Source organism: Triticum dicoccoides, chromosome 2B (assembly GCF_002162155.2).
Source record: "Triticum dicoccoides isolate Atlit2015 ecotype Zavitan chromosome 2B, WEW_v2.0, whole genome shotgun sequence".
NCBI classification, from domain to species: domain Eukaryota; kingdom Viridiplantae; phylum Streptophyta; class Magnoliopsida; order Poales; family Poaceae; genus Triticum; species Triticum dicoccoides.
In genome coordinates, this window is record NC_041383.1 from 538,003,542 (window position 1) to 538,075,630 (window position 72,089).

Sequence of the window (72,089 nt, forward strand, 5' to 3'; positions counted from 1 at the left end):
TCAATTCACCTCTTAACCTGCAAAACACTCTCTCATCAAGTGGTTTAGTGAATATATCCGCTAATTGCTTTTCGGTGCGAACATGCTTAAGATTAATGTCCCCTTTGGCAACATGATCTCAAATGAAATGATGATGAACTTCAATATGCTTAGTTCAAGAGTGTTGCATGGGATTGTGAGCAATCTTGATAGCACTTTCATTGTCACAAAGTAATGGAACATGTTTCACATATATCTCATAATCTTTAAGAGTTTGGGTCATCCAATGTAACTGAGCACAACATGAACCAGCGGTAATGTATTCCGCTTTGGCGGTGGATAAGGATACCGAGTTTTGTTTCTTGGAAGACCAAGACACAAGAGATCTACCAAGAAATTGACAAGTACCCGAAGTGGACTTTCTATCAACCTTGTCACCGGCATAGTCCGAGTCGGAGTAGCCAACAAGATCGAAAGAGGCCCTCTTTGGATACCAAATGCCAAAGTTTGGTGTATGGATTAAATATCTCACTGTCCTTTTCACGGCCTTAAGATGACATTCTTTAGGAGCAGCTTGATATCGTGCACACATACACACACTTAGCATGATATCGGGACGTGAAGCACATAGATATAACAATGAACCAATCATAGAGCGATAAACCTTTTGATCGACCGGTTCACCATCTTTGGTCAAATCAAGATGTCCACTAGTAGGCATGGCTGTAGTCATACCTTTGCATTCTTGCATATTGAACTTCTTGAATAAGTCCTTGGTGTACTTCGTTTGAGAGACAAAGGTACCCTCCTTAGTTTGCTTGATTTGCAAACCAAGAAAGAATTTGAGTTCACTCATCATAGACATCTCAAACTTCTCCAACATTAGCTTTCCAAACTTCTCACTAAAATGAGGGTTAGTAGAACCAAATATAATATCATCAACATAGATTTGGCATACAAATAGTTCTCCATTGACCCTCTTGGTAAAAAGAGTAGAATCTAAAATTTCCAATTTCAAAGCCTTTTTCAATAAGGAACTTGGTCAAGCATTTATACCACGCTCTAGGAGCTTGTTTAAGACCATAAAGAGCTTTGTGAAGTTTGTAAACATGATCAGGTTTCTTAGGATTAACGAAGCTGGGAGGTTGCTTAACATAAAATTCCTCCTCTATTTCACCATTTAGAAAAGCACTTTTAATGTCCATTTGGTACAAGGTGATATCATGGTGATTAGCATAGGCAAGTAAGATGCGAATGGACTCAAGTCTAGCAACGGGAGTATAAGTCTCACCATAGTCCATACCTTCGACTTGTGTGTAGCCTTGGGCAACGAGACGTGCTTTGTTGCGAACTACTTATCCATCTTCATCTTGCTTGTTGCGAAACACCCATTTGGTACCGATGATGTTGTGGTTGTTGTCGGGCTTCTCAACCAATGTCAACACTTGTTTTCTCTCGAAGTTGTGTAGCTCTTCATGCATAGTGTTTATCCAATCCGGATCTTCTAATGCTTCTTCAACCTTCATAGGTTCAATGCTAGAGATGAATGAATAGTGTTTACAAAAGTTAGCTAAACGAGTTTTAGAGCGAGTGATTCTCCCGGTTTGGATATCATTGTAGATTTGCTCGATGGGATGGTCTTTAGCAATTCTTGCTCGAACTCGTGAAAGCTTTTGCTTGGGTATTGGTTGAACATCTTCTTCATCTTGTTCTTCTTCTTGGCCTTCTTCGTTGTTGACGTTGTCGTTCTCTTGTCGTGGTGGAGAACGAGGTTGTTGGTGTTCGTCTTGGTGCACTTCCTCGTTTTCTTCATCTTGGTGTGTCCCACTTGTGGATGCTTCCGTATCAACTCTTGGTTCACCTTGTCGTGAGGTAGAAGCTTCCACTTGGACGGACGAGGTAATCTCCTTCACCTCCGTTGGACGAATCTTGCCAATAGACAAGTCTTGGATTGCTTCCGAGGGATCTTTATCTCCTACATCAATTGGCAATTGCTCTACTTGCGAGCCGTTAGATTCATCAAACTTCACGTCTACCGTTTCTTCAACCTTTCGTGTGAAATTGTTGTAGACACGGTATGTGTGAGAGTTTGAGCCATAACCAAGTAGGAAACCTTCATGAGACTTAGGAGCAAATTTAGAACGACGATGCTTATCAAGAATGTAGCACTTTGAGCCGAATACTCGAAAGTATCCAACTTGGGTTTTTTTTGATAGAAAGACTGTAAGGGAGCCCCCTACAGTATAATTGGTGCAACAAACCCAAATTGCAAGTACCATGCCTTGAACCTGGCTGGGTGGCAAGGCATCAGCCCCTTCCCACCACTAGGCTATGCCTTGAACTTGGGGTTTGTTACCGGTGAGAAGCTCGTATGCCGTTTTGCCGAGTAGCTTGTGAAGATACAAGTGATTTGTTGCATGACAAGCTGTCTCAACCGCTTCCGCCCAAAAGTGCTTCGGCGTCTTGTACTCATCAAGCATCGTTCTCGCCATTTCGATGAGCGTCCTGTTCTTCCTCTCAACAACTCCATTTTGTTGAGGTGTGTACGTAGCCGAGAACTCATGTGAAATACCTTCTTCATCAAGAAAGGTATCCACATTTGCGTTCTTGAACTCCGTTCTGTTGTCGATGCGAACCTTCTTGATCTTCACTTCAAATTGATTTTGGGCCTTCCTAGCGAAGTTTTTGAAGATCTTTTGAACCTGCGATTTATCGTCGAAAAAGAACACCCACGTAAATCTTGAAAAATCATCAACTATAACTAGACCAAAAGAATTTCCACCGAGACTTTTGTAGGCGTTGGGACCGAAAAGATCCATGTGAAGTAGCTCGAGTGGCCTCCTTGTGGTCATGATGTTCTTCACAGGATGCCTTCCTCCAACCTGTTTACCTGCTTGACAAGCGCTGCAAAGTGTATCCTTATCAAATATGACATCGTTGATGCCAAGGATATGATTTCCTTTAATAAGCTTGTCAAGGTTTCGCATGCCAACATGACCTAATCGTCTGTGCCATAACCAACCTTTAGAGGATTTAGCAATAAAGCAAGTTCTAGGTTGAGCCTTTTTAGTGAAATCAACAATGTATAGATCACCTCTACGTACACCGGTAAAGACCATTTTATGATTATCCCTACGAAACACTTGGCAATCTACTTCAGTAAATAGGACATTGAAACCGAAATCAGCAAGTCTAGATACTGAAATTAAGTTGTAGCCAAGAGATTCAACGAGCATGACATTTTGTATGGAGCTATCATGTGATATGGCCACCTTACCGAGGCCAACCACCTTACCCTTTGAGTTATCACCAAAAGTGACATACTTTTGAGGACCATCGTTTTCAGCAAGCTCACGAAACATATCTTTATCTCCGGTCATGTGATCGGTACACCCACTATCAAGAACCCATTCCTTTCCTCCTGCCATATATCCCCGAAGATTTGCCATAAGACCAAAGTGTCTCATTGCATCATCAAGATCAAAGTCACTATCATCATCCTCTTCATAGTATCCATGTTCAACATCGTCATGTGGTGGATCAAATCATAGAGAGGGTGATTCGTTAGAGTGAGTTGGACAATGACCTTGTTTATGAATTTTAATAGCTTCGGAAATAATATCACTAATAATTCCAACATCTCCTTTGGCACGCATAAGTTTGTAAGCTCAAATAGACAATCACCAAACATAGGATCATTGGAATTCATCTTACTCAAGGCAATAGACTTATGGAGAATTTCATCTAGATTTTTCAAGGAATAATTTGGAAAACGTTCTTCAAGAAATTTCCATATGGTGTAGGCACACTTAAGAGTAGGCAAACATCCAATCAAGTTTCTAGGCAAGCCCCTAATGATAAGTTCAACAGTTCTAAGATTGCGAATCATGTTAATTGACTCATCAAGGGTAGGATGCACATGATCAACATGAGGTGCACAAGGGCTAGCAATGTACTTGTTCAAATGATATTGATTGAAAATCATAAGCATCTCATTTTTTCACTCATGAAAGTACTCTCCATCAAGTATAGGCACTCTATGTCTAAGACTCCCAATTGTAGACTCATCCATCTTCCTCCAATGGTGTTTATACCAAAGCAATGGAGACCAAAGCTCTGATACCAATTGAAAGGATCGAGAAGAGGTGTCTAGAGGGGGGTAATTAGACACTAAGTACCAAAAGTTGCAGTTTTTAATTTCTTTGAGTTGGAGTGGAGTTTTGGCACAAGTTTAACAATCACAATACATAACAAGCAAGCATGCAAAGAGTATATGAGCAGCGGAAAGTAAAGCATGCAACTTGCAAGAATGTAAAGGCACGGGATTGGAGGATTCAAACGCAATTGGAGACACGGATGTTTTTGTCGTGGTTCCGATAGGTGGTGCTATCGTACATCCATGTTGATGGAGACTTCAACCCACGAAGGGTAACGGTTGCACGAGTGCACGGAGGGCTCCACCCACGAAGGGTCCACGAAGAAGCAACCTTGTATATCCCACCATGGCCATCGCCATCGAAGGACTTGCATCACTAGCGTTAGACCTTCATGAAGTAGGCGATCTCCTTGCCCTTACAAACTCCTTGGTTCAACTCCACAATCTTGTCGGAGGCTCCCAAGTGACACCTAGCCAATCTAGGAGACACCACTCTCCAAGAAGTAACAAATGGTGTGTTGATGATGAACTCCTTGCTCTTGTGCTTCAAATGATAGTCTCTCCAACACTCAACTCTCTCTCTCACAGTATTTGGATTTGGTGGAAAGAAGATTTGAGTGGAAAGCAACTTGGGGAAGGCTAGAGATCAAGATTCATATGGTAGGAATGGAATATCTTGGTCTCAACACAAGTGTAGGTGGTTCTCTCTCAGAAAATGTATGCTAGAAGTGTAGGCACGTTCTGATGGCTCTCTCCATGAGTGAAGAGGGGTTGGAGGAGTATATATAGCCTCCACACAAAATCTAACCGTTACACACAACTTGCCAATCTCGGTGGGACCGAATTGAGAAACTCGGTTGGACAGATTCAGCAAATCTAGTGACCGTTAGGATTTTCGGTGGGACCGACATGCAACTCGGTATGACCGATATGGTTAGGGTTAGGGCATAACGTAATCTCGGTGAGACCGATTACACAAACTTGGTGGGACCAATTTTGGTAATAAGCTAACCAGAGAGTTGGTCAGGCAAACTCGGTGGGACCGATTCGCTCATCTCGGTTGGACCGAAATGTTACGAAGAGGAACAGAGAGTTTGCATTGTAATCTTGGTAGTACCGATTACTCAAACTCGGTGAGACCGATTTTGGTAGTGGACATACACAGATAGATTACAATCCCATCTCGGTGAGACCGAGATCCCTATCGGTGAGACCGATTTTCCTAGGGTTTGTGGCAGTGGCTATGACATCTGAACTCGGTGGCGCTGGATAGAAAGAATCGGTGGGGCCGAGTTAGACTTTTTGGTTTAGGATATATGTGGATGTGAGAAAGTAGTTGAGGGATTTGGAGCATATCACTAAGCACTTTGAGCAAGCAAGCCATTAAGCAACACCTCATCCCCTCTTGATAGTATTGGCTTTTCCTATAGACTCAATGTGATCTTGGATCACTAAAATAGAAAATGTAGAGTCTTGAGCTTGGAGCTTGAGACAATCCTTTGCCCTTAGCATCTTGAAGGGGTTCCACATCCTCTAGTCCATGCCACTTCATTGTTGAACTCATCTGAAACATACTAAGTAGAAGTGTTAGTCCAACAAGAGATATGTTGACATTAATTACCAAAACCACCCAGGGAGCACTTGTGCTTTCAATCTCCCCCTTTTTGGTAATTGACGACAACATACATCAAAGCTTTAAATAAGGATATAGATAATAACAAGTAAAGCTTTGGAAAGACATGTAACAAGCATAGGCTCCCCTACATGTATGCAATCATGTGAATATGGAATATAGAAGCATGTGAGAGCATAACCATTATAGATTAAGCAATGTGTTACATGTATCTTGGCTATATGGGGAATGTACCTTCATGCTCACGAGTCCTTCTTGCAAACAGTATGTACATGAGCAAGAATTCCTCATACACATGATTGTGATGCATATACTTACCTTGTGGTCTTGAGTTGGCTTAGGATGTAATGAACCTGTGAAAATAAGGTTAGATAACACAGATGCACCTACTAGCCAGAGCAAACAGAAAGAAACCACAAGAGTACCAAGACTGGGATGACATGTAGAGAGTGAGTACTGAGTACCACATTTGATATAGATATGTCCCCAAAGGTAAAGATGTGCAATGAATTTAAAGGATTTCTTTCCCTTAGAAGTCTCGCTCCCCCTGAATCTAGCATGGGATATTGGGAGAAGATAGGGAATAGAAAATCAGAGCAAAATCAGAGCTCAAAGAAAATAAACAGAGCTAATGCAAACAAGCAAATATGAACATGTCTTTCCCCTCAAGAAGACATGTGGCATCTCTCCTGAACACCAAGCATCTGGGATCCTTGAAGATTACTCTCTCCTTGAGTATTCTCTCCCCCTAGAGATATGATTAAGCTTTGATGTGATCTCTCTCTCCCGCTTTGGAATCAATTTCCAAGAAGGGCCTTCTGGAATTTGTCGTGAATGGGTTTGGTCCTTGAGTCACAGCACAAAGCACTAAGGTAAATGTGATGCTGGTAGAGGACAAGATTCATTGAGTGGAGCTGGATCAAAAGTAATGCAGGAATAAATGACAAAATGTCTTTCCTGTAGTGAAATCGGTGGCACCGAGTGGTATGCTTCGGTTGCACCGAAAGAATTCGGTTAGACCGAAAACAAGAGACCGGTGTGACCGAGTTCATCACAGAGAAAACATCTGTCACCTCAGCTTACTAGACAAGTAAGATCTCACAAGGATTTGCAAGGAATTAACTTAAGGATTTGCAATGAATTTGATGCAGGGAATGCTGAACAAAATAGAAAAAAAAGAAATCTAGATGAAGTTTTTTTTGAAAGGGGAAATAAATATGCATGAGACAAATGCAAGAGCATAGAAAGGAACACAAGAAAACTTCATCTAGAGATGGTCGGCGATAAAGTCACCTATGTTAGAGTATATTGACTTAGGAGTCAAGTGAGATCACTTGATCATAGGTCATACTCATCGTTTAAGCTCAAAATGGGGTTACCATTTTTTGTTTAAGCATCTTGATGTATTCACATCTTGTCGAGTTGCTTTGACTCATGACTTGGAGTAAAGCTTCTCTAAGATGGAATAACATACCTTGGGTGGTGGTGTTGGTCGTGATCATGTAGTTGAACTTATGTGGGTTGCTGAAAGTTGATGTAGCTCATCGAGAGTTGGGAGCACCACTTGGAATTTGAGTTCATCTACCTACATGGGTTAGTTTTTGCAAGGAAGAGCACTTGTGTGTCCAAAATGACAATCATGAAGTTCAATAATAAATTTGTCAAAGGATATGCTTGAGTGGTTTCGTGCTTCCTTGTCTTCAACCACCATTGTGTAGAGACTTGGTGATGTAGAGATTGCTCAAGATGTGAGTGAGTTGCAATCTCATAGATTTAGATTCATCCAAGTTCCTACATGGGTTAGATATCATGCAAGGTGCAAGTATATCCAAGACATAAGATTATCATCATAAGAGAAATATCAAGGATTAGTCATAAGCTCATGTCTTGCATGTATCCAATGGAGTTCCTACTCCAAGTTTGAAGCAACAATGATGTTCAATTCACCTCTTAACCTGCAAAACACTCTCTCATCAAGTGGTTTAGTGAATATATCCGCTAATTGCTTTTCGGTGCGAACATGCTTAAGATTAATGTCCCCTTTGGCAACATGATCTCAAATGAAATGATGATGAACTTCAATATGCTTAGTTCAAGAGTGTTGCATGGGATTGTGAGCAATCTTGATAGCACTTTCATTGTCACAAAGTAATGGAACATGTTTCACATATATCTCATAATCTTTAAGAGTTTGGGTCATCCAATGTAACTGAGCACAACATGAACCAGCGGCAATGTATTCCGCTTTGGCGGTGGATAAGGATACCGAGTTTTGTTTCTTGGAAGACCAAGACACAAGAGATCTACCAAGAAATTGACAAGTACCCGAAGTGGACTTTCTATCAACCTTGTCACCGGCATAGTCCGAGTCGGAGTAGCCAACAAGATCGAAAGAGGCCCTCTTTGGATACCAAATGCCAAAGTTTGGTGTATGGATTAAATATCTCATTGTCCTTTTCACGGCCTTAAGATGACATTCTTTAGGAGCAGCTTGATATCGTGCACACATACACACACTTAGCATGATATCGGGACGTGAAGCACATAGATATAACAATGAACCAATCATAGAGCGATAAACCTTTTGATCGACCGGTTCACCATCTTTGGTCAAATCAAGATGTCCACTAGTAGGCATGGGTGTAGTCATACCTTTGCATTCTTGCATATTGAACTTCTTAAATAAGTCCTTGGTGTACTTCGTTTGAGAGACAAAGGTACCCTCCTTAGTTTGCTTGATTTGCAAACCAAGAAAGAATTTGAGTTCACTCATCATAGACATCTCAAACTTCTCCAACATTAGCTTTCCAAACTTCTCACTAAAATGAGGGTTAGTAGAACCAAATATAATATCATCAACATAGATTTGGCATACAAATAGTTCTCCATTGACCCTCTTGGTAAAAAGAGTAGAATCTAAAATTTCCAATTTCAAAGCCTTTTTCAATAAGGAACTTGGTCAAGCATTTATACCACGCTCTAGGAGCTTGTTTAAGACCATAAAGAGCTTTGTGAAGTCTGTAAACATGATCAGGTTTCTTAGGATTCACGAAGCTGGGAGGTTGCTTAACATAAAATTCCTCCTCTATTTCACCATTTAGAAAAGCACTTTTAATGTCCATTTGGTACAAGGTGATATCATGGTGATTAGCATAGGCAAGTAAGATGCGAATGGACTCAAGTCTAGCAAGGGGAGTATAAGTCTCACCATAGTCCATACCTTCGACTTGTGTGTAGCCTTGGGCAACGAGACGTGCTTTGTTGCGAACTACTTATCCATCTTCATCTTGCTTGTTGCGAAACACCCATTTGGTATCGATGATGTTGTGGTTGTTGTCGGGCTTCTCAACCAATGTCCACACTTGTTTTCTCTCGAAGTTGTGTAGCTCTTCATGCATAGTGTTTATCCAATCCAGATCTTCTAATGCTTCTTCAACCTTCATAGGTTCAATTCTAGAGATGAATGAATAGTGTTTACAGAAGTTAGCTAAACGAGTTTTAGAGCGAGTGATTCTCCCGGTTTGGATATCATTGTAGATTTGCTCGATGGGATGGTCTTTAGCAATTCTTGCTCGAACTCGTGAAAGCTTTTGCTTTGGTCTTGGTTGAACATCTTCTTCATCTTGTTCTTCTTCTTGGCCTTCTTCGTTGTTGACGTTGTCGTTCTCTTGTCGTGGTGGAGAAGGAGGTTGTTGGCGTTCCTCTTGGTGCACTTCCTCGTTTTCTTCATCTTGGTGTGTCCCACTTGTGGATGCTTCCGTATCAACTCTTGGTTCACCTTGTCATGAGGTAGAAGCTTCCACTTGGACGGACGAGGTAATCTCCTTCACCTCCGTTGGATGAATCTTGCCAATAGACAAGTCTTGGATTGCTTCCGAGGGATCTTTATCTCCTACATCAATTGGCAATTGCTCTACTTGCGAGCCGTTAGATTCATCAAACTTCACGTCTACCGTTTCTTCAACCTTTCGTGTGAAATTGTTGTAGACACGGTATGTGTGAGAGTTTGAGCCATAACCAAGTAGGAAACCTTCATGAGACTTAGGAACAAATTTAGAACGACGATGCTTATCAAGAATGTAGCACTTTGAGCCGAATACTCGAAAGTATCCAACTTGGGGTTTTTTTGATAGAAAGACTGTAAGGGAGCCCCCTATAGTATAATTGGTGCAACAAACCCAAATTGCAAGTACCATGCCTTGAACCTGGCTGGGTGGCAAGGCATCAGCCCCTTCCCACCACTAGGCTATGCCTTGAACTTGGGGTTTGTTACCGGTGAGAAGCTCGTATGCCGTTTTGCCGAGTAGCTTGTGAAGATACAAGCGATTTGTTGCATGACAAGCTGTCTCAACCGCTTCCGCCCAAAAGTGCTTCGGCGTCTTGTACTCATCAAGCATCGTTCTCGCCATTTCGATGAGCGTCCTGTTCTTCCTCTCAACAACTCCATTTTGTTGAGGTGTGTACGTAGCCGAGAACTCGTGTGAAATACCTTCTTCATCAAGAAAGGTATCCACATTTGCGTTCTTGAACTCCGTTTTGTTGTCGATGCGAACCTTCTTGATCTTCACTTCAAATTGATTTTGGGCCTTCCTAGCGAAGTTTTTGAAGATCTTTTGAACCTGCGATTTATCGTCGAGAAAGAACACCCACGTAAATCTTGAAAAATCATCAACTATAACTAGACCAAAAGAATTTCCACCGAGACTTTTGTAGGCGTTCGGACCAAAAAGATCCATGTGAAGTAGCTCGAGTGGCCTCCTTGTGGTCATGATGTTCTTCACGGGATGCCTTCCTCCAACCTGTTGACCTGCTTGACAAGCGCTGCAAAGTCTATCCTTATCAAATATGACATCGTTGATGCCAAGGATATTATTTCCTTTAATAAGCTTGTCAAGGTTTCGCATGCCAACATGACCTAATCGTCTGTGCCATAACCAACCTTTAGAGGATTTAGCAATAAAGCAAGTTCTAGGTTGAGCCTTTTTAGTGAAATCAACAATGTATAGATCACCTCTACGTACACCGGTAAAGACCATTTTATGATTATCCCTACGAAACGCTTGGCAATCTACTTCAGTAAATAGGACATTGAAACCGAAATCAGCAAGTCTAGATACTGAAATTAAGTTGTAGCCAAGAGATTCAACGAGCATGACATTTTGTATGGAGCTATCATGTGATATGGCCACCTTACCGAGGCCAACCACCTTACCCTTTGAGTTATCACCAAAAGTGACATACTTTTGAGGACCATCGTTTTCAGCAAGCTCACAAAACATATCTTTATCTCCGGTCATGTGATCGGTACACCCACTATCAAGAACCCATTCCTTTCCTCCTGCCATATATCCCCGAAGATTTGCCATAAGACCAAAGTGTCTAATTGTATCATCAAGATCAAAGTCACTATCATCATCCTCTTCATAGTATCCATGTTCAACATCGTCATGTGGTGGATCAAATCATAGAGAGGGTGATTCGTTAGAGTGAGTTGGACAATGACCTTGTTTATGAATTTTAATAGCTTCGGAAATAATATCACTAATAATTCCAACATCTCCTTTGGCACGCATAAGTTTGTAAGCTCAAATAGACAATCACCAAACATAGGATCATTGGAATTCATCTTACTCAAGGCAATAGACTTATGGAGAATTTCATCTAGATTTTTCAAGGAATAATTTGGAAAACGTTCTTCAAGAAATTTCCATCTGGTGTAGGCACACTTAAGAGTAGGCAAACATCCAATCAAGTTTCTAGGCAAGCCCCTAATGATAAGTTCAACAGTTCTAAGATTGCGAATCATGTCAATTGACTCATCAAGGGTAGGATGCATAGGATCAACATGAGGTGCAAAAGGGCTAGCAATGTACTTGTTCAAATGATATTGATTGAAAATCACAAGCATCTCATTTTTCCACTCATGAAAGTACTCTCCATCAAGTATAGGCACTCTATGTCTAAGACTCCCAATTGTAGACTCATCCATCTTCCTCCAATGGTGTTTATACCAAAGCAATGGAGACCAAAGCTCTGATACCAATTGAAAAGATCGAGAAGAGGTGTCTAGAGGGGGGTGATTAGACACTAAGTACCAAAAGTTGCAGTTTTTAATTTCTTTGAGTTGGAGTGGAGTTTTGGCACAAGTTTAACAATCACAATACATAACAAGCAAGCATGCAAAGAGTATATGAGCAGCGGAAAGTAAAGCATGCAACTTGCAAGAATGTAAAGGCACTGGATTGGAGGATTCAAACGCAATTGGAGACACGGATGTTTTTGTCGTGGTTCCGATAGGTGGTGCTATCGTACATCCACGTTGATGGAGACTTCAACCCACGAAGGGTAATGTTTGCACGAGTGCACGGAGGGCTCCACCCACGAAGGGTCCACGAAGAAGCAACCTTGTCTATCCCACCATGGCCGTCGCCCACGAAGGACTTGCATCACTAGCGGTAGACCTTCATGAAGTAGGCAATCTCCTTGCCCTTACAAACTCCTTGGTTCAACTCCACAATCTTGTCGGAGGCTCCCAAGTGACACCTAGCCAATCTAGGAGACACCACTCTCCAAGAAGTAACAAATGGAGTGTTGATGATGAACTCCTTGCTCTTGTGCTTCAAATGATAGTCTCCCCAACACTCAACTCTCTCTCTCACAGTATTTGGATTTGGTGGAAAGAAGATTTGAGTGGAAAGCAACTTGGGGAAGGCTAGAGATCAAGATTCATATGGTAGGAATGGAATATCTTGGTCTCAACACAAGTGTAGGTGGTTCTCTCTCAGAAAATGTATGCTGGAAGTGTAGGCACGTTCTGATGCCTCTCTCCATGAGTGAAGAGGGGGTGGAGGAGTATATATAGCCTCCATAGAAAATCTAACCATTACACACAACTTGCCAATCTCGGTGGGACCGAATTGAGAAACTCGGTTGGACCGATTGAGCAAATCTAGTGACCGTTAGGATTTTCGGTGTGACCGACATGCAACTCGGTATGACCGATATGGTTAGGGTTAGGGCATAACGTAATCTTGGTGAGACCGATTGCACAAACTTGGTGGGACCAATTTTGGTAATAAGCTAACCAGAGAGTTGGTCAGGCAAACTCGGTGGGACCGATTCGCTCATCTCGGTTGGACCGAAATGTTACAAAGAGGAACGGAGAGTTTGCATTGTAATCTTGGTAGTACCGATTACTCAAACTCGGTGAGACCGATTTTGGTAGTGGACATACACAGAGAGATTACAATCCCATCTCGGTGAGACCGAGATCCCTATCGGTGAGACCGATTTGCCTAGGGTTTGTGGCAGTGGCTATGACATCTGAACTTGGTGGCGCTGGATAGAAAGAATCGGTGGGGCCGAGTTAGACTTTTTGGTTTAGGATATATGTGGATGTGAGAAAATAGTTGAGGGATTTGGAGCATATCACTAAGCACTTTGAGCAAGCAAGCCATTAAGCAACACCTCATCCCCTCTTGATAGTATTGGCTTTTCCTATAGACTCAATGTGATCTTGGATCACTAAAATAGAAAATGTAGAGTCTTGAGCTTGGAGCTTGAGCCAATATTTGCCCTTAGCATCTTGAAGGGGTTCCACATCCTCTAGTCCATGCCACTTCATTGTTGAACTCATCTGAAACATACTAAGTAGAAGTGTTAGTCCAACAAGAGATATGTTGACATTAATTACCAAAACCACCCAGGGAGCACTTGTGCTTTCAATCTCCCCCTTTTTGGTAATTGACGACAACATACATCAAAGCTTTAAATAAGGATATAGATAATAACAAGTAAAGCTTTGGAAAGACATGTAACAAGCATATGCTCCCCTACATGTATGCAATCATGTGAATATGGAATATAGAAGCATGTGAGAGCATAACCATTATAGATTAAGCAATGTGTTACATGTATCTTGGCTATATGGGAAATGTACCTTCATGCTCACGAGTCCTACTTGCAAACAGTATGTACATGAGCAAGAATTCCTCATACACATGATTGTGATGCATATACTTACCTTGTGGTCTTGAGTTGTCTTAGGATGGAATGAACCTGTGAAAATAAGGTTAGATAACACAGATGCACCTACTAGCCAGAGCAAACAGAAAGAAACCACAAGAGTACCAAGACTGGGATGACATGTAGAGAGTGAGTACTGAGTACCACATTTGATATAGATATGTCCCCAAAGGTAAAGATGTGCAATGAATTTAAAGGATTTCTTTCCCTTAGAAGTCTCGCTCCCCCTGAATCTAGCATGGGATATTGGGAGAAGATAGGGAATAGAAAATCAGAGCAAAATCAGAGCTCAAAGAAAATAAACAGAGCTAATGCAAACAAGCAAATATGAACATGTCTTTCCCCTCAAGAAGACATGTGGCATCTCTCCTGAACACCAAGCATCTGGGATCCTTGAAGATTACTCTCTCCTTGAGTATTCTCTCCCCCTAGAGATATGATTAAGCTTTGATGTGATCTCTCTCTCCCGCTTTGGAATCAATTTCCAAGAAGGGCCTTCTGGAATTTGTCGTGAATGGGTTTGGTCCTTGAGTCACAGCACAAAGCACTAAGGTAAATGTGATGCTGGTAGAGGACAAGATTCATTGAGTGGAGCTGGATCAAAAGTAATGCAGGAATAAATGGCAAAATGTCTTTCTTGTAGTGAAATCGGTGGCACCGAGTGGTATGCTTCGGTTGCACCGAAAGAATTCGGTTAGACCGAAAACAAGAGACCGGTGTGACCGAGTTCATCACAGAGAAAACATCTGTCACCTCAGGTTACTAGACAAGTAAGATCTCACAAGGATTTGCAAGGAATTAACTTAAGGATTTGCAATGAATTTGATGCAGGGAATGCTGAACAAAATAGAAAAAAAAGAAATCTAGATGAAGTTTTTTTTGAAAGGGGAAATAAATATGCATGAGACAAATGCAAGAGCATAGAAAGGAACACAAGAAAACTTCATCTAGAGATGGTCGGTGACAAAGTCACCTATGTTAGAGTATATTGACTTAGGAGTCAAGTGAGATCACTTGATCATAGGTCATACTCTTCATTTAGGCTCAAAATGGGGTTACCATTTTTTGTTTAAGCATCTTGATGTATTCACACCTTGTCGAGTTGCTTTGATTCATGACTTGGAGTAAAGCTTCTCTGAGATGGAACAACATACCTTGGGTGGTGGTGTTGGTCGTGATCATGTAGTTGAACTTATGTGGGTTGCTCAAAGTTGATGTAGCTCATCGAGAGTTGGGAGCACCACTTGGAATTTGAGTTCATCTACCTACATGGATTAGTTTTTGCAAGGAAGAGCACTTGTGTGTCCAAAATGACAATCATGAAGTTCAATAATAAATTTGTCAAAGGATATGCTTGAGTGGTTTCGTGCTTCCTTGTCTTCAGCCACCATTGTGTAGAGACTTGGTGATGTAGAGATTGCTCAAGATGTGAGTGACTTGCAATCTCATAGATTTAGATTCATCCAAGTTCCTACATGGGTTAGATAGCATGCAAGGTGCAAGTATATCCAAGATATAAGATTATCATCATAAGAGAAATATCATGGATCAGTCATAAGCTCATGTCTTGCATGTATCCAATGGAGTTCCTACTCCAAGTTTGAAGCATCAATGATGTTCAATTCACCTCTTAACCTGCAAAACACTCTCTCATCAAGTGGTTTAGTGAATATATCCGCTAATTGCTTTTCGGTGCGAACATGCTTAAGATTAATGTCCCCTTTGGCAACATGATCTCAAATGAAATGATGACGAACTTCAATATGCTTAGTTCAAGAGTGTTGCATGGGATTGTGAGAAATCTTGATAGCACTTTCATTGTCACAAAGTAATGGAACATGTTTCACATATATCTCATAATCTTTAAGAGTTTGGGACATCCAATGTAACTGAGCACAACATGAACCAGCGGCAATGTATTCCGCTTTGGCGGTGGATAAGGATACCGAGTTTTGTTTCTTGGAAGACCAAGACACAAGAGATCTACCAAGAAATTGACAAGTACCCGAAGTGGACTTTCTATCAACCTTGTCACCGGCATAGTCCGAGTCGGAGTAGCCAACAAGATCGAAAGAGGCCCTCTTTGGATACCAAATGCCAAAGTTTGGTGTATGGATTAAATATCTCACTATCCTTTTCACGGCCTTAAGATGACATTCTATAGGAGCAGCTTGATATCGTGCACACATACACACACTTAGCATGATATCGGGACGTGAAGCACATAGATATAATAGTGAACCAATCATAGAGCGATAAACCTTTTGATCGACCGGTTCACCATCTTTGGTCAAATCAAGATGTCCACTAGTAGGCATGGGTGTAGTCATACCTTTGCATTCTTGCATATTGAACTTCTTCAATAAGTCCTTTGTGTACTTCGTTTGAGAGACAAAGGTACCCTCCTTAGTTTGCTTGATTTGCAAACCAAGAAAGAATTTGAGTTCACTCATCATAGACATCTCAAACTTCTCCAACATTAGCTTTCCAAACTTCTCACTAAAATGAGGGTTAGTAGAACCAAATATAATATCATCAACATAGATTTGGCATACAAATAGTTCTCCATTGACCCTCTTGGTAAAAAGAGTAGAATCTAAAATTTCCAATTTCAAAGCCTTTTTCAATAAGGAACTTGGTCAAGCATTTATACCACGCTCTAGGAGCTTGTTTAAGACCATAAAGAGCTTTGTGAAGTTTGTAAACATGATCAGTTTTCTTAGGATTAACGAAGCTGGGAGGTTGCTCAACATAAACTTCCTCCTCTATTTCACCATTTAGAAAAGCACTTTTAATGTCCATTTGGTACAAGGTGATATCATGGTGATTAGCATAGGCACGTAAGATGCGAATGGACTCAAGTCTAGCAACGGGAGCATAAGTCTCACCATAGTCCATACCTTCGACTTGTGTGTAGCCTTGGGCAATGAGACGTGCTTTGTTGCGAACTACTTGTCCATCTTCATCTTGCTTGTTGCGAAACACCCATTTGGTATCGATGACGTTGTGGTTGTTGTCGGGCTTCTCAACCAATGCCCACACTTGATTTCTCTCGAAGTTGTGTAGCTCTTCATGCATAGTGTTTATCCAATCCGGATCTTCCAATGCTTCTTCAACCTTCATAGGTTCAATGCTAGAGATGAATGATTAGTGTTCACAAAAGTTAGCTAAACGAGTTTTAGAGCGAGTGATTCTCCCGGTTTGGATATCATTGTCGATTTTCTCGACGGGATGGTCTTTAGCAATTCTTTCTCGAACTCGTGAAAGCTTTTGCTTTGGTCTTGGTTGAACATCTTCTTCATCTTGTTCTTCTTCTTGGCCTTCTTCGTTGTTGACGTTGTCGTTCTCTTGTCGTGGTGGAGAAGGAGGTTGTTGGCATTCGTCTTGGTGCACTTCCTTGTTTTCTTCATCTTGGTGTGTCCCACTTGTGGATGCTTCCGTATCAACTCTTGGTTCACCTTGTCGTGAGGTAGAAGCTTCCACTTGGACGGACGAGGTAATCTCCTTCACCTCCGTTGGATGAATCTTGCCAATAGACAAGTCTTGGATTGCTTCCGAGGGATCTTTATCTCCTACATCAATTGGCAATTGCTCTACTTGCAATCCGTTAGATTCATCAAACTTCACGTCTACCGTTTCTTCAACCTTTCGTGTGAAATTGTTGTAGACACGGTATGTGTGAGAGTTTGAGCCATAACCAAGTAGGAAACCTTCATGAGACTTAGGAGCAAATTTAGAACGACGATGCTTATCAAGAATGTAGCACTTTGAGCCGAATACTCGAAAGTATCCAACTTGGGGTTTGTTACTGGTGAGAAGCTCGTATGCCGTTTTGCCGAGTAGCTTGTGAAGATACAAGAGATTTGTTGCATGGCAAGCTGTCTCAACCGCTTCCGCCCAAAAGTGCTTCGGTGTCTTGTACTCATCAAGCATCGTTCTCGCCATTTCGATGAGCGTCCTGTTCTTCCTCTCAACAACTCCATTTTGTTGAGTTGTGTATGTAGCCGAGAACTCGTGTGAAATACCTTCTTCGTCAAGAAAGGTATCCACATTTGCGTTCTTGAACTCCATTCTGTTGTCGATGCGAACCTTCTTGATCTTCACTTCAAATTGATTTTGGGCCTTCCTAGCGAGGTTTTTGAAGATCTTTTGAACCTGCGATTTATCATCGAGAAAGAACACCCATGTAAATCTTGAAAAATCATCAACTATAACTAGACCAAAAGAATTCCCACCGAGACTTTTGTAGGCGTTGGGACCGAAAAGATCCATGTGAAGTAGCTCGAGTGGCCTCCTTGTGGTCATGATGTTCTTCACGGGATGCCTTCCTCCAACATGTTTACCTGCTTGACAAATGCTGCAAAGTCTATCCTTATCAAATATGACATCGTTGACGCCAAGGATATGATTTCCTTTAATAAGCTTGTCAAGGTTTCGCATGCCAACATGACCTAATCGTCTGTGCCATAACAAACCTTTAGAAGATTTAGCAATAAAGAAAGTTCTAGGTTGAGCCTTTTTAGTGAAATCAACAATGTATAGATCACATCTACGTACACCGCTAAAGACCATTTTATGATTATCCCTACGAAACACTTGGCAAGCTACTTCAGTAAATATGACATTGAAACTGAAATCAGCAAGTCTAGATACTGAAATTAAGTTGTAGCCAAGAGATTCAACGAGCATGACATTTTGTATGGAGCTATCAGGTGATATGACCACCTTACCAAGGCCAACCACCTTACCCTTTGAGTTATCACCAAAAGTGACATACTTTTGAGGACCATCGTTTTCAGCAAGCTCACGAAACATATCTTTATCTCCGGTCATGTGATCGGTACATCCACTATCAAGAACCCATTCCTTTCCTCCTGCCATATATCCCCGAAGATTTGCCATAAGACCAAAATGTCTCATTGCATCACCAAGATCAAAGTCACTATCATCATCCTCTTCATAGTATCCATGTTTAACATCGTCATGTGGTGGATCAAATCATAGAGAGGGTGATTCGTTAGAGTTAGTTGGACAATGACCTTGTTTATGAATTTTAATAGCTTCGGAAATAACATCACTAATAATTCCAACATCTCCTTCGGCACGCATAAGGTTTGTAAGCTCAAATAGACAATCACCAAACATAGGATCATTGGAATTCATCTTACTCAAGGCAATAGACTTATGGAGAATTTCATCTAGATTTTTCAAGGAATAATTTGGAAAATGTTCTTCAAGAAATTTCCATATGGTGTAGGCACACTTAAGAGTAGGCAAACATCCAATCAAGTTTCTAGGCAAGCCCCTAATGATAAGTTCAACAGTTCTAAGATTGCGAATCATGTCAATTGATTCATCAAGGGTAGGATGCATAGGATCAACATGAGGTGCACAAGGGCTAGCAATGTACTTGTTCAAATGATATTGATTGAAAATCACAAGCATCTCATTTTTCCACTCATGAAAGTACTCTCCATCAAGTATAGGCACTCTATGTCTAAGACTCCCAATTGTAGACTCATCCATCTTCCTCCAATGGTGTTTATACTAAAGCAATGGAGACCAAAGCTCTGATACCAATTGAAAGGATCGAGAAGAGGTGTCTAGAGGGGGGGGGGTGATTAGACACTAAGTACCAAAAGTTGCAGTTTTTAATTTCTTTGAGTTGGAGTGGAGTTTTGGCACAAGTTTAACAATCACAATACATAACAAGCAAGCATGCAAAGATTATATGAGCAGCGGAAAGTAAAGCATGCAACTTGCAAGAATGTAAAGGGACGGGATTGGAGGATTCAAACGCAATTGGAGACACGGATGTTTTTGTCGTGGTTCCAATAGGTGGTGCTATCATACATCCACATTGATGGAGACTTCAACCCACGAAGGGTAACGGTTGCACGAGTGCACGGAGGGCTCCACCCACGAAGGGTCCACGAAGAAGCAACCTTGTCTATCCCACCATGGCCGTCGCCCATGAAGGACTTGCCTCACTAGCGGTAGATCTTCAGGAAGTAGGCGATCTCCTTGCCCTTACAAACTCCTTGGTTCCACTCCACAATCTTGTCGGAGGCTCCCAAGTGACACCTAGCCAATCTAGGAGACACCACTCTCCAAGAAGTAACAAATGGTGTGTTGATGATGAACTCCTTGCTCTTGTGCTTCAAATGATAGTCTCCCCAACACTCAACTCTCTCTCATAGGATCTGGATTTGGTGGAAAGAAGATATGAGTGGAAAGCAACTTGGGGAAGGCTAGAGATCAAGATTCATATGGTAGGAATGGATTATCTTGGTCTCAACACAAGTGTAGGTGGTTCTCTCTCAGAAAATGTATGCTAGAAGTGTATGCACGTTCTGATGGCTCTCTCCATGAGTGAAGAGGGGGTGGAGGAGTATATATAGCCTCCACACAAAATCTAACCGTTACACACAACTTGCCAATCTCAGTGGGACCAAATTGAGAAACTCGGTCGGACCGATTCAGCAATTCTAGTGACCATTAGGATTTTCGGTGGGACCGACATGCAACTCGGTATGGCCGATATGGTTAGGGTTAGGGCATAACGTAATCTCGGTGAGACCGATTACACAAACTCGGTGGGACCGATTTTGGTAATAAGCTAACAAGGGAGTTGGTCAGGCAAACTCGGTGGGACCGATTCACTCATCTCGGTTGGACCGAAATGTTACGAAGAGGAACAGAGAGTTTGCATTGTAATCTTGGTAGTACCGATTACTCAAACTCGGTGAGACCGATTTTGGTAGTGGACATACACAGAGAGATTACAATCCCATCTCGGTGAGGCCGAGATCCCTATCGGTGAGACCGATTTACCTAGGGTTTGTGGCAGTGGCTATGACATCTGAACTTGGTGGCGCTGGATAGAAAGAATCGGTGGGGCCGAGTTAGACTTTTTGGTTTAGGATATATGTGGATGTGAGAAAGTAGTTGAGGGATTTGGAGCATATCACTAAGCACTTTGAGCAAGCAAGCCATTAAGCAACACCTCATCCCCTCTTGATAGTATTGGGTTTTCCTATAGACTCAATGTGATCTTGGATCACTAAAATAGAAAATGTAGAGTCTTGAGCTTGGAGCTTGAGCCAATCCTTTGTCCTTAGCATCTTGAAGGGGTTCCACATCCTCTAGTCCATACCACTTCATTGTTGAACTCGTGTGAAACATACTAAGTAGAAGTGTTAGTCCAACAAGAGATATGTTGACATTAATTACCAAAACCACCCAGGGAGCACTTGTGCTTTCAGGCGCCAGGGCTCGAGGCAGGCGAAGATCGGTCACTTTCCCCAGGAAGCGAGGCACCAGACGGCTGGGTTATGTACTTCGATGGAGCATTCTCACGACATGGCGCGGGGGCTGGCGCAGTGCTTATATCCCCCACTCAGGACAAGCTCTATTACGCCGTGCAACTCTATTTCCAACAGGGCGAGAAGGTTTCCAACAACATAGCAGAATACGAGTGTCACGCCCAAGATGCGACCCTATCCTAAAGGAACTCGAAGGTCCCACCAAGGATAGAAGCGCATCTTGAAGACGCTTTTGCAAGGTGGATATCATTACATCAACATTACATAATTGATGGGGATACATACATAAGGCATACAATGCCACATGAATACAACATCACAATACATAAGAGCACCATTCTACTACGGATGAAACACAAACAGAAGCTCAAACAACATCCACCCTGCTAGCCCAGGCTGCCGACCTAGAACCTATCCCCTGATCGAAGAAGAAGCAGAAGAAGAACTCCAAACAAGCAAACATCGCTCTCGCGTCATGATCATCGCATAACCTGTACCTGCAACTGTTGTTGTAGTAATCTGTGAGCCACGAGGACTCAGCAATCCCATTACCATGGGTATCAAGACTAGCAAAGCTTAATGGGAAAGGAAGGGGTAAAGTGGTGAGGTTGCAGCAGCAACTAAGCATGATATGGTGGCTAACAAACGCAAATAAGAGCGAGAAGAGAAGCAAAGGAACGGTCGTCAACTAGTAATGCTCAAGAGGTGATCCTGAACACCTACTTACGTCAAACATAACCCAAAGACCGTGTTCACTTCCCGGACTCCGCCGAGAAGAGACCATCACGGCTACACACGCGGTTGATGCGTTTTAATTCGGATCTGATGTCAAGTTATCTACAACTGGACATTAACAAATTCCCATCTGCCACATAACCGCGGGCATGGCTCTCGAAAGTTTAAACCCTGCAGGGGTGTCCCAACTTAGCCCATGATAAGCTCTCGCGATCAACGAAGGATATTCCTTCTCCTAGGAAGACCCGATCAGTCTCGAAATCCCGGTTTACAAGACATTTCGACAATGGTAAAACAAGACCAGCAAGACCGCCCAATGTGCCGACATCCCGATAGGAGCTGCACATATCTTGTTCTCAGGGCAACACCGGATGAACACTACGTACAACTAAAACCAGACCTCAAGTTTCCCCGAGGTGGCGCTGCAAGTGGCTCTAGTTTGGACCAACACTTAGACAAGCATTGGCCCGGGGTGGCTGAATAAAGATGACCCTCGAGAGAGCGACTCCCAAGGGAAAAGTAGGTGGTGGTGAGTCAAATGGTAAAACCAAGGTTGGGCCATGCTGGAGGAGTTTTATTCAAAGCGAACTGTCGAGGGGGTCCCATAAATCACCCGACCGCGTAAGGAACGCAAAATCCAGGAACATAATACCGGTATGACGGAAACTAGGGCGGCAAGAGTGGAACAAAACACCAGGCATAAGGCCGAGCCTTCCACCCTTTACCAAATATATAGATGCATTAATTAAATAAGAGATATTGTGATAACCCGACAAAATCCTGTCCACCATGGAGCAATCTTCAACTTCACCTACAACTAACAACGCTATAAGAGGGGCTGAGCAAAGCGGTAACATAGCCAAGCAACGGTTTGCTAGGAAGGGTGAAAAGGTTAGAGGCTGACATGGCAAATTGGGAGTCTTGAAGAGCAAACGATAGGTAGCGCAGCAAAGCGATAGAACGAATCAACTAGCATAGCAATGATAGTAGTGAGATCCAAGGTGATGGTCATCTTGCCTGAAATCCCGCAAGGAAGAAGAACTAGTCCATGAAGAAGACAAGCGGACGTAGTCGAACGAATCCTCACAACTCCGGAATGAAACCGAAGCTAACGAGAGAAGCAAACCAGAAAGAAGCAAACAACATGGTAAACAGACAAGCATAAACATGTCATGATGCACAAACAAGTATGATGCATGTCCAGATTAATGAGGCATGGCATGGCAAACAACACTACATGTTAAGTGGAGCTCAATATGCAACGAGTTGCATATTGACGAAACACCACATCAATTATTTAGTTTCTCTCTCGGTTATGAACAAGGCAAGATTAAATGTTAGTTAACATGGCAAGAGGTGAAGCAAAAGTAAACTAACTATTTAGGCAAGTTTAAATGAGGCCGGAACAACAAACAACAATTCTGGAAAATCCTCATATGCAATTTATGAATTTGCTACTGTTCTGCCCTAAAACATATTTTAGAGTTGTTAAACAGCAAAAGTAAGTGCATCAAGTTAAACTAGGCATTTTTCCACCCCATTTACATATAAAGTTTATTTAAAACCGAGCTACGGTTATTTAGTTATGAAATAAATCATTCTAGCATGACATTTGAACAAACAGCATTTTAAACATTTTAAACATGGATGAAAATGGCATATTATTAATCTACACAAAATTCTAAGCATTTTACATGTTTAAATCATTTTAATCCGATGCACGGTTAATGAGATATTATATGCATGATGCTTGAGGGTTTTTCTGTAAAACTGGCATCTCTGAATAATGTCAAAATTCGCAGGCAGGGGAAAAAATACATCGGGCCGAATCTGGAGCTACAGGAACTTTGGAGGCTCACCCTAGGCTGAGGCCCAGTCGGTGGAGGAGGCAGGGGAGGCAAGGAGGCCCATGCGCGTGGCGGGCGCTGGCGGGATCTGGGCTTCGCTGGATCGAACGAGGAGGCGCGGGGCCGCGGTCAACGGGACGACGAGCAAACTGCTCTCGTTTTCTGAAGACCAGGAACATCAGCAGTTCGAGTCAGGGGCCAGGGCGATGCAGAGGAGGCGAGCAGGGCGCCGGTGACCGGGAGCAGAGCTCCGGCGAGCGGGGCAAAGGGGCGGCGAGGTCTTGGCCATCCGGATCTGGCCAGGAACGGGCTTGGACGGCGCCGGTGCAGGGACGACGCGGGGACGGACTTGGTGAGGCGGAGCTCGGGGCCATGGCGAGCGGGCAAGGCGGAGGGAGAAGGGCGGCTCAGGCCGGCCGTCACTCCATGCGGATCCTGGCAGAGAAGGCAAACGCATGGAGAGGGAGAAGGATTAGAGAGAGCACGGGAGAGAAAATAAGGGGAAGGGAGGATAAAAACGAGACGACGACCTGACGGCGTGCACCGACGAGGCGGGGAGGGGGCCGGGGTGCCTCGGGAGGCTTCCATGGCGCCGGTGTTGCTCCGGCGAGGGGCAACGGGTGGCGATGGAGCTCGGGCGTGAGCTCCTGCTCGAGGAAGACGATGGGGAGGCAGCAGCCTCGGGCAGGGAGGAGGTCCGATGCTGGAACGAGACGAAGGAGGCCGGCGACAGCTGGATCAATTGGATGGATTGGACAGGAGCGGGCTGCAGTGTTGATTCGGTGGCGCTGAAAACAAGGGGAAGATGGCGGCGGTGGTTTGGGCAAGGTGGGGTCCCGAGGGGGATTTGGTGAGTGGGTGGCGGCGGCTAGGGAGACAAATGTCCTAGGATTTAGGGTTTGGTCTAAGAATGGACAAGGAGGTTTATATATAGGAAAGGGGAGAAGAGTTTGGATTATCCGATCGAAATCGGATGGTTCGGAATAAAGGTTTTAGGGAGTCCAAAAGAGAAAACAGAGATGTTTTATAGACATTAGGGGATGATCCTGATCCAACGGTGACGACTGGTCGGGTCGGGTTCGGGGCAGGTTTCGGACACGCGCAAGAGGGGGGGGGGGTGGTTGTGCAGAGAGGTTAAGCGGTCAGACAAGAGGGACTCGAAAAACTCGGTTGGTCTCGGAACGGTCAAAGGAGGCAAGGGGAACGCGGCAACTACGAACGGGTGCAAGCTTTATGAAAACATGCAGATGCAATGCGCATGACGCTATGACATGAAATGCATGACATGAACAAAATGCAAAACAAAAGACAAAAACCCAACCACGGAGGAAATAATATATCGCATCTCCGGAAAAGGCAAGAGTTGGAGTTACGAATATGGAAAGTTGTATCTGGGGCGTTACAACACTCCACCACTACAAGAGGATCTCGTCCCGAGATCTAGGATGGCACCGGAGGGAAAACGGAAGCGGAGAGGTAAAACAAAGTTGCTTCTTTGATGAACGAGTGAAACCACGAAGCATGAGAGGTTGAGCAATTTAAAAGAAAGAGTACAACAGAGATGAACGAGATTGCAAACAATCCGTTAGAAAAGAGGAACAAGGAGTATTACGAGGACTTGAAGGTTGCAAAGACATGAATCAAGAGTTTAATGGACAAGATAGAATTCGAAACCACTCCGGTTAAAACAAGATGAGAGAGGAAGAATTTGGGCAGCACTCCGGTTGAACATGGAAGGAATAGAACATGAACTTGAGAAGATGGGATGATACTTGATGAAATCAACAACACACTGCCTCCGGAACTATTGAAAGAATGGCACAAGGGGTAAGAAGGATTTCAGACAGCACTCCGGTTGAAAAGAGAGGCAAAACTTGATAAGATGAAAGATCTTGAATGAGAACACAACACTGCGGTTAAATGGATAAGCAAGAAAATAACATGATCTTTACAAAACGAGGTGATGGGTGAAGAGCACAACATCACAATGCCTCCGGAACGAAAGAATAGAAGCTAGACCGTTGGGATAAAGGGATGGAGAAGAAAATGACAACTTCTACCACAATTGAATTTGGAAGACATCCTTGCAAGAAGGTTAGAATAGAGTTGTTGGAAGACCAACAACGAAAAGAATAAGTTTGTAGTGGGCTTATGGAAACATCTCAACATTATGAGGTGACAACCGACCACTAAAGGAAACAATTGCTAGCTTTAGATCGACGAAGAGATGAACACTTCTTCCACCAAGATGATAAAGAGATAACTTGGATCATTGATAAGCACCACAAAACCAACATTCCTTAGGGAAGGCTTTAGGTGCAATATGACACAAGATAACTCCAACAACGAGGTTGATGGTTGAAAAGATCTCTTGAACAAAGAGAAAATGATGGATTTAAATATCTCATTCTTAACAACTTGCGAATCATGAAACAGGAAGTGAAATTGTCAAGAATGACATAAGACCACCTCAAAAGGTAGAAAGAATTGCACTTCGGGATGCACGATGAAGAATGCTTGAACTCGTCAAAACAAAACGTGTGTTGAGCACCATGTTTAATTTTGAGTATAGCTTGGCTGATCTTAACTTCAAGAGAAATCTTGAAGAACAATTGAAGAATGAAAAGAATCCTTGATGAACCACCATGTAGAGCCTCCATGAAGAACTCCGATAATAAAAGGATGATAAAAAAGAAAGGGAAGTTGAAAACACAAGGTGAAGCCTTGGGATGATTTAGATGGAGCTTCTCGACGAGATAATGCGGAAAAAACTTGGAACTCCGGAAAAGAAAAGATGAAGTATCTCGAACTGAGAAATGTGACATGATGAACAACTCTGGAAAGAAGAAACTAGATCACTTGAAACAATAATAAGAATTACGTAATGCGTATCCTTCACCAATTTAATTGATGACAAGCAACGGATTTGGCATACTACTTATTCTCGTAGAAAGTATTAAGAGAGATATAGCTCAAACTTGAGTAGGTATTGATGGAACCACCGGTGGGATTTGGAAACAACGAATGAATTGATATGATAACGAAGGAAGTGAAATCTTGAATGAACCACCGTAAGAATTGAAAATGAACATAGCAAAGGCACAATTCACTGGGAAGAACTGGAAAACAAATGAAGATGCTTGAGAGAATTTAGATACAAGAGAACGAAGAGATCATGAACTGATTAGAGGGTATTTGAACGATGCACCGGTAAGATTTGGAGAATGATAGCTACACGCTGAGAATGAAGAATTATGACATGATGGCCTTCAGAGGAAAGAAATGGAAACAGCTCATGAAATGCTCCAGATGGTAAGAAAATAGTTGTCACAATCAAAAACAATTATGAGGATGGCATAAAGCTAGAACCATGAATCTTCAAGAGAACGGACAAGATTTAAGAGAAATCCTTCTTCGGTCTTCAAATGTTGAGAATGATGATGAGAACCACCATGAATTGTTGAGATATTCCGGGAGAATGAAAAACAAAGAGGTTGAGCCAACAATGAAAAAAATAATTTTGAGATCGATCTTGGAAAACAGCTGACTGATGATATTCATTCTAAAGTCAAACTTAGAAATGAATTTGGGAATGGCTCCGGGAAAATTAGAAGAGTCAGGTAAGATCCTGGGAAAAGACCTGTGGGTTAGGGCCCACTAAAAGAAAACACCATTGAACAATTTTAAAGAGAGGTTGCACCGGTTGAATTAAATGACTTGAATGAGATAATAATCTCCAAATAGCTTGAACGGGTCTTGAATGAAAAGATGAGCCTTCTGAGATATCTTCAGCACTCTAGAACAAATGGATAGGAAGAAGTGAATGATTAAGAGGTGCATCGGCATGAGAAAGCATTAGAAATGAGGAAAAGAATATGATGAATATCGAAAGCTTGAATTGGATCCACCGGAGAAGAAACAACAATGAAGGATGATGAACTTGAAGCTCGTGAGCATCTTCACGAGAAATCACCGGATAAGAACATCGAAAGAAAAGAATGAAGAGACTTCCCACAAATAAAAGGATACATGATTAAAAATCTGAGTTCTTAAAGAAAAAGGGTGGGAGGGCGGGAAAACAAAGGCAACTTGGGGATGGATGAAATGGATACCGTTGCGAAAACTTAGAATTGATCTTGCAAATGTTGGAATGATCGGATGCACTTGAAGAGAAACACGCCGGTTGGAAAAGAATTAACATGACAACCTCAATGATCAAGAAGGATTAGTATTCACATAGAAATATGAGAACACCATTTAGGAAAAGTATAGAATCAACACTTGACATTGAAGCAACTCGAATACCACAAATAAAACAAAACAAAGGATTTGGCTTGCAGGATAAGCCGGAACAAATACATATGATAGAGATTTACCCAATCCCATATCATGCATCTGCCGGAAAGATATTCTAGGAGCTACTTGAATTCCCACCTATAAACTCCCGAAAATTTCTGGTTATGCAATCTGGTGTTGGGGATACAGGGGAAGCAATATATCTCACCCAAACTAACAATCCCTACATCCAGCTGTATCCATCCGTCAACACATAACCAAGAAAATCCGGAAATCGTGTACCTCAACCTTCGAAAAGCATCCGTTATACGAGCTATGGCAATACTCCCAAACTCCCCAGTACTGGGTAGCGTCGAGGTTATCTCACCAACAACTGCATAAAAGAGATTTTCGATGTCGGCAAAACTCAGGTATTCCAGAACTGCAACGATAAAATTATGACGACAACACCTCGGTGCTCAACTCCCCGGGACACTGCCACAACCCCTAAATGTCAGGAGGCACCAAGAACAATGTTCTCGTCATAAGAATATCGGAACGATCCCAAGATACCAGCGTGATCCTAAAAAAATTTAGTGAAATTTGAGGAGAGGAAAGACAAAACATCTACGTCAGGAGTCCTCACCAGAGCGACGAATGGGGATGAGGAGTAAAAAGAATCCTACTCTCCGATATATATAATCCTAAGACTCAAAATAGTTTTCTTCTAGACTCAACAACGGCCAACAATCAAGGGGCTCCTATGGTCGGTCGAGGCTCTGATACCAACTTGTCACGCCCAAGATGCGACCCTATCCTAAAGGAACTCGAAGGTCCCACCAAGGATAGAAGCGCATCTTGAAGACGCTTTTGCAAGTTGGATATCATTACATCAACATTACATAATAGATGGGGATACAGACATAAGGCATACAATGCCACATGAATACAACATCACAGTACATAAGAGCACCATCCGACTACGGATGGAACACAAACAGAAGCTCAAACGACATTCACCCTGCTAGCCCAGGCTGCCGACCTAGAACCTATCCCCTGATCAAAGAAGAAGCAGAAGAAGAACTCAAAACAAGCAAACATCGCTCTCGCGTCATGATCATCGCATAACCTGTACCTGCAACTGTTGTTGTAGTAATCTGTGAGCCACGAGGACTCAGCAATCCCATTACCATGGGTATCAAGACTAGCAAAGCTTAATGGGAAAGGAAGGGGTAAAGTGGTGAGGTTGCAGCAGCGACTAAGCATGATATGGTGGCTAACATACGCAAATAAGAGCGAGAAGAGAAGCAAAGGAACAGTCGTCAACTAGTAATGATCAAGAGGTGATCCTGAACACATACTTATGTCAAACATAACCCAAAGACCGTGTTCACTTCCCGGACTCCGCCGAGAAGAGACCATCATGGCTACACACGCGGTTGATGCGTTTTAATTTGGATCTGATGTCAAGTTATCTACAACCGGACATTAATAAATTCCCATCTGCCACATAACCGCGGGCATGGCTCTCAAAAGTTTAAACCCTGCAGGGGTGTCCCAACTTAGCCCATGATAAGCTCTCGCGATCAACGAAGGATATTCCTTCTCCCAGGAAGACCCGATCAGTCTCGGAATCCCGGTTTACAAGACATTTCGGCAATGGTAAAATAAGACCAGCAAGACCATCCGATGCACCGACATCCCGATAGGAGTTGCACATATCTCATTCTCAGGGCAACACCGGATGAACACTACGTACAACTAAAACCAGACCTCAAGTTTCCCCGAGGTGGCGCTGCAAGTGGCTCTAGTTTGGACCAACACTTAGACAAGCATTGCCCCGGGGGGGGGGGGCTGAATAAAGATGACCCTCGAGGGAGCGACTCCCAAGGGAAAAGTAGGTGGTGGGAGGCAAATGGTAAAACCAAGGTTGGGCCTTGCTGGAGGAGTTTTATTCAAAGCGAACTGTCGAGGGGGTCCCATAAATCACCCGACCGCGTAAGGAATGCAAAATCCGGGAACATAATACCGATATGACGGAAACTAGGGCGGCAAGAGTGGAATGAAACACCAGGCATAAGGCCGAGCCTTCCACCCTTTACCAAATATATAGATGCATTAATTAAATAAGAGATATTGTGATATCCCAACAAAATCCTGTCCACCATGGAGCAATCTTCAACTTCACTTGCAACTAACGACGCTATAAGAGGGGCTGAGCAAAGCGGTAACATAGCCAAGCAACGGTTTGCTAGGAAGGGTGAAAAGGTTAGAGGCTGACATGGCAAATTGGGAGGCTTGAAGAGCAAACGATAGGTAGCACAGCAAAGCGATAGAACGAATCAACTAGCATAGCAATGATAGTAGTGAGATCCAAGGTGATGGTCATCTTGCCTGAAATCCCGCAAGGAAGAAGAACGAGTCCATGAAGAAGACAAGCGGACGTAGTCGAACGAATCCTCACAACTCCGGAGCGAAACCGAAGCTAACGAGAGAAGCAAACCGGAAAGAAGCAAACAACATGGTAAACACACAACCATAAACATGTCATGATGCACAAACAAGTATGATGCATGTCCAGATTAATGAGGCATGGCATGGCAAACAACACTACAAGTTAAGTGGAGCTCAATATGCAACGAGTTGCATATTGACAAAACACCACATCAATTATTTAGTTTCTCTCTTGGTTATGAACAAGGCAAGATTAAATGTTAGTTAACATGGCAAGAGGTGAAGCAAAAGTAAACTAACTATTTAGGCAAGTTTAAATGAGGCCGGAACAACAAACAACAATTCCGGAAAATCCTCATATGCAATTTATGAATTTGCTACTGTTCTGCCCTAAAACATATTTTAGAGTTGTTAAACAGCAAAAGTAATGGCATCAAGTTAAACTAGGCATTTTTCCACCCCATTTACATATAAAGTTTATTTAAAACCGAGCTACGGTTATTTAGTTATGAAATAAATCATTTTAGCATGGCATTTGAACAAACAGCATTTTAAACATTTTAAACATGGATGAAAATGGCATATTATTAATCTACACAAAATTCTAAGCATTTTACATATTTAAATCATTTTAATCCGATGCACGGTTAATGAGATATTATATGCATGATGCTTGAGGGTTTTTCTATAAAACTGGCATCTCTGAATAATGTCAAAATTCACAGGCAGGAAAAAAAATACATCGGGCCGAATCTGGAGCTACAGGAACTTTGGAGGCTCACCCTGGGCTGAGGCCCGGTCGGTGGAGGAGGCAGGGGAGGCAAGGAGGCCCATGCGCGTGGCGGGCGCTGGCGGGATCTGGGCCTCGCTGGATCGAACGAGGAGGCGCGGGGCTGCGGTCAACGGGATGACGAGCGAACTGCTCTCGTTTTTTGAAGACCAGGAACAACAGCAGTTCGAGTCAGGGGCCAGGGCGATGCAGAGGAGGCGAGCAGGGCGCCGGTGACCGGGAGCAGAGCTCCGGCGAGCGGGGCAAAGAGGCGGCGAGGTCTTGGCCGTCCGGATCTGGCCAGGAACGGGCTTGGACGGCGCCGGTGCAGGGACGACGCGGGGACGGACTTGGTGAGGCGGAGCTCGGGGCCATGGTGAGCGGGCAAGGCGGAGGGAGAAGGGCGGCTCAAGCTGGCCGGCACTCCATGCGGATCCTGGCAGAGAAGGCAAACGCATGGAGAGGGAGAAGGATTAGAGAGAGCACGGGAGAGAAAATAAGGGGAAGGGAGGAGGAGAAAAATGAGACGACGACCTAACGGCGAGCACCAACGAGGCGGGGAGGGGGCCGGGGTCCCTCAGGAGGCTTCCATGGCGCTGGTGTTGCTTCGGCGAGGGGCAAAGGGTGGCAATGGAGCTCGGGCGTGAACTCCTGCTCGAGGAAGACGACGGGGAGGCAGCAGCCTCGGGCAGGGAGGAGGTCCGACGCTAGAACGAGACGAAGGAGGCCGGCGGCAGCTGGATCGATTGGATGGATTGGACAGGAGCGGGCTGCAGTGTTGATTCGGTGGCGCTGAAAACAAGGGGAAGATGGCGGCGGTGGTTTGGGCAAGGTGGGATCCCGAGGGGGATTTGGTGAGTGGGTGGCGGCAGCTAGGGAGACAAATGTCCTAGGATTTAGGGTTTGGTCTATGAATGGACAAGGAGGTTTATATATAGGAAAGGGGAGAAGAGTTTGGATCATCCGATCGAAATCGGATGGTTCGGAATAAATGTTTTACGGAGTCCAAAAGAGAAAACAGAGATGTTTTATAGACGTTAGGGGATGATCCAGATCCAACGGTAACGACTGCTCGGGTCGGGTTCGGGGCAGGTTTCGGACACGCGCAAGAGGGGGGGTGGTTGTGCAGAGAGGTTAGGCGGTCAGACAAGAGGGACTCGAAAAACTCAGTTGGTCTCGGAACGGTCAAAGGAGGCAAGGGGAATGCGACAACTACGAACGGGTGCAAGCTTTATGAAAACATGCAGATGCAATGCGCATGACGCTATGACATGAAATGCATGACATGAACAAAATGCAAAACAAAAGACAAAAACCCAACCACGGAGGAAATAATATATCGCATCTCCGGAAAAGGCAAGAGTTGGAGTTACGAATATGGAAAGTTGTATCTGGGGCGTTACAACGAGGGCCTCATAGCAGGCTTAAAGGCCACAGTAGCTCTGGGGGTGAAGCGCCTCGTCATCAAGGGTGACTCACAGCTCCTCGTCAACTTCTCCAACAAAGTGACGAGCCAAAGGACGAGCACATGGAAGCGTATCTTGCATAGGTGCGCAGAATGGAAAAGCAATTTTGGGGGCTGGAGTTGCAGCATGTGCCCCGCGGAACCAACCAAGAGGCTGATGACATCGCCAGGAGGGCCAAGGCGGCTGCCTCAGGAGCCTGGCGTTTTCGAGGAACGGCTATTCAAGCCCCCGGCGGCACTGACGCTGTCCATCACAGCGCAACCTCCGGAAGAGCTCCCTCAACCACCTGCCACAGGAGCCCCGGCATGTGGCCCAACATCAGGAGCACGCTTGCTCCTGGCGCTGGAGCCTCAGGAGCGATGCTGGACTACAGAATTCAAGGACTACCTGATGCAAGGGACTCTATCAGAGGAGGAGGACGCGGAACGCGTAGCCCGACAGGCCACGACCTACTGCATCCAAGATGGAGAGCTCTAACGGAAGTGGCCAAACGATGTTTCCCTGCATTGCATCTCCAGGGAACAGGGGAAGGAGTTGCTGGCTGTCATACACGGTGGAGATTGTGGACACCACTCGTCATCACGGACCCTCGTCGGCAAGGCGTTTCGCAGCGGGTTTTACTGGCCTACAGCGCTCAACGACGCAGTCGAACTGGTGAAGGCTGGTGAAGCCTGCCAATTCCATACCAAGCAGATTCATCAGCCAGCTCAGGGCCTGCAGACCATCCCACTCTCGTGGCCGTTCGCGGTCTGGGGGCTGGATATCCTGGGCCCATTTCCTCGAGCACCTGGGGGCTACCGCTACCTCTATGTCGCCATCGACAAGTTCACCAAATGGGCGGAAGTGGAGGCCGTCCGCACCATCCCAGCTGGTTCTGCAGTCAAATTCATCAAGGGCCTCATGAGCAGATTCGGGGTGCCTAATCGCATCATCACCGACAACGGTTCGCAGTTCACCGGCAATCTCTTCAAAACATATTATGCTAACCTTGGAACACAGATATGCTACGCTTCGGTGGCACATCCCCAGAGTAACGGCCAGGCTGAACGCGCCAACGCAGAGGTCCTGAAAGGCCTCAAAACCAAGACCTTCAAGAAGAAGCTGGAGGCCTACGGCAGGGGCTGGTACAATGAGCTCCAGTCCGTACTGTGGTCCATCCGCACTACCGCCACCAAGTCAATCGGCGAGACCCTGTTCTTCCTCGTCTACAGAGCAGAGGCGGTCCTCCCTCACGAGGTCAGGCGTCGCTCCGCGCGGGTCCTAGCGTTCGACGAAGCGCAGTAGGACGCCATGCGTGGGATGGACCTCGTACTGGGGAAGGAACACCATCGGGAGGCCGCGCTACGAGCGGCGAGATACCAGCAGGCACTACGGCAGTACCACTACCACAACATCCTCCCCAGGACTCTTGAGGTAGGTGACCTCGTGCTCAGGTGGGTGCTCTCCAGGGAAGGGCTGCACAAGCTCTTGCCCATGTGGGAGGGCCCGTTCAAGGTTGTTCATGTTTCCAGACCTGGCGCCGCGCGCTTGGAAACCCAGGAAGGGGTGCCCATTCCGAACGCGTGGAACATTCATCACCTCCAGAGGTTCTACCCTTGAAGTAAGGCCCAGTGCCTGTAAAGAAGGCCCGGTGCCTATGAAGAAGGGGCCAGTGCCTATAAAGAAGGCCCGGTGCCTGTGAAGCTTGCCGCCCCAAGAAAGGGCCAGTGCTGGTGAAGAAGGCCCAGCGCCTGGGAAGCTCGCTGCACGTGACACTCTCACGTAATAATGAGTTGGGGCTGTACACGCCCCGGAGTCTCCGGAGCGCCACCCTCGGGCCTCGGGGGCTCCCGCCCATGCCCAGTGGCAGCACTTAGCTCCGCGCTGGTGAGAAGACGTCGAAGACTAGACTAGGTGCCGGACGCGGCTTTCTCATTTGCTTTCCGCAGTTGGTTTGTTCTCCCTTGTTTGAACCTTTATTGGAGTTGCTTCTAGTGTTGTTTGCCATCCCATGCCCCTGTTTTCTGTCTTTGGTTTTCGCTCGGCTCATTCTCTCTCTCGCAAGCCTCGCGAGGGGGCTACGCAAGCGCCCTCATGACCCTTTTTCCCGCCTGATTTCGCGAGGCTCCCTAACTCAAGTTCGCAGCGGGAGCACCCCTCCCGGTCCATGCCCCACGGGCATCACGACGCAAAACGCTGAACCTAAGCTGGTCACCCTCGCGGCAAAGGTTCAAAAACTATTCTCCTGACTAATCTTTGCAGACCTTAAGACGCTCGACGAGGCCTCAGGCGAGTACCTCGCGAGGCGGAAACTGCGGCGAACCTCCCAAGCTAAGTTGTTCCTACGCGCAAGCACATAGTCACAACACCATAGCACAACACGGGAACGATAAAAATAGCATGATAATTAGGGATGATAGTCTTGCATGCCCCCCCCATGGGGGTCCATACTTCTCTCTCTCTCTCTCAATGCAGGAAAAGGAGTAAGACAAAATAAATGCGGCGCGCCCTGCGATGGCTCGCGAGGAGAGATCCGCACCACCTTCCCGAGCTTAATCAGACTCCTCCTCGCGCTTCACCAAGGCACGATGGTGGGACAACCCGCTACCACCCTCGAAGCGGGCGCGACGACATGGTGGCTGATCGTGGCCACCGCTAGAGGAGATGTCACCAGAGGAGGAGCCGCTGAAGCTCGGCGAGCTGCGGACCCTGCCAGACGCGGGCTCACCTTCGCCCTCATCACGGCGGTCGCCAAGGCCAAGCACCTCGTCGCCGTCATCGTCTTCAGGGCAGCACCCAACACGGCGGCTATCTTCTCCGAACACCCTCACGTAGAGGGTCGCGTCGCCCATCGCACTGGAAGTGGAGGGTGCACCGCCGGCCCAGGCCACGCGCGCGGGCAAAGGTCTGCCAGCCGCGGGCCAGGGCCACGTTCCCGTCGATGGAGATCTCCACCGCGACCCAGGAGGCCCTGCTGCAGCAGCCGTCTGCCTAGAGCCAGAGCCCGCTAGGGGCATCGGCCGGCAGTTCACCGGCAAAGAAGCGGGGGAGCTAGAGCTAGTTGCCGGTCGGATCTGCCGACCACACGACATACTTCGGCAGCACCTCGGCCGAGTGAAAGCGTGGCCGGGGAGGCCGTGCGGCCGCGACGCGTCTTCCCCCGCCAACCGGGCGGCCATCACCACGCGAAGGACCACCGCCGCGACCACGAGAAGCCTCTGCAGGAGTCGCGGGGTGCTTGCGGGGATGACCTCAGCCGCGTTTGGGTGGAGGGGAGCCAAGCCCTTCCTGGCGAGCCTTCCCCTTTTCCGCGGCCGAGAACTTCTTCGTGGGCACCACGGGACACGGCAAGCAACTGGAGCAAGGAGGAAGAAGAAGCAGGCGGGGGGAAGGGAGATGTGTAGCGGGGGGCCTGCGCCCCTCCACATTTATAGCCCAAGGGAGGCCAACCGTCAGCCTCCATGATCACAGGTAATTATGACTCTTTTTGCATGCAGCAGGGACTCGTCAGATCGGGTAGTTGCCGAGGCAGCATGGGGAAGCGGAGACGCCCACGTCCAATCAATTGCCATGCAGCGACCAAGGCCGCAGGCTGTTGGGGCCTGCGGAGCTCCGCACTTACCCTTTGGCTTCGCCGCTAAGCCAAGTCCGAGCGCGCCTTGGGCCCGGGGGCTACTGTCGGTGTTCTGGGAACGGGGGTCCCCAGACTTGCCTGCCTGCGACCTATGGCGTGGCTCAAGCAGAGGCCTAGTACGGCCCGTCTTCATCAACCCAAGTTCAAGACCCTCGCGAGGGGCCAAGCCTCGCGGGGCGGACGATGCAAGTATTCCTCAGGGGCAGCCTCACCAGGTAGGCTCGCGAGGAGGCGAAGAGATCAAGGCAAGGAGTACCTCGCGAGGTGCTCATGATGCAAGCCATGACGATCGAGACCAGGCGGGCGCCAGCCTGCGCAGTGTCCTCGTTTCCTCTTCGGTGCAAAGGGGGCAAGCGTAGGCGCGGAGTACCGAGGCATCAAGCAAAGGTTTCCATATCGGTGTAACGAGACCAAGACCAGCAGAGCGGCAGGACGGAGGTCACCGTGGAGCCCAGGACGGCGTCATCGCTAGTGCCTTTGGCAGTCAAAGACCAACTTTAGTCAAGATAGCTTGTACTAGTTGTTCCCCTTCAAAATGGCCGTTGTTGGCTCCCTTCCCGCTCAATATTTGGGAAGAGGACCAGGGCCCCTATAAATAGAGATAGCCACCACCGTAGAAAGGGGATCGAGATCTCACCTAGAGCCAACAGAGACCAAATCCACCCAAGGAGAGCACCGCACCAGCTCAAGAACACCCCTCGCGAGGTTGTTCTTCCTTTGTACTGTTCTTCATCAGCCCCAGAGGCAATCCACCACACCACACACTAGATTAGGGTATTACACCACAATAGTGGCCCGAACTAGTATAAACCTTGTGTCCCTTGTGTTGTTCATCGTGTAGCTTAGATTCGCGACTAGGCTTTGGGGCGTGGATCGGTAGGGAGAAGATCTTCGTGCGCACCCCAGAGTTCGAACCTTAAGGGTTTTGCCAGAACCCGATATCCAACAGCAAGGGTGCTGAAGGTAATGAGGTGTGCCCTACATTTATTTCGGAAAAACGAATGGTTTGTTGATCAGCGCCGGCGCCTGTGGCAGAATGGAGTAGGCTCCAAAAATGCCGAATTTCATTTTGGAACTTCAGATGATGGAGTAATCGCAACTCATCGTGTCAACCCCATACATGACTTCTCAGTGGCTGACCCCTTTGCAAAAGTTGTGAGGTTTCATAACCATACTTAGAGTGGTAATATTAGTTAGAACCTCTTTGATATCCATGTTCAGCGGATAAGCGCGAGCGTTTGCAGCTGATGAGCTGAATTTCATTTCTAATATCAGATTGAACCTTGTAATCTTCGAATTTGAGCCATATAACTGTGGAATTTGAACCTTGTAATATTTCGAGCCTTTGTGGTACAATCGTTGAAATGGAATCGTATGAGAGTCGTATATTGGTAGCACTATTTTGAACTTACTATGCAATGGTCTTAGATTTGATTTTATTAACCATTGTCAAATCTGTTTACCTTATCGATCTCACAACACACGATCTATATAGCTAACTCGACTGCGATCTTGGACATTATTGCACACAGTTGGTTTCTTCCACCGTGTGCCTTGTAGAGCACAGAATTAATTATCGCACTTGAGTGTCCATCATCACCCTTCTGTGTAACTTTGACCTCATCACCCACGGGTAAACTTACGACCGAAGTCATTACACACACTTTGTTTTTACAAAGCTTTTTGCCAATAAACTCCCACGATTTGTCCCTCTTCTAGCCGACGTGTGGCAAACCTAGCCGGGCGGGAAGCTTGCACGGTAAACTATGCGGTAGCGGGGAAACAGGCTCACCGACAATACATTTGGCACCTCTTCGAGCCCACGCATGGTCAAGCTGCGGTGCGGTGTTGTCAAGCGTGCACTGGAATCCTCACTGTGGTGCGGTGTTGTCAAGCATGCAATGGAATCCTCCGCTATGAATGTCTTGACAAGACATGATGATTACAGGCCGGCTGGCCCCCATTTGTTACAGCGGCCATTTAACCCTTGTGTCTCTTCAACCTTTTGATCGTGCCCCACCATTGCAAGAAGCACACCAACCACGGCAAATTCTTGGAGAGTATCCTGCGCGGCTCCAATGGCGCTCCCAGCGGCTGCCGACAACAAGCAGCAGTTCACCATCCATGCTGTGGTGGACACCCACCGAAGGTTCTAGGAGCTCTTGATGGTGTACACCAACCACCCGGTCTGGGTGGAGCACTCCATCCGCATCATGGAGCTGTTGCTTGCCGACGAGAAGTACAAGGTGGTCGGGTTCGACATCGAGCACACCCGCGCTCGTGCCGGGTCTTGTCCGAAGGTCGTTGTTGCCCAGATGTGCCTGGGCCACCACGTCCTTGTCTACCACTACTACCTGGCCACAAGGCCTTGCGAGCGTTTCACCAGGTTTGTCAACAACCCCCACTACATGTTCGCTACGGTCAACATCACCAACGATGTCAAGGTGCTCAAGAATTCGGGCATCGCCTGCCAGAATCTTGTCGACATCCAGGGCCAATACAAGTTCTGAGCAGCAAGGAGCATGAGAAGGAGTCACTGGTTCACCTCGCCAAGGCCATCATCGACCCCTACTACAGAGACATGAAGGATTCCTGCAACAACGACAAGCGTGCCTGGCACTCGGCCTGGATGGAGAAACTCGACAAAGCTCACGTCGTGTACGCGGCCAAGGAGGCATACACGTCCTACGACATGTACACGCGGATCATTGACATGAGGAAGTGCCTCCTTCCCCAAAGCGACCAGGGATCCAGCCGAAAGTAGAGCAATGGCAAGCGTCGTCGCAACAAGAAGTAGATGATTAGATCCCCGTTTCTCCTAGTTTAGTATGCATGTAATTGCTTACTTTGGTGTGTGAAAATGTTATCTGTGTAGTCACTTGTGTAATTGTATGCTTAATTTGGTTAGGCAATCCTGTCTTTTTAAGTATATATGTTGATGCTCTGTAGACAGAGCAAATCACATCGCACAGGGACTAAACAAGGGAACCCGTCGGTGATGATTTCATCAATCATTGACAATTGTATACCAGCAATTGTTTGCTCACAACACACACGGCTTGTTAACATGAATCGTTTGTGTTGTTATCGGTCTTCCCACACACTTCTAATTACAGACATGTTTGCCGCGTATCACACACATCTTGTTATATTGAACAGTTTCTATTCTCTTGTCTCAACACAAATAGTTCATCCGAGTGAACCGCATGCTGTATATCGCACACACCTTGATCTTGCTGACCGTTTCTTTTGTGTTGCCTAATCACAAACAGTTCCTCCGAGTGAACCATATGCAGTGTATCGCACATGCCTTCATCTGGCTGCCCGTTTCTTTTGTTCGACCTCATCGCAAACAGTTCATTGAACCGAACCGCATGCCCTGCATCGCACACGCAACAAAATCTGAACCGTATTTGACGCATCCGTCATCACAAACGTTTTGTACATTTTTATGGTTCTCTTACACCACCGTTTGCGATTATTGCATCGCACACAGTTTCTCGAAGGGTCTCTAATCATAGTGTCGCGTTAGTAGCATCCTGCAATAGTGACCTAAGGCAACGCACATAGTTTCTAGGAATAAATCGTGTTGGATCGATGAACAATCACACACAACATTCTCTTCAAAACTGTTTGCGTTAGGCCACCTTGCACAAACATTTACCACATAAAAATTGTGTGTGATGGACAGCCTTTGCCACATAGTTTCTTCTACACATCGTCTGTGATGCATTCAATAATGTAAACGATAAAATTGTTAATATTGTGTGCGATGGCAACACTATCACAAATGATTTAACGGGGAAAATTGTGTGTGATGTGCCTGCGAACGGAAATGTTTTCCTTGGAGCGACTATGTGGGATGTATATACGAACGGAAACGTTTAGTGGGGACTGACTGTGTGGGATGTACTTATGACCGGAAACAATTTCGCCTGTATAATTGTATTTTTTAGCACTACTGTACATACAACCGTATGTGCTCGCTCGCCGATCGCACACGACCTCATTTTGCCGAGCGTCGCCAGGAGGGCATATCCTCGATGGTTTCTGGGTTGTGTGGGAAGGACCCCCCTATCGCCCACACTCACTTGGCGACAGTTCCAAATGCCGTCACAGAAAGGGGTTAAAAACCGTTTGTATAGCACCGACGCGTACCAGTGAAGTGCAATCAACTTCCACATCTTGCACTAGTTCAAGGAGTCACAAACCCTCTTGTTAGTAAGTGAAGGGACAAGGTAACTGAATGCTTTCATGGACATCATCTTGTGTGTACTTCACTCTATGTCTATGGATATCCTTGTTTGTTCCTTGTGGGACTAACCCATGTAGGTATTGAAAGTGCAACTCACTCCAATGGATTTCTCCAAATTATCTACATCAACATTGAGCATCCACATCTTCAATATCTACATGAAGTCATCATTGACAAAACCCAAGGTTAGTTTATCCCTCTAAAAGGGGATATCACATCTAGGGGGAGCTTTACTCCAAGAATTGAGCTAAAGCAACTCTAATGGTATGAACACAGCAATGCTTTATGTAAAAGTGGTAACCCCACTTGTGCTTAAACGATGAGTAGGACCTATGATCAAATGTTCTCATTTGAATCCTAAGTCAATATACTCATATATAGATGACCTAGTCATCGCCAATTGCTGGATAGATGCTAGAGTGTTTGTGCATGCTTTGACACATATTTCATTTGATATCTTACTGTGTGAGCATGTTGGTTGCATAATTTCCTTCATTCGAGGACATCCATTTGTTCCTTTGATTGTTTGGTCTTTTATTTTGCCAAATGGATGGACAAGAATGCCTAAATACTCCCTCTAGCTATCTATGATTTTCTCGTCTCAAACTCTATTCATGCTACATCACAAAGTTTGATCAAGTCAGATTCGAACCCTCTTAGTGAGGAGCACTTGGAGCCACCGATTCGTCATAGACTTAAACTTCCGAAACCTCTTGATGTATTTTGGTCGGACCGATTCATTCCTTTCGGTCATACCAAGTTCATTGAGTTGATCTAGGTTTCAATCTCGGTAACCGATTTGAACACTTCGGTCTCACCGAGTTACAATAACCGCTTGCGATTCTGCATCTCGGTGCCACCGAATTGCTCAACTCGGTCACACCGACAAGGTCTGGATATAAATACCCATGGGTCGAATTTTGGAAATTTCTCTGAAACCCTTCGCCCGCGCTGTCTAGCTCTGCCGTCTTGAGGTCTCCGGCTCGTCACCTTTGTCGCCAGCGACCTCCTGCTGCTGGTTTCCGCCGCCGTCAATGGATTCTTCTTCGCCATAGTCGCCGTAGCGAGCTCACTGCCGATTTAGGGTATGAGCTCAAACCCTATGTGCAATCTCTGCATCTGATTCCCGCACTTAGGACAATGCCATGTATCTTACCAAGTTTGAAACACTTCTATCCAATCAAAAACCTCTTTAGATTAGTTTTGTTTCGAAAACTTCGGACCGACCGAGTTGTAGAAGTCGGTCTCACCGATTTGGCCTAGGCCATAGCACTTGTGATTTTTGGTTTGACCGAATCTTGCAAATCGGTGTGACCGAGTTCAGATCTCTGTGAAACCCTAACAATCTCGGAGTCACCGAACTGTGTCTCGATCTGACCGATTTCACCAGTTTAGACTCTAAACATTGCTTCAGTGTGACCGAGTTCAACAAATCGGTAGCTCTGAATTGACTTTTGTACAAAAATAAACTAAGTTTTTGGCTCATTTGTTTTGCAAAATCTCTGCACTTTGTGATGCTCATCCACTATGTCTCATCTATATCTATTCACAGGGTCAGTCTTCAGCTTACAGCAATGTCTGACAACAGCGATAGCCAGAGTAAGTCTGAGGAACAGATTTAGACGAGTGAGGGCACTAGTCCCTCTGACAATAGCTATGATGATGGGAGCAGAAGAACTACCAGCAACCTGCCAAAACATGCAACTAGGCAGAGGAAGAAGAAGACATCAAATTCTGAAGATGAGGATTTTAAGATTGATGAGGAAGCCTCTTCCAAAAGGAAAGGTGACAAGAAAGAGCTTGGCACTCCTGCTAACACCATGCCAGGGATGAAGAAGAAAGCCCCTGCTAGAAGGATTCTGATACCTCTTGAGCACTGCGTTGGTTTCCCTAGAAGAGGAAAGGGTGATGCAGGAAGGTAGCGTAAGTATTTCCCTCACTTTTGAGAACCAAGGTATCAATCCAGTAGGAGGCTCCACGCGAGTCCCTCGTACCTACACAAACAAAACAAGAACCTCGCAACCAACGCGATAAAGGGGTGGTCAATCCCTTCACGGCCACTTGCGAAAGTGAGATCCGATAGAGATAATAAGATAAGATAAATATTTTTGGTATTTTTATGATATAGATTGGAAAGTAAAGATTGCAAAATAAAGTAGATCGGAAACTTATATGATGGAGAATAGACCTGGGGGCCATAGGTTTCACTAGTGGCTTCTCTCAAGATAGCATAAGTATTACGGTGGGTGAACAAATTACTGTCGAGCAATTGATAGAAAAGTGCATAGTTATGAGAATATCTAGGCATGATCATGCATATAGGCATCACGTCTGCAATAAGTAGACCGAAATGATTCTGCATCTACTACTATTACTCAACACATCGACCGCTATCCAGCATGCATCTAGAGTATAAAGTTCATATGAACAGAGTAACACATTAGGCAAGATGACATGATGTAGAGGGATAAACTTAGGCAATATGATATAAACCCCATGTTTTTATCCTCGATGGCAACAATACAATATGTGCCTTGCTGCCCCTGCTATCACTAGGAAAGGACACCACAAGATTGAACCCAAAGCTAAGCACTTATCCCATTACAAGAAAGATCAATCTAGTAGGCCAAACCAAACTGATAATTTGAAGAGACTTGCAAAGATAACCAATCATACATAAAAGAATTTAGAGGAGATTCAAATATTTCTCATAGATAAACTTGATCATAAACCCACAATTCATCGGATCTCGACAAACACACCGCAAAAAGAGTTACATCGAATAGATCTCCAAGAAGATCGAGGAGAACTTTGTATTGAGATTCAAAGAGAGAAGAAGCCATCTAGCTAATAACTATGGACCCGAAGGTCTGTGGTAAACTACTCACAACTCATCGGAGAGGCTATGGTGTTGATGTAGAAGCCCTCCATGATCGATTCCCCCTCTGGCGGAGCGCCGGAAAAGGCTCCAAGATGGGATCTCACGGGTACAGAAGGTTGCAGCGGTGGAAATAGGTTTTCGTGGTGCTCCTCGGTGTTTTCAGGGTATGCAAGTATATATAGGCAAAGAAGGTCGGTCAGGGGAGCCACGAGGGGCCCACGAGTGTGGGGGGCGCGCCCACCCCCCTAGGGCGCACCCTCCAGCCTCGTGGCCGCCTCGGCTGCTTCTTGACGTCCACTCCAAGTCTCCTGGATTGCATTTGTTCCAAAAAGATCGCTCCCGAAGGTTTCATTCCGTTTGGACTCCGTTTGATATTCCTTTTCTTCGAAACACTGAAATATGCAAAAAAAAATAGCAATTTGGTCTGGGCCTCCGGTTAATAGGTTAGGCCCAAAAATGATATAAAAATGTATAGTGAAGCCCATAAACATCCAAAACGGGTAATATAATAGCATGGGACAATCAAAAATTATAGATACGTTGGAGACGTATCAAGCATCCCCAAGCTTAATTCCTGCTCGTCCTCGAGTAGGTAAATGATAAAAACAGAATTTTTGATGTGGAATGCTACCTAGCATATTTCTCAATGTAATTTTCTTTATTGTGGCATGAATGTTCAGATCCAAATGATTCAACATAAAAGTTCATATTGACATAAGAGTAATTATACTTCAAGCATACTAACAAAATAATCATGTCTTCTCAATATAACATGGTTAAAGAAAGTTATCCGTACAAAATCATATAGTCTGGCTATGCTCTATCTTCATAACAAAAAAATATTTAAATCATGCACAACCCCGATGACAAGCCAAGCAATTGTTTCATACTTTAGTATTCTCAAACTTTTTCAACTTTCACGCAATACATGAGCGTGAGCCATGGACATATCACTATATGTGGAATAGAATGGTGGTTGTGGAGAAGACAAAAAGGAGAGGATAGTCTCACATCAACTAGGCATATTAAGGGCTATGGATATGCCCATTAATATATATCAATGTGAGTGACTAGGGATTGCCATGCAACGGATGCACTAGAGCTATAAGTGTATGAAAGCTCAACAAAAGAAACCAAGTGGGTGTGCATCCAACTTGCTTGTTCACGAAGACTTTGGGCATTTTGAGGAAGCCCATCATTGGAATATACAAGCCAAGTTCTATAATGAAAAATTCCCACTAGTATATGGAAGTGACAACATAGGAGACTCTCTATCATGAAGATCATGGTGCTACTTTGAAGCACAAGTGTGGAAAAGGATAGTAACATTGTCCCTTCTCTCTTTTTCTCTCATTTTTTTATTTTTTTATTTTGGTGGGCTTCTTTGGCCTCCCCCCTTTTTTCATAAAGTCCGGAGACTCATCCCGACTTGTGGGGGAATCATAGTCTCCATCATCCTTTTCTCACTTGGGACAATGCTCTAATAATGAAGATCATCACACTTTTATTTACTTACAACTCAAGAATTACAACTCAATACTTGGAACAAAATATGACTCTATGTGGATGCCTCCGGTGGTGTACCGGGATATGCAATGAATCAAGAGTGACATGTATGGAAGAATTATCAAGGTGGCTTTGCCAAAAATACGATGTCAACTACATGATCATGCAAAAGCAATATGACAATGATGGAGTGTGTCATAATAATCGGAACGATGGAAAGTTGCATGGAAATATATCTCGGAATGGCTATGGAAATGCCATAATAGGTAGGTATGGTGGCTTTTTTGAGGAAGGTATATGGTGGGTGTATGGTACCGGCGAAAGTTGCACGGCACAAGAGAGGCTAGCAATGGTGGAAGGGTGAGAGTGCGTATAATCCATGGACTCAACACTAGTCATAAAGAACTCTTATACTTATTGCAAAAATCTACAAGTTATTGAAACAAAGTACTAAGCGCATGCTCCTAGGGGGATAGATTGGTAGGAAAATACCATCGCTCGTCCCCGACCGCCAGTCATAAGGAAGACAATCAATAAATAAATCATGCTCCAACTTCATCACATAACGGTTCACCATACGTGCATGCTACGGGAATCACAAACTTCAACACAAGTATTCCTCAAATTCACAACTACTCCACTAGCATGACTCTAATATCACCATCCTCATATCTGAAAACAATTATCAAGTATCAAACTTCTCATAGTATTCGATGCACTTTCTATGATAGTTTTTATTATACCCAACTTGGATGCCCATCATATTAGGACCAATTTTATAACCAAAGCAAATACCATGCTGTTCTAAAAGACTCTCAAAATAATATAAGTGAGGCATGAGAGATCAATAATTTCTACAAAATAAAACCACCGCCGTGCTCTAAAAAGATATAAGTGAAGCAGTAGAGCAAAATTGTCTAGCTCAAAACATATAAGTGAAGCACATAGAGTATTCTAATAAATTCCGAATCATGTTGTGTCTCTCCCAAAAGGTGTGTACAGAAAGGATGATTGTGGTAAACTAGAAAGCAAAGACTCCTATCATACAAGACGCTCCAAGCAAAACACATATCATGTGGTGAAGAAAAATATAGCTCCAAGTAAAGTTACCGATAGACGAAGACGAAAGAGGGGATGCCTTCTGGGGCATCCCCAAGCTTCTGCTTTTGGTTGTGCTTGAATTATCTTGGGGTGCCATGGGCATCCCCAAGCTTAGGCTCTTGCCACTCCTTATTCCATAGTCCATCAAATCTTTACCCAAAACTTGAAAACTTCACAACAGAAAATCTCATAAGCTCTGTTAGTGCAAGAAAGAAAAACCACCACTTAAGTTACTGTAATGAACTCATTCTTTATTTATATTATTGTTAAACCTACTGTATTCCAACTTCTCTATGGTTCATACCCCCCGATACTAGCCATAGATTCATCAAGATAAGCAAACAACACACGAAAAACAGAATCTGCCAAAAACAGAACAGTCTATAGTAATCTGCAACTTTCAGATACTTCTGGAACTCTAAAATTCCAACTAAAATAGGAAGTCCTAGGCAATTTGTCTATTGTCTACTGAAAAATAATCAACTAAAAACACGTTTGTGTGATTTATTAAAATTATTCTCGTGCATGCAAAATTTCTGTTTTTCAGCAAGATCAAATTAACTATCACCGTAGGTTATCCTATAGGTTCTACTTGGCACAAACACTAACTAAAACATAAAACCACATCTAAATAGAAGCTAGATGAATTATTTATTGAAAAACAGCAAGGAAAATTATTGGATTGTCTCCCAACAAGCGCTTTTCTTTAAAGCCCTTTTAGCTAGGCATTGAGATTTAAATGATGCTCACATGAAAGACAAGAATTGAAGCATAAAGAGAGCATCATAAAACATGTAACAAACACACTTAAGTCTAACATAATTCCTATGCATAGGTTTTTCATAAGCAAATAAATTATCAAGGCAAGCAAAAACTAGCATATGCAAGGAAGAAGACGATAGCAATCTCAACATGAAGAGAGGTAATTTAGTAACATGAAAATTTCTACAACCATATTTTCCTCTCTCATAATAATTACATGTAGGATCATAATCAAATTCAACAAAATAGCTATCACATAACATATTCTCAACACGATCCACATGCATGCAAAGTTGACACTCTTCCAAAATAGTGGGATTAACATTAACTAAAGTCATGACCTCGCCAAACCCACTTTTATCAAAAAATACCGTAAGATTGAACATACTCCAAATATGTGGGATCTAAAGTTGACACTCCTCCAAACCCACTTTCAATATTATTGCAAACACTATTATCAATCTCATATTCATCATGGGGCTTAAATAAATTTTCAAGATTATAAGAAGAATCACCCCAATCATGATCATTACAACAAGTAGTAGACATAGCAAAACTAGCGTCCCCAAGCTTAGGGTTTTGCATATTATTAGCACAATTGACATCACGAGAATTTATAGTAAAATCATTGGAATCGCTATTTTATATTCAAGGAGTTATCGTGAATCTCTTCATAAATTTCTTCATCATAATTTTCAGATTCACAAATTTCGAGCAAAGCTTCATAAAAATAATCTAGTGCACAAAACTCACTAGCAATTGGTTCATCATAATTGGATCTCTTAAAAAGATTAGCAAGTGGATGAGGATCCATAGATCTTAGGTTCTCTGTTTAGCAATAAATAAACAACTATTCTAACCAAATGAGCAAATGAGCCAAGTAAGACATCAAGGCAAACGAAAAGACGAACGGAAAAAGGGCGAATAAAACGGCAAGGGTGAAGTGGGGGAGAGGAAAACAAGAGGGAAATGGCAAATAATGTAATGCGAGGGAGAAGAGTTTGTGATGGGTACTTGGTATGTCTTGACTTGAGCGTAGACCTCCACGGCAACGACGCCAGAAATCCTTCTTGCTACCTCTTGAGCACTGCGTTGGTTTTCCCTTGAAGAGGAAAGGGTGATGCAGCAAAGTAGCATAAGTATTTCCCTCAGTTTTGAGAACCAAGGTATCAATCCAGTAGGAGGCTCCACGCAAGTCCCTCATTCCTACACAAATCAAAACAAGAACCTCGCAACCAACGCGATAAAGGGGTTGTCAATCCCTTCATGGCCACTTGCGAAAGTGAGATCTGATAGAGATAATAAGATAAGATAAATATTTTTGGTATTTTTATGATATAGATTGGAAACTAAAGATTGCAAAATAAAGTAGATCAGAAACTTATATGATGGAGAATAGACTCGGGGGCCATAGGTTTCACTAGTGGCTTCTCTCAAGATAGCATAAGTATTACGGTGGGTGAACAAATTACTGTCGAGCAATTGATAGAAAAGTGCATAGTTATGAGAATATCTAGGCATGATTATGTATATAGGCATCACGTCCGCAATAAGTAGACCGAAACGATTATGCATCTACTACCATTACTCCACACATCGACCGCTATCCAGCATGCATCTAGAGTATTAAGTTCATAAGAATAGAGTAACGCATTAGGCAAGATGACATGATGTAGAGGGATAAACTCAAGCAATAAGATATAAACCCCATCTTTTTATCCTCGATAGCAACAATACAATACGTGCCTTGTTGCCCCAGCTGTCACTGGGAAAGGACACCTCAAGATTGAACCCAAAGCTAAGCACTTCTCCCATTGCAAGAAAGATCAATCTAGTAGGCCAAACCAAACTGATAATTCGAAGAGACTTGCAAAAATAACCAATCATACATAAAAGAATTCAGAGGAGATTCAAATATTTATCATAGATAAACTTGATCATAAACCCATAATTCATCGGATCTCGATAAACACACCGCAACAAGAGTTACATCGAATAGATCTCCAAGAAGATCAAGGAGAACTTTGTATTGAGATTCAAAGAGAGAGAAGAAGCCATCTAGCTAATAACTATGGACCCGAAGGTCTGTGGTAAACGACTCACAACTCATCGGAGAGGCTATGGTGTTGACGTAGAAGCCCTCCGTGATCGATTCCCCCTCCGGCAGAGCGCCGGAAAAGGCTCCAAGATGGGATCTCACGGATACAGAAGGTTGTGGCGGTGGAAATAGGTTTTACTGGCACTCCTTGGTGTTTTCAGGGTATGCAAGTATATATATAGGTGAAGGAGGTCGGTCAAGGGAGCCAAGAGGGGCCCACGAGGGTGGGGGGCGCGCCCTCCTGCCTCGTGGCCACCTGGGCTGCTTCTTGACGTCCACTCCAAGTCTCCTGGATTGCGTTTGTTCCAAAAAGATCGCTCCCAAAGGTTTCATTCTGTTTGGACTCCGTTTGATATTCCTTTTCTTCGAAATTCTGAAATAGGCAAAAAAACAGCAATTTGGGCTGGGCCTCCGGTTAATAGGTTAGTCCCAAAAATGATACTCCCTCCGGTCCTTTTTACTGTGCATATTAGGTTTGTCTGAAGTCAATCTCATCCAACTTTGACCAAGTTTATATAAAAAATTATAGACATTCACATAACAACACTAATATCATTAGATTCATCTTGGAATATATTTTCATATTATATTTATTAAATATTATAGATGCTAATAATTTTTAATATAAATTTGGTAAAACTTAGCAAAGTTTGACTTTCGGCAAAACTAATGTGCAGAGTAAAAAGGACCGGAGGGAGTATAAAATTGTATAGTAAAGCCCATAAACATCCAAAACGGGTAATATAATAACATGGAACAATCAAAAATTATAGATACATTGGAGACGTATCAAAGTCCTATGTCCAAAGCCAGAGCCTCAGCCCAAGAAACCATGGAATTCACCCTTGAACCAAAAGAGGCTGGTGAGGGCAAGAAGAGGAAGGAGAGGGTCAAAAAGACCATGGCTAGAGTTATTAGCAGATCTTCTATGACCAGAGACCCGGATGAGTAGTAAGAAGAGCAAGATGCACCTCCCACAAAAACTCAGAAGTTCATGGGGGATGCAATCAAGTCTGGGGCTGCTCCATCAAAGCCCAAGACTACCCGCAAGGCTGCTGCTCAAGCCCCCAAGAGATCCACCAGGAACATACCAACAGCTGAAAAGTACAAGGCCCCAGTGCCTGAAGTGGAAGAAGAAGAAGAGGAAGGGCAAGTGCTTAGGAAATTGAAGCCCAAGTTCCCTGATCATGATGACACACATCATGTGGCTGAGAACATGAAGCTAAGAAAGGATGCAGGTCTTAGGCTATGGCGGTAGATGGACCCATATGCCATAAGAAGGAGGACTATTGTTGACTACAAGTTCCATACAAAGGAACAACAAGACTTCTATGAGACTGTGCTCTTGGACAAGAAGCCCATAGTGAGTGATATGAGATGGGTTGACTGGAAGTTCATTGACAACAATGTTGACTATTCCCAGGAGTTCATGAGAGTTTCAGATCAATACACTACAAAAAAACACTTTCGTGATGATACATGTTTGTCACTATAGGTCACGTTTTCTGTCATGCATGTACATCCATGACGATTTTATGACAGAATCAATATAGTCATACGTGTGTTGTCGTAGAAGTGTTCCATGACATTACCAAAATTATCATCAAGGAAGTATCCACTTTCATGACGATAAACCACGCATCACATAAGTGCTTTCGTTAAGGGTGACCGACATGTGGCATCCACCGTAACGGAACGCCGTTAAGCTATCGGGTCCGGTTTTGGATCCAATAACCCGTTAACAGCCCCGACCAATGGGAATTTTCCACGTGTAAATTTCTCATTGGCCGGAGGAACCACGTGTCGGCTAAGCCATTTGGACAGATGTCATCCACTCATTGGACGGAAGGCGCCTATGATACGTTGACACGTGGCATGGCCCAACAGAGGCCCATTCCGGTGAAGAGGCCAGCCTGTTTGACTTGGTCAAAAGGTAGCGGGCTAGCCCACGGAAAGCCTGTTAACGGCATGTTCACATATAGCCCATTTACAGCCTGCTAACTCACAGCCCGTTATGGCCTACCGGATTTAGGCCTAGTAGCGTCATCTGGGCCGTCCAATATGATTATAGCCCATTGTAACTTTCGGCCCATGTATGGCCCATGACGTCTTTCGGCCCATGTGAGTCCCTTTGTAACTCTTGGCCCATTAACGACCCGTGGTGAAACCGGCCCGTAATGAACAGTCTATCGTTTTATACCCATTAATGGCCCATTATTCCATTGGGTCGTTTCCAGCCCGTGTACCTTTCGGCCTTCTCACGGCCCATTTATTCTTGGGCTCATTTCCAGCATTTGGTTACTTATGGCCCGTTACTGGCCTTTTCTGCTTGTGGGCCAAATTCAGCCCATGGATACAGTCGGCCCGTTTGTGGCCCGTTAATCCGTTGGGCCATTTTCATAGCATCATCAAATATGGCCTATTAACGACCCATTATGGTCAGCCCATAAAATGTACGATTTCCACTCTAGCCTGTTTACGGCCCATTATACGGCCCGTACAAGGCCCATAAATGAGACAGCCCGTAGAAGGCGCATGGATCCTACGGGACGTAGAAGGCCCATTGATCCGACGGCCCATAGAAGGCCCATGGAACCAATGACCCATAGAAGGCCCATGGATCTGACGACCCATAGAAGGCCCATGGATCCGACGGCCCATAGAAGGCCCACGTATCCGACGACCATAGAAGGCCATGGATCGTCCATCCCGTAGATGGCCCATGGATCGTACGAACCGTGGAGGGCCATGGTGACTAAAACGTTTGGGTGAGTTGGCCCCCATTTGAACGATATAGCATATTCAAAGAATTATCTTACTCTATACTATCACCTCTAAAAAACATACACTATACAATAAACAGACTAAGGCATAGAAACGTAGAATAATCCTACACTATACAATAAAGAATTACATCCGATTATACCCACTGGGCATTATGATTCGGCACCAGTGATAATAAAGAATACACAAACAACAAATTACATACATTCGGCAAATACAGCTCATACATCCTGAACGCGCATCAACATAACTTACCATTTGAACTATAATCTCTTCAGAAAATAAGATTGGCCGGATTCAGATAGCACAAATTTCAGTCTGCAAAATCTCCAATTCCTTCGTGGTTACCTCAGTGTCTTGTTTCATTTTTTTGACTCCTGCATCTAATACCTGCATGTCCAGTCTCAACTTGTTGATTGTACATTGAGAATAATGTACACGTTGTCTTGCCACCTCTAGTTGATGCTCGAGAACATCGGCACATTCCAATTCCAATCCATAATCATTCGGTAACGGCCATGCCGCACTGCTCGCAGATCTTTGTGTTGATGTCACTTCATCCTGAAATGTTTCTGTAAGTACACATGACTAGGGCAAAAATATAGTTACAATAGTGAAGCGAGCAAGACAGACTATTTTGTACATGGCAAAACAGGACTAACAATATTGTTACACATCATGAAGCATAAGCAGGTGATATTTTAAAAATTATAAAAAGGTAGTCTATGCAACCTACATACAGAAATCTCTCTTAGCTCACCAGAGTAGCATGATGTTGGGGCCCAATCCAAAACACAGACAAGTTACAAATTTAGACAACACGTTGCGTATAAGTAAGCAAGCAGTTGGCCATTCTATAGCTCAATTAAAGTCTTAGGGAGCATAATGAACAGCAGAGGGTTTCATACAAACATACTACAGCAAGCAGAACTATGCAATCATTAGCCTGTATAAACTAGATTGTGAGCCTCATGCAATAATAGTTGGTTAAAGACTTCAAAGCTTCAGGCACACTTCGGCAGAGTAATTAAATGGTAAGGCCTTTAATTATGTCAACTAATAGTTATACAAGTACCCAACATCAGGCATCATTCTTTGGGCATTTCATTAACTAAGGACAAATAAAGCAATTGAAAAGATCAAATTAACTATGCCTGAAACAAACAAGGAATTGAACTGTTGAGTTGGATACAGTGACTTACCTTAACTGGTTGAAGAGGCTCAGCGCAGCTCCTACTTCTTGTGAAAGGCTCCTTCCTAACATCTTGTACTTGGAAATCCTCAATCTTATCTTCATTGCACCCCCTCTGCAAGGTGACACAAACTAGTTACTCGTCTCCTTGGAAGATAAATATGCATACTTTCCAGTCTGTGAACACAAAAGGACGAGATTATAACAAAACAACACCACATAATGAAACGCCGCATCTCTTGCACTTGCACACAATGAAATGAGCATTTACTATGTCTGCACTATGCAAAAACTAGGCATACCTTTGAACTGGATCTCCAGGTACTCTTGGAGAGCCTACTTTACTGTACAGCCAAACCTTTATGTCACCTATGAGTTAGACAAGGCCCCACAACAGCAGCCCTTAGTGTTTAAATCGTTGACAAGCTCTGTTAGAGTGTTAGGTCAAGAACAACAAGTAATCAAAGCAAACAGTCCTAGTATGTTTGGCTGATGCAAACAAGAAATTGAACAGCTGTGTGAGCAAATCTTACATATCAAGAAAAGAAGCGAAGAAGGAGGTTTAAAGACCATCACTTGACTGACCAAATTTAAGGGGCATTTAAACATCATGTGCAACGTATGAACTAACATAAACATTGCATATTCTAGATTCTACAATGGAATGCACATGTATTAGGTTATGCCATGTATGATGATGCCTAAATGTACACTATAGCAAGTAGGAGTGATTCATCATTGCACGCACGCAGGTTAAGGGTCAGTTCAATTCCGCCTTTTTAGGGCTTATTGTCAAAATAAGCCATAAAAGATGTAAAGAAGTCATTTTTGAGTTATGGGCTGGGCTTAACTAATTTCGCTTTGGAGGGGGGTGTTTCGGGTAGAACCTCACTAAAAATTGAAGGGAAGGGAATAGTGAAATGACTCTGTTGTCTGCCTATATTACACTCAAAATGCAACTGCTGACGCCCGCGTCACACCTGACCCTCAAGTAAAAACAAACACACAAGCGTTCATTGCCCTGCCCGCTTTCATCTCCTCTCCTCTTTCCCTCTACCTCGATCCCCTGCCTGCAGCACTAGGGTTCCTCCAGCGAGCCGTCGCCACTGGTCCCATCTGGCCTGGTCCTCGACGATGCTCTGTCCAGCTAGGCTACATGGCCAGCAGGTAGGGGCAAATCTCGCTGGCTGCTCCTCCCTTTGGCGCCTCCCCTCATTCTCATGGTCTCCAGCAACTGCTCCACTGTGGTTCGTCCAACGCACTACTCCGGCAGGCGCTGCACAACTACGGCTGATGCCACACTGCGGTAGAAGGCACCTTATCCCCCTCCCCTCCTCCCAGGCCGTGGCCTTGAGGTGCTGTTGAAGGATGAGCTCATCCAACAAGGTGAGGATCTCCTATGATTTTTTGCCAAATTTTCATTCTGCTCCACTATATGATGAATTGCTATGAGCTGCTTCTACTGCTACTATATGATGCATTGCTATGAGCTGCTCCTGCTGCTGCTATATGATGAATTGCTATGGGCTGCTGCTGCTATATGATGAATTGATATGAGCTGCTGCTGCTATATGATGAATTGCTATGAGCAGCTGCTGCTATATGATGAATTGCTATGAGCTGCTACTGCTATATGATGAGTTGCTATAAGCTGCTCCTGCTGCTGCTGTATGATGAATTGCTATGAGTTGCTCCTGCTGATGCTATATTATGAATTGCTATGAGCTGCTCCTGCTGCTGCAATATGATGAATTGCTATGAGTTGCTCCTCCTGCTGCTATATGATGAATTGCTATGAGCTGCTCCTGCTGCTGCTATATGATGAATTGCTATGATCTGCTACTGGTATATGATGAATTGCACACTGTTGCTGCTGCTGCTGTATGATGAGTTGCTATGAGCTGTTGCTGCTGCTATATGATGCTTTCAGGTGGTGCTGCCATATGATAATAACTAGCCACTTGGACCGTCGAATTTCAATAAATAATTATTCTTCATTTAAATGTGGGTCATGTGTTCTTCATTTAAATTAGGCAATGGGATCTTTATGGAAAACATTGGCCAAAGTAGATTGTTCCAAGTAGATGGTATCTTTGTATTTGCATTTTGAGCAAATAGTGATGGTCTGTTTTCCTATCATATTAATTACTGCACTGGGTTCAATTTGTGATGTTTGCAAGTCAAATTAATTTTCATATGGGCAGCAAAATGAAAAATATAATGCAATCTAGATTTTTCACTGATCATACCAAAGATAAGCTGAAAATGCAATGAAAAGAACTGGTTGGCTTATTACATGGAGCTTATATTCACAGGTGCTTATTTTCTTAGGATAACTCGTAATAACTATCCCTAAGAAACTTGGCCAATAGAACTGACATACAAATAACATGTCACGATGATTGCAATGGAGTGTGATGTACCATATGATACGTCTCCAACGTATCTATTTTTCCAAACACTTTTGCCCTTGTTTTGGAGTCTAACTTGCATGATTTGAATGAAACTAACCCGGACTGACGTTGTTTTCAGCAGAACTGCCATGATGTTGTTTCATGTGTAGAAAACAAAAGTTCTCAGAATGACATGAAAATCCACGGAGACAAGTTTTGGAAAATATAAAAAATACTAGTAAAAGAATCAAGACTAGGGGGCCCACACCCTGTCCACGAGGGTGGGGGGCGCGCCCACACCCCCTGGGCACGCCCCCCTGTCTCGTGGGCCCCCTGAGGCTCCGCCGACCTCAACTCCAACTCCATATATTCTGTTTCGCAGAGAGAAAAATCAGAAAGAAAGTTTCATCGCGTTTTACGATACCGAGCCGCCGCCAAGCCCTAATCTCTCTCGGGAGGGCTGATCTGGAGTCCGTTCGGGGCTCCAGAGAGGGGGATTCCTCGCCGTCGTCATCATCAACCATCCTCCATCACCAATTTCATGATGCTCACCGCTGTGCATGAGTAATTCCATCGTAGGCTTGCTGGACGGTGATGGGTTGGATGAGATTTACCATGTAATCAAGTTAGTTTTGTTAGGGTTTGATCCCTAGTATCCACTATGTTCTGAGATTGATGTTGCTATGACTTTGCTTTGCTTAATGCTTGTCACTAGGGCCTGAGTGCCATGATTTCAGATCTGAAACTATTATGTTTTCATGAATATATGTGTGTTCTTGATCCTATCTTGCAAGTCTATAGTCACCTATTATGTGTTATGATCCGACAACCCCGAAGTGACAATAATTGGGATACTTCTCGGTGATGACTGTAGTTTGACGAGTTCATGTATTCACTATGTTTTAATGCTTTGGTCCGGTTCTGTATTAAAAGGAGGCCTTAATATCCCTTAGTTTCCGCTAGGACCCCGCTGCCACGGGAGGGTAGGACAAAAGATGTCATGCAAGTTCTTTTCCATAAGCACGTATGACTATATTCGGAATACATGCCTACATTACATTGATGAACTGGAGCTAGTTCTGTGTTACCCTATGTTGTAGCTATTACATGAGGAATCGCATCCGACATAATTATCCATCACTGATCCAATGCCTACAAGCTTTTCACATCTTGTGTTTTGTTTATTTACTTTTCAGTTGCTACTGTTACAATTACTACAAAACTATTATCTTTACTTTTGCCACTGTTACCATTACTATCATACTACTCCCTCCGTAAACAAATATAAGAGCATTTAGATTACCATTTTAGTGATCTTAACGCTCTTATATTACTTTACAGAGGGAGTACTTTGCTACTAAATACTTTGCTGCAGATACTAAGTTATCCAGGTGTGGTTGAATTGACAACTCAACTGCTAATACTTAAGAATATTCTTTGGCTCCCCTTGTGTCGAATCAATAAATTTGGGTTGAATACTCTACCCTCGAAAGCTGTTGCGATCCCCTACACTTGTGGGTTATCAAGACTAATTTCTGGCGCCGTTACCAGGGAGCATAGCTCTATTCTTTGATCACTATGAGGAACCTGAAAGACGAAAGAACCAAGATTTTCCCCTCAACTATGAGGGGAGGTAAGGAACTGCCATCTAGCTCTGCACTAGATTCTCCTTCTGTTTTTTGTAAGCTTGTGACACCTAAACCTGCTACTGCTATGAATTCTAATATGCCGCATGTTATTGATGATGCCACTTCTGCTATGCATGATACTTATGATGAAACTACTTCTGTGCGTGATACTACTTTGCCGTTAGGTGAATTTCTTGATGAACAACTTGCTAGGGTTAGAGAGATTAAAATTATTGAAGATGCTATTATTGATGATAGTGATGATGAAAGTTCTCCCCCTAATTATGAATTACCTGTTGTTCCTGAGGGTTATGTTATGGAAGAGGAAGCTGCTAGAGCTATCTTCGCTTGCAAAGATAGATATGATCTTAAAAAGTTATTAGCTAAATGGAAGCAGCAATCTCTTAATGCTAGAATGAAACCTGACCCCAATTTTGCTACTTCACCTATCTGTGTTACTAATAAGGATTATGAATTCTCTGTTGATCCTGAAATAATTACATTGGTTGAATCTGATCCTTTTTTTGGCCTTGAATCTAAAACTGTTGTGGCACATCTTACCAAGTTAAATGATATAGCCACCCTGTTCACTAATGATGAGAAGTCTCGCTATTATTATATGCTTAAAATATTTCCGTTCTCATTAAAGGGTGATGCTAAGACTTTTTTAATTCTCTTGATCCTAGTTGTGTGCGTAGTCCCCAGGATATGATTTATTACTTCTCTGCTAACTGTTTCCCCGCTCATAAGAAACAAGCTGCCTTGCGGGAAATTTATAATTTTGTGCAAATAAAAGAAGAGAGTCTCCCACAAGCTTGGGGGAGGCTTCTCCGATTACTTAATGCTTTGCCTGATCATCCTCTTAAGAAAAATGAAATACTTCATATCTTTTATAATGGACTAACCGATGCTTCCAAGGACTACTTGGATAGTTGTGTTGGTTGTGTTTTCAGGGAAAGAACAGTCGACGAAGCTGAATTACTATTGAATAATATGTTGACAAATGAAAATAATTGGACTCTTCCTGAGCCAATTCCGAAGCAATTCTTGAACCAATTGAGCCAACTCCTGAGCCTATTCCTAAACCCACTCCAAAGAAGAGAGGTGTTCTATTTCTCAATCCTGAAGATATGCAAGAGGCAAAGAAATCAATGAAAGAAAAAGGTATAAAAGCTGAAGACGTTAAGAATTTACCACCTGTTGAAGTAATACATGGTCTTAATATACCGCCTGTCGAAGAAACACATTGTCTTGATAACCCGACACAGGTAGTAAAGGTAAATTCTCTCTATAGATATGATAAAGTTGAAATTCCCTCTACTAAATTTCATAGCCCGTGCTTAGATGAATTTGATGACTTTATGGCTAGACAAGAAAGTTTTAATGCTTATGTTGGTAGAGAATTAAAGAATAATGCTTTCGAGATAGGACGCTTGAGTGATTATATGGCTAGAGTTAAAGGTGAACTTAAACTCATTAGCAAATATGCTTCTATGGTTGCTACTCAAGCTGAGCAAGTACTTAAAGCTCAAAATGATTTGCTTGATGAATTAAATAATAAACATAACTTTGCTGTTAGAGTGGCTACTAGAACTGGTAGAATGACTCAGGAACCTTTGTATCTTGAAGGCTACCCTAAGAGAATCGAGCAAGATTCTCAGAGAAATAATTTAGAGGCACCTAGTTCTTCCAAAAAGAAGAAAAAGAAAAATGATAGACTGTCACAGCCCTAGAAATCTTCTTGTAATTAGTGGCATTGCATCCATGCATCATTTTCATTTTCATTTAAACTTGAAATGGGGATTGCCTAAACCCTAGCATTAAAGGAATTCACTAGGTTCAACCAAAATATTTCCAGTAAATCCAAATGGCTTTCAAAAAATGTTCATCATTCTTGGAAATGCTGGAAACAGTAACCAGAGGTGATGCACATTTTTCAATGACATATTTGGGCTCTGGATTAAATCATACTCTATTTGCATTTGGGCATTTAAATGCTATTAAATATTTTAAATGCTCAAATAATCATAAACTAAAATGTTTACTGTAGGATATATTCCCAACAGTGATCATGAGTAGTTTTATGATTTTTGAAAGAGTCTAAGTATTTTTAATAAAGCCCAGAAGTTACAGAAAAATAGAAAACAGAAAACAATTTAGAAAAGAGAGAGAGAGAGAGAGAACACTTACCTGGACCTACTGCATGTGCAGCCCACTTGGCAGCCCAGCCAACTGGCCCAGCCCACCAGAAGCCCCACCGTCTTCAACCTCTGCCAGTAGGCAGAGGCGTGTCGACGTGCGCGCGCCCGAGCTCCACCTCTTGCTTCCACCTCCTCCTGCCTCCCTGCTCGCTTTGTCGACCCCCTAGAGACGCCACGCGGCCCTCTCGACGCTCTCTCACTCTCTCTGGACCTCTCCCCTTCCTCTATTCTCCCCACCGAGAGCTGCCGCCGACGCCGCTCACAACCACCACGGCCACAGCCACTCTCTCGCTCCCTCTCTGCGTACCCGAGCTCCGCCATGACCCCGTGGAGCAACACACTCGACGCACGCGATCAGAAGAGGCCCCAGCCGACCGGAGCATCGTCGTCTTCACCTCTGGTGCCCGGAGATCGACTTCGCCGATTCGGCGCGTCCAGAGCTTCCCTGACTTCATCGTCTCCTCTGCTAGCCCCTCCGTGAGCTCTCCTACGTTTCCCCTCTCTCCCCGTTGGTTTCCCGCGCTGTAGCCGTGCTAGCCAACGTACCGAGCGCCGCCGTCCGCCATGGACGCCGGGCATGGCACTGACGTGCTGCTGCGCCCAGTCCGACGAGCCTAGCGTGCTCCTAGCTGCCCCAGGAGTCCGCATAGCCCCTCAGCCAGCCCTCTAGCGCTCCGTAACCTCGCTCCGCCCAAACCCGAGCTCCGGCAGCCGCCGCGGCCTTCACTCCGGCGAGCTCCGGCCACCCCGTGCCCCCCGCGTGCCTCCTTTGGATGCGCACGAGCAACGGCAACCCTCTGGTGCCCTTGGCTTGGCCCAAAACCGCTCGCAGCGCCACTCCGGCGAGCTCCCGCCGCAGTTTTGGTCGTCGCCGGCCGAACTCCGGCGAAGTCGACGTGTCACTTAATTAGCGCTAATGACCCCACTAACCAACCCACCTAGCTCACTAACACCTGGGCCCCATGCTCTAAATAATCTATGTTTTATTTCTGTTTAGATTAGTTAATAAACACACGGGACCCACCAGTCAGAGTTGACTGTGCTGGCATGGCCGTTGACCAGGCCCCACCTGTCATTGACACTAAACAACACTGTGTCACTGACCAGTGGACCCCACTGGTCAGGTTTGACCTAGACCACAGCTGTTGACCACTGACGTCACAGTGACGTCATGCTGTAACTCTTTTCTGGATTTATTCTTATATAGGAAATTCCAGAAAATACCAAAACTTCTAAAATTCATAGAAATTCAACCGTAACTCCAAATTAAATAAGTTATATATGAAAAATGATCAGAAAAATCCAATCTATCCATTTGTATTGGTTTCATGCATGTTAGAACACCTTAACCTTGCTGTTTAGGTGAAACAAGTTAATGCACCTTTATGACTTCATATAATGGGTTTGCATTTGAATCTTTGGTTCAAATGGACTCATTTCAATCTGTTCTAGCTTGCATTAGCCCAAAACACATTCATATTGCCATGTCATAGCATGCATCATATTGTGCATTACATTGATTGTGTTTCTTCTCTGTTTGTCGGTGTTGTTCCCCCTCGATAGACGTTGTACCGATGTTGTGATCGTTGACACTGATGAAGACTCAATGCTATCTTCAGAAGTGCCAGGCAAGCAAAAACCCCTTGTTCATTCCGATACAATCCTATTCTCTCACTCCTGCTCTCCTTTACTGCATTAGGACAACATCGATTCAACTGTTTTTTTGCTGCGGTAGTTGAACCCCTTTATCCTCTGCATGACCTGTCATTGCCACAGTAAATAGATGAAACCCACTAGCATGAGTAGGAGTTGTTTGAGCCCTGTTGTGCCTACTCATTCATGCTTGTTTGTCATGCCTGCTATTGCTTAAAGTTGAGTCAGGTCTGGTTCATCGGGAATGAATGAGAGGTGTGTGAACATGTCCTGCTGTGTGTGAGCTAAGTGTGTGAACACGATTTGGTAAAGGTAGCGGTGAGAGGCCATGTAGGAGTACATGGTGGGTTGTCTCATTGCAGCCGTCCTCAAGAACTGAGTTCTGTGTTTGTGATCCATGATTCAGCTGCTACCACGCATTGGGCCCGAAACCAATGGACCCTCTCGGCTTCTTAATCACCCTTGTCCTCTGTCCAGGAGTTGCAAGTAGTTTCTGGTGTTTGTAGAATGCTGGAGGCCGTGGGCAGCGCTGACCAGAGGGGTGGGCTGTGATGCGGTAGGCACGTGGCCGGGTATACCGGGCGCCCGTTTGGTGTCTCGGAACCCTGTTCACATTGTTTGGGGCTGTGAGCGAAACCCCGGCCGAATATCCTCTACATGTCGTGTAAACGGCGGTAAGTGGTGAGAGCATGTGTGAAGAAGTACACCCCTGCAGGGTTAACATTATCTATTCGAATAGTCGTGTCCGCGGAAATGGACTTCTGGGTTGCCTGTACAGTTCATAGACAAGCGAAAGTGGATACTCTAAAATACGCAAGATAAGCGTGAGTGCTATGGATGGCGTTCTCGTAGGGAGACGGGAGTGGATCCATAGTGGTGTATTGGTTGGTGAATATGTGGACTCGTGTGCGCCACCTCAAAAGAGCTACATGCAGTCGTAGTTCAGGATAGCCACCGAGTTAAAGCTGGCTTGCTGCAGTTAAACCCCACCATCCTCTCTGTTGATAATGATGCATATGTAGTTAGTTCTGATGTAAGTCTTGCTGGGTACATTTGTACTCACGTTTGCCTATTTTATGTTTTTGCAGAGAGAGACTTCAGTCTCACTAGTAGTTCCGCGTGGACTTCGACATTTAGCTTGTTACCTCAGCTACGATCTTGTGCCCTCGGCAGGATCTGGTAGATAGTCAGGCTTTTCAGCCTTTTTCATTTGTAGATGTCTGTACTCAGACATGATAAGCTTCCGCATGTGCTTGATCTGTATGCTCTGAATGTTGGATCATGAGACCCATGCTTGTAATATCACGCTCCTCGGAGCCTATTGAATAAATACTTGAGTCGTAGAGTCATGTTGTGATGCCATGTTGTATTTGCACATATCGAGCATATTGTGTGTATGTTATTGAAATGCTTGGTATGTGTGGGATCTGACAACCTAGTTGTTTATCCTAGGTAGCCTCTCTTACGGGGAAATGTCTCCTAGTGCTTCCACTGAGCCTGGTAGCTTGCTACTGCTCCGGAACACTTAGGCTGGCCGGCATGTGTCCTTCTTCATTCATGTGTCTGTCCCCTCGGGGAAATGTCACGCGATGAATACCGGAGTCCTGTTAGCCCGCTGCAGCCGTGTTCACCGGAGTCCTGCTAGCCCAGTGCTACAGCCTGGATTCACTCGCTGATGACCGACACGTTCGATGTTGGGTCATGGATGCCTGTCCCTGTAAGTTTGTGCCACTTTGGGTTTACGACTAGCCATGTCAGCCCGGGCTCCTTATCATATGGATGCTAGCGACACGATCATATACGTGTGCCAAAAGGTGCAAACGGTCCCGGGCAAAGGTAAGGCGACACCCGTGGGAACACCGTGCATGAGGCTGCAAAGTGATATGAGGTGTTACATGCTAGATCGATGTGGCATTGAGTCGGGGTCCTGACATAGACACACCTGAGTATCCCAATGATATTTCTATTTCTGATGCTGAAACTCAAACAGGTGATGAACATGAACCTAGTGATAATGTTAATGATAATGTTCATGTTGATGCTCAACCTAGCAAAAATAATGAAGTAGAAATTGAACATGTTGTTGATCTTGATAACCCACAATCAAAGAATCAACATTATGATAAGAGAGACTTTGTTGCTAGGAAGCACGGTAGAGAAAGAGAACCATGGGTTCAGAAAGCCATGCCCTTTCCTCCTAAACCATCCAAGACAAAGGATGCTGAGGATTTTGAGCGCTTTGCTGAAATGATTAGACCTATCTTCTTACATATGCGCTTAACTGATATGCATAAAGTAAATCCTTATGCTAAATATATGAAGGATATCATTACAAATAAAAGAAAGATACTGGAAGATGAAATTTCCACCATGCTTGCAAATTACACTTTTAAAGGTGGAATACCAAAGAAACTTGGAGATCCGGGAGTACCGACTATACCATGCTCCATTAAAAGAAATTATGTTAGAACTGCTTTATGTGATCTTGGAGCCGGTGTTAGTGTTATGCCTCTCTCTTTATATCGTAGACTTGAATTGAATAAGTTGACACCTACTGAAATATCTTTGCAAATGGCTGATAAATCAATTGCTATACCTGTCGGTATTTGTGAGGATGTGCCTATTGTAGTTGCAGATGTCACTATCTTAACAGACTTTGTTATTCTTGATATTCCCGAGGACGATAGTATGACGATTATCCTTGGTAGACCCTTTTTGAATACTGTAGGGGCTGCTATTGATTTCAACAAAGGCAATGTCACCTTTCATGTTAATGGTAATGAGCATACGGTACACTTTCCGAGGAAACAATCTCAAGTTCATAGCATCAATTCTATTGGAAAAGTTCCAACTATCATTATTGGAGGTTTTGAATTTCCTCTTCCTACTGTCAAGAAAAAATATGATATTCTTATTATTGGGGATGTTCATATCCCCGTTGAGGTAACCTAGTGTTATTCGAAATTTCTCTGGTTCCGTGTTATTCAGAATGAGTTTGTTAACAAGACTTGATCAACCTTGTTAGTGGATTCATTTTGAGGATCATGAGATGGATGAAACTAGAAGGCACAACCTTTTGTACCCTCTTTTTACTTTCTGTTATTTAGAATAAGTAAAGCAAAAATAGTATTATCTGTTTGTTTTCTGAATTATCCATGCAATAAAAAATATCCCGAAAATAAAAGTGCTCCAAATGCCCTGCAAATTTAGTATGATTTTTTATGGAATATTTGAGGATTTTAGGCACTGAAAACACTGCAGGGGGGCAAGCACCTAGCCACGAGGGTGGAGGGCGCGCTCACACCCCCTGGGCGTGCGCCCCTGTCCTGTGGGCCCACGGTGGGCCCCCTCCACTTATGCCAGCACCCACACACTCCATCTTCTTCCCAAAAAAAATCCCCATCCAGCTCAAGCACGAGTTCTAGCTCATTTTGCTATGATTTTTGATCTCCTTGCTCAAAGCTCCATTCACAAAACTGCTTTGGGAGATTGTTGCTTGGTATGTGACTCCTCCATTGGTCCAATTAGTTTTTGTCCTAGTGCTTTATTCATAGCAAATTTTTGCTGCATAGGTGACCATGTTCTTGAGCTTGAATGTTAAATTTATGAGGTCCCAAGTAATTCTAATGCATGATATAGGCTCTAGGCACTTGCAGGAGTAGTTGCTACCAATCTTGTTTAGTTTTATTCACTTTTATTTTGAAGTTACTAAAATTTCAGAATTTTTTCAGAAAAAGAAATATGTCTAGGAGAATGTATCAAGGTGGTTCCTCAATAAAGAAAGGACCCAGGATTGCTATGCGTGAGCAAGACGATGAACTGCCGAGAGACGCAGAAGTACGAGCTTGTGAGTGGCCATCTAACGATTTTATGGTCAAAGCAGGCTTTAAGGAGGAATTTGACGCATATGTGCATAATGCCGATCTGGAGGACTTCTTACAAGATAAGTGTCCTCAGTACTATCAATTGACTGATTCATTCGTGCGAAGGTTTAAATATAAATGTTCACGTAATTCTCCGAGTGCCCTGTTTGATATATATGATACATCTTATACCATGGACTTAGAGGATTTTACAACTGCTTGCAAACTTCCACAGTGGGGCAATATTAATGATCCCCACAAATCTGAATTTAGAGACTTTCTTGCTAGTATTATTGTGGGAGAATCTAGGGATATTGCACAAGCTACCATAGGGAGCATTCATTTTCCTGCTATACATTATTTTGCTCTCTTCATTGGTAGATGCATTAACGGTAAAGATGAAGCATGTCATATGTGTGTCCCTGATCTTAGTGTCCTCAAGAGTGTCGTGTTAGGTAATAAAGATTACAACTTGGGGGCAATAGTTGCACATAGGTTGCATAACAACGGTAGGGCTGGAGATTTATTTGGAGGAATTTATGCGAACCATGTGACTAATTATCTTGGTATAGCCCCACGAGAGGGGGATATGGTGTTAACTACTGCTTATTTAGATTATGACGCTATGGTCAAACATCATTTTCTTAAGAGGAATGAACAATTCCTCCAGTATCGACTAATCTTTGACAGACATAGCGCTGTCCATGTTACTCTTCCTGCTCCTTTCCTTTTTGATTACCAGGCAAAAGGAAGATATGTTGTTACCAGGGAGGATGCAGCTGAACATGAGGAGAGAGCGGAGGCGGCTCGCCAACATGCCGCAGCTCAGGAGGCATTTGCTACTGCATCTCAGTACGACCGCAGTTACAACTACGGATATCAGCCAGGCTATCTTTGGTAGTAGACCAACTTAGGCCAAAAGCCTAAGCTTGGGGGAGTACGTATTTCTCACCGACTTTACATACATGTTCACACACTATTCTAGTAGTCGGTGCTCATACTCTTTCATTGTATTATCCATGCTAGTTTAATTTTCTCTTTCTTGCTTTCTTCTTGTGTGTTTGATAAACCTTAAGAAAAACCAAAAAAATTAGTTAGTTTAATTTCCATGCTTGTAGTAGAAATTAAAATGAAAACCCAAAAAGATTTCTCGTTCTTCTTCTTACTTGTTGGGAGCTTTCCCGTGTAAATAGTTTTATTTTCTTTTCTTTCCTTTGGGGGTCGAGAGTAGAAGACCATACTAAAAATGTTTAGTGGCTCTCATATGCATGATTGTTTATTTAACTTAGAGCCCATATTACTTTGTCTTCTATCTTGAGTTGAATGCTTGCAGATTCCAGCTTAGTCCAATGCACGTGCACTGTTATTATTATACACATCGTTCGGTCGTGCAAGTGAAAGGCAATAATGATGATATATGATGGACTGATTGAGATGAGAGAAGCTGGTATGAACTTGACCTCTCTTGTTTTTGTAAATATGATGAGTTCATCGTTCCTGATTCATCTTATTATGAAGTAAACATATTTGCAATGACATTTAGAGATTATAGTTGCTTGTGCCATGCTTGATTAGCTATGAGTTATAATGGTTTACCTTGCGTGCCAACATGCTATTAAAATGATTGTGATGTGGTATGATGGGATGGTATCCTCCTTTGAATGAATTGGGTGACTCGACTTGGCACATGTTCACGCATGTAGTTGAAACAAATCAACATAGCCTTCATGATATTTATGTTCATGGTAGATTATATCCTACTCATGCTTGTACTCGGTGTGAATTAATTTTAATGCATGCTCATGACTGTTGTCGCTCTCTCAGTTGGTCGCTTCCCAGTCTTTTGCTAGCCTTCACCTGTACTAAGCGGGAATACTGCTTGTGCATCCAAAATCCTTAAACCCAAAGTTGTCTCATATGAGTCCACCATACCTTCCTATATGCGGTATCTACCTGCCGTTCCAAGTAAATTTGTATGTGCCAAACTCCAAACCTTCAAATGAAATTCTGTTTTGTATGCTTGAGCAGCTCATGTTTCAACTAGGGCTGCATGTATCTTCCATTCTAGGTGGGTTATTCTCAAGTGGAGTGGACTCCGCTCCTCATTCATGAGAAAGGGCCGGTAACCGGGACGCCCAGTCCCATGATCCAAAAAGATCAAAGCAAATCAAAATTATTAAACAAAACTCCCCCAGGGCTGTTGTTAGTTGGAGGCACTTGTTGTTTCGAGCAAGCCATGGATTGATGCTTGTTGGTGGTAGGAGAGTATAAACTTTTACCATTCTGTTTGAGAACTGCCTATAATGCATGTAGTATGGAAGATATAGCCATCTCATAGTTGTTGCGTTGATAGTGAAAGTATGCCGCTCAAAATGTTATTCCTCTCTATTTTAAAATCGAGCTCTGGCACCTGTACAAATCCCTGCTTCCCTCTGCGAAGGGCCTATCTATTTACTTTTATGTTGAATCATCACCTTCTTATTAAAAAGCACCTGCTGGAGAGCACACTATTATTTGCATTCATTACTATTGGTTTATATTGGGTATGACTTGACTGGATCTCTTTTACCATGAATTACAATGTTTAGTCAGTCCTTGATCTTTAAAGGTGCTCTGCATTTATGTTTTGCGGTCTCAGAAAGGGCTAGCGAGATACCATTTTGTTATATCATATTATGATTGTTTTGAGAAAGTGTTGTCATTCGAGTTTTATTATTATCGCTCGCTAGCTGATTATGCCATTGATATGAGTAATTGTGAGACCTAGGTGTTATTGTGACTATGGTTAGTTCATAATATTTGCTAAAACCTGAATGCTAGCTTTACATGTTTACAACAACAAGAGCAAACAGAGTTTGTAAAAGTTTCTCTTTATCACTTTCAGTTTATCAACTGAATTGCTTGAGGACAAGCAAAGGTTTAAGCTTGGGGGAGTTGATACGTCTCCAACGTATCTACTTTTCCAAACACTTTTGCCCTTGTTTTGGACTCTAACTTGCATGATTTGAATGAAACTAACCCGGAATGGCACTGTTTTCAGCAGAACTGCCATGGTGTTGTTTTATGTGTAGAAAACAAAAGTTCTCGGAATGACCTAAAAATCCATGGAGACAAGTTTTGGAAAATACAAAAAATACTGGTGAAAGAATCAAGACCAGGGGGCCCACACCCTATCCACGAGGGTGGGGGGGCGCGCCCACACCCCCTTGGCGCGCCCCCTGTCTCGTGGGCCCCCTAAGGCTCCACCAACCTCAACTCCAACTCCATATATTCCGTTTCGCGGAGAAAAAAACAGAGAGAAAGGTTCATCGCGTTTTACGATACGGAGCCGTCGCCTAGCCGTAATCTCTATTGGGAGGGCTGATCTGGAGTCCATTTGGGGCTCCGGAGAGGGGGATCCATCGCTGTCGTCATCATCAACCATCCTCCATCACCAATTTCATGATGCTCGCCACCGTGCATGAGTAATTCCATCATAGGCTTGCTGGACGGTGATGGGTTGGATGAGATTTACCATGTAATCAAGTTAGTTTTGTTAGGGTTTGATCCCTAGTGTCCACTATGTTCTGAGATTGATGTTGCTATGACTTTGCTTTGCTTAATGCTTGTCACTAGGGCCCGAGTGCCATGATTTCAGATCTGAACCTATTATGTTTTCATGAATACATGTGTGTTCTTGATCATATCTTGCAAGTTCGTAGTCACGTATTATGTGTTATGATCCGACAACTCCGAAGTGACAATAATCGGGATACTTCTCGGTGATGACCATAGTTTGAGGAGTTCATGTATTCACTATGTGTTAATGCTTTGGTCCGGTTCTCTATTAAAAGGAGGCCTTAATATCCCTTAGTTTCTGCTAGGACCCCGCTGTCACGGGAGGGTAGGACAAAAGATGTCATGCAAGTTCTTTTCCATAAGCATGTATGACTATATTCGGAATACATGCCTACAGTACATTGATGAACTGGAGCTAGTTCTGTGTTACCCTATGTTGTAGCTATTACATGAGGAACCGCATCCGACATAATTATCCATCAATGATCCAATGCCTACGAGCTTTTCACATCTTGTGTTTCGCTTATTTACTTTTCAGTTGCTACTGTTACAATTACTACAAAACTATTATCTTTACTTTTGCCACTGTTACCATTACTATCATACTACTTTGCTACTAAATACTTTACTGTAGATACTAAGTTATCGAGACACTGAACTACTAATACTTAAGAATATTCTTTGGCTCCCCTTGTGTCAAATCAATAAATTTGGGTTCACTCTACCCTCGAAAGCTGTTGTGATCCCCTACACTTGTGGGTTATCACCATGGCACACTGTATAGGCTCACCGCTGCCTCTTATTCTTTTGCGTTGTTCCATGAAATTGCCACATACATCTTGTACTTTTTCATTGTGTAACCCTATCTGCAAGTTGACACGGCTAATTTCAGACATCTCTACATGATAATACATTGCATATCCCTTGTGCATATTTAAACCACCAATTAATGATTGTGTGCATAGCATAAACTAGCCATAACTGCAGCATCTGGACAAGTAGGCACTCTAAGGGAGCCTAATGTAGTGCACTGGAATTCCTACATGCCACCTACGATTTTGTGTAATGTACTGCCTCTGTTCCTAAATATATGTCTTTGTAGAGATTCCAGTATGGACCACATATAGATGTATATAGATGCATTTTCGAGTGTAGATTCACTCATTTTGCTCCATATAGCCTATAGTGGAATCTCTAGAAAGACTTATATTTAGGAACGGAGGTACAATGTAGTATCATGTATGACATCTACATATCTAATTTAGCAGCAAGTAGTAGAAATCATTGTTTGCACAAAGGGATTACTGGTGGTAAATCCTAGCAAAGCACGCTGGCAGGCACAGAACAATACAAGAGAGAGAGAGAGAGACACTTACAATATCATAGCGATGCCTCAGTCTAGGATCTTGGTTGGCCAAGTTGTTAGATCCATAAGAAACATCGTCCTTGTAGTTTTTGCCAGCTGCATAACAGGTAATAGCGACCTATTAGTATATTTGAAGTACATCGGGCAGGTGATGTTGGACGGGTTTAAAGGTGACAAGTACCTAGGCCATGGCGGGTGCTTGGCATCTTGCCAAACGGTGGGAATCAGGTTAGAAACATCAAGGGTGATGACACTGCGCTAGCTGGCGGGGTCCGGTATGGAGATCTAGAACCGTCGAGTAGGGTGTTTGTGGAGCGCCTCCGGTAGGGTGGACTACGGTGTGGGCAAAGTGGATCTGTGGCCGTGAACGAGGGCGTAGGTGAAGCTGATCTGGTGGTTGGGTTAAGGATGGTGTCGACGATGCGGATCTGCGGTTGTGGACGGGGCATCAGAAGCTGCTCCGGTAGGTTGGACGAGGGTGCGAGGAAGCGGATCTGAGGCCATGGACTTGTGAGTTGGCAAAGCGGCCCCGGTAGGGTTGAGAATGGTAAGGTGAAGCTAGTCCGGTAGGGTTGACGATGGTGTCGGTGAAGCGGCTCCGGCAGGGTTGAGGAAGGTGTCGGCAAAGAGGATCAGAGGCCGTCGACGGGGGCGTCGGTGGGGCGGCTCCGCGGGGTGTGGATGAAGCGTCTCCGGTGGGGAGTATGAATGAGCCGCTGCAGGTGCACTGCGGTTGACGAGAGTACTGGCAAAGCAGATCCGGCGCCGTGGACAAGGCCGACATTGAATGGGTTATGGTATAGTGGTGGATGAGAAATCTACTTGTTTCTAGGGGAGGTGGGAGTGGTAGATGCGGCTGCAGAAGCAGATCCGGCAAGGTGGATGCCGCTGGCAGTGGATGGGCTCTGGTACACCGGTGGATGAGCAGTCTAGGGTTTCTAGAGGGGAGGGGAGAAAGGCCAATGAAGTATGGATGGCGTGATGTAAGATGCTCTGGTGCTGTGGAGTTAGTCGTTTTTGTGGGAGGGGGAGAGGAAATGGGGGTGCCATGTAGTGGGGGGAACCAGAAGTTACCAAAGCAGCCCTGACCTATTATGTAGATGAGGGCAGTATTGTAACTGTTGGTCTCCGTGCACCAAGGACAAAAGGGCAATTTCGCATGCTAAAGACTAAGGTGGCAGAAATTAGAAGGAGGCGGGAGATTTTGCCACCCGCGGGATCATTCGTATCCAGTTTCAACTAATTTTGGACCGTGCTAGCGGGAAGGTCATGCGAGACTGTGTACATGGGGCACGCGTGAGCAGTTAATAACTGGTGTGAAGTCCACCCCAGAAAAAAAACACAATAACTCGGGATGATGCGCCGATAACTTGGACGTTCACACGGGCGCGGCCAATCGTACGGGTGTAGTGGCGCGTTCACAAAAAAGGGATCACACGCTCAACCTATGTATTTCTCATGTAAATAGATAATTTAGTGCCATTGTTTATTTACTTTAAATGTAATGCATTGATGTGTTAGTGTAGAGGCGCACAAAAAGAAATGGATATTGTATTCCACTACTTAAAAGTGTTACCTCATATGATTACATAGCCTCCATTTCATAAATTGCATACCCATTGAATTCATATATGAATATTACATATATTACTTCATAATAGAACCTTAAGTCATCCAAGACTAATGAATTTGAATGCAAGAGTAACAATGGTGCATGTACATGATATCTACATTGGTTGTTTGAAGAAACATCACTGTAACTTTGGCATGCACAACTGAAAAGGTTTATTTAAATAGAAAAAAATGTGATATGTGAGTGTCCAATCTTTATAGCGTTGAATCGATATTGTACCTTTGGCCACGATACGAAGTAGATATTGATTTATGTTCAAGCGATGCACGTCCACGATCGCTAGATAGTGATACGTGAATGAATTGTGCAATCTCTCTCACACACATACATATCTCATTTCCCTGTGGGCATCGGAATCACACACGCGCACTTCATGTATTTCTCTCCCTCTATCAAGGTTAGAATTCGTCTTTCTACCCCGTCCTACATGTCTCTCACACAGAAACACACACGCTCTCTTTGTTGAACACGCCCACCCTTTTAATTCCGCCCACCCACAACCACTAATGTTTCAAAGTATAATTATGTCTCTCACACATATGCCTAAGGTTAACTCGAGTTCCGGAACCATATGAATACATACAATGGGATTCCAGCAGAGCACCTTTTGTTTTGAGATTTCGCTCTCTCTCTCTCTCTCTCTCTCACACACACACACACACACACACACACAAACGCACGCACGCGCGCGCGCACATTGTTTCTCGCTTTTTTTCCGGCACGCGTGCGCACACATTGTTTCTCGCTTCATTTTTTCCGGCACTTGCATGCACACCGTTTGTTTATCTTCGTGATGCTTTAAGTATGCCTCACACAAATGCTATCTACCTATCCCTTAATATAGCTAGATATGTGTCACACAAACTCCTTCTCCCTACTAGCAAGATGCCCATGCATTGCATGGAACATCGAGATGCATTTGTATGAGTAGTTTATCT